Source organism: Emys orbicularis, chromosome 7 (genome assembly GCF_028017835.1).
Source record: "Emys orbicularis isolate rEmyOrb1 chromosome 7, rEmyOrb1.hap1, whole genome shotgun sequence".
NCBI classification, from domain to species: Eukaryota; Metazoa; Chordata; order Testudines; family Emydidae; genus Emys; species Emys orbicularis.
In genome coordinates this window covers 93,560,106-93,629,918 of record NC_088689.1, presented here as the reverse complement: position 1 = coordinate 93,629,918, position 69,813 = coordinate 93,560,106, and the positions used below count along the sequence as shown (strand labels likewise).

At 39.6% G+C, this 69,813-nt stretch overlaps 1 protein-coding gene across 1 annotated transcript; it reads right to left on the bottom strand.

Annotated features, from left to right (window-relative positions):
* Positions 1 to 16,220: 16,220 nt before the first annotated feature.
* PPARG (peroxisome proliferator activated receptor gamma) lies at positions 16,221 to 66,682 on the bottom strand. Its single transcript, XM_065407260.1, has 6 exons — positions 66,463 to 66,682; positions 63,402 to 63,571; positions 57,486 to 57,624; positions 44,245 to 44,444; positions 31,691 to 32,141; positions 16,221 to 16,468 (listed from the first exon to the last, which is right to left on the bottom strand). Exons 1-6 carry the CDS (start codon positions 66,680 to 66,682, stop codon positions 16,221 to 16,223), a joined length of 1,428 nt encoding a protein of 475 aa, XP_065263332.1.
* Positions 66,683 to 69,813: the final 3,131 nt, after the last annotated feature.

Genomic DNA, 69,813 nt, shown 5'->3' with positions numbered 1-69,813 from the left:
AGAGAACATACTGATAAAATTTGCAGATCACACAAAGCTAGGGGGTGTTGGCAACACCACAGAGGATAGAGCTACCATTAGAGGGATCTTGATGAATTGGAGAACTTGGTTACATACAACAAAATGAACTTCAACAAAGACAAATGTAAGGTGCTATACTTAAGAAAAACCAAATGCACAAATACAGAATGGGGGATAACTGGCTTGGCAGCAACACTGCTGAGAAGGATCTGGAAGTTGTGAAGGATCACAACCTCAGCATGTGCCAGCAATGCAATGCTATGCTGTTGCCAAAAAAAAAAAAAAAAATCACAAATGCAATTTTAGGTTGCATTAACAGAGGCATAACATGCAAGTCATGGGAAGTGATAGTACTGCTCTACTCAGTGATGGTTAGGCCTCAGCTGGAGTACTGTGTCCAATTTTGGTCACCAATGTATAGAAAGGATATAGAGAAACTGGAAAGGATACAGAGGTAATTGCTATCATGTCCCCCCTTAATCTTCTCTTGTCCAAATTAAACATACCTGGTTCCTTCAGTTTTTGCTCATATGGCTTGCATTTCATCTCTTTGATCATCTTTGGCAATCTTCAAATACTAGAAATTGTCATAAAAAGATGGAGAAAAGTTGTTCTCTTGCCACAGAGGGCAGGACAAGAGGCAGTGGGTTCAAACTACAGCATAGCAAATTTAGATTAAATCTCAGGAAAAAACTTCCTAACTGTAAGAACAGTAGGAAAATAGAACAGACTGCCTAGGGAGGTTGTGGAAGCTCCTTCACTGGAAGTTTTCAAAAGGACGCTGGATAGCCATCTGTCTTGGACGGTTTAGACACAACAAATCCTGCATCTTGGCAGGGGGTTAGACTAGATGACCTTTGCGGTCCCTTCTAACCCAATAGTTCTATGATTCTGTGTGACAAAGTTGTACTCTTTAAGATGATCTTAAAAAGGAAAAGTGCACTGAAAGTCCAAGGTTTTCTGTAGAGCAAATTTTATTAGCCATGTTTACATTCTATAGTTAAAATGCAGAGACTACAAATACCTCATACTTTTAGTCAAAACTGTGTATGCAAACAGGCTGAATCAAAAACTTTAAATTATACATATGGTGCAAAGAAGCCCACTTAAGATAATAGCTTGCCTATAAGAATACATTTAGTTATTGTTTGATTGCCCAGCTGTCAAGCTAAAGTAGCAGAAAATTGCTGTTGTAAATCAGAAAATGAGAGATCTAGAGAAAGAGGAAAAACTACAATTCATGTAACATTTAGATTATGAAAAGGTGTCTAATTAAATAATGCCCTGAACTTCTTTTGATTAGAATTGGGCTTTGCTTCTATCCAGGAGACACCAATGGAAATCTAGACTCAAGCAAAACTGCAGTTGACTTCTTCTTTGTTTTCCTTTATGCCGCTTTTCCTGGTGAGAGTTGTGGAGGCAGCGTGGAGAGTAGGGGGAACCAGACCTCCCTTTCCTCCACAACAGGTTCCAGCTCCTCCTGGGGGATTCCCCAGTGTTCCCAGGCCAGCCAGATATAATCCTTCCAGCATGTCCTGGGTCGCCTTTGGGGTCTCCTCGCAGTGGGACCTGCCCGATAGAGTTCCAAAGGAAGCCTCCCAGGGGGCATGCTTATCAGTAGGATCCTACCAAATTCACGATCCATTTTGGTCAATTTCACAGTCATAGGATTTAAAAAATCGTAAATTTCATGATTCCAGCTATTTAAATCTGAAATTTAATTGTAGCGGTTCTGACCCAAAAAGGAGTTGTGGGGAGGTGGCAAGGTTATGGGGGGGAGGGCGGGTTTACGGTACTGCTACCCTTACTTCTGTGCTGCTGCTGGCAGTGGCTGTGCCCTCAGAGCTGGGCAGCTGGAGAACGGCGGCTGCTGTCCGAGAGCCCAGCTCTGAAGGCAGAGCCACTGCCAGCAGCAGCGCAGAAGTAAGGATGGCATGGTACGGTATTGCCACCCTTACTTCTGCACTGCTGACTGCAGAGCTGGGCCCTCAGTCAGCAGTCGCCACTCTCCGGACGCCCAGCTCTGAAGGCAGCAGCACAGATGTAAGGGTGCCATGGTATGGTATTGCTGCCCTTACTTTTGCGCTGCTGCTGGCAGGGCTCCACCTTCAGAGCTGGGCACCCGGCCAACAGCCTCTACTCTCCAGCCACCCAGCTCTGAAGGCAGTGCAGAAGTAAGGGTGGCAATACCGCGACCCCCCCTAAAATAACCTCGTGACTCCCCTGCAACTCCCTTTTGGGTCAGGACTCCCAATTTGAGAAACGATGGTCTCCCCTGTGAAATCTGACCAGATTTTACGGTCCATGATGTGTTTTTCATGGCTGTGAATTTGATAGGGTCCTACTTATCAGGGGCCCGAACCACCTCAGCTGGCTCCTCTTGATCTGGAGGAGTAGTGGCTCTATTCTGAGGCTCTCCCGAATAGCCGAGCCCTTCACCCTGTCTCTGAGAGTAAGACCAGCCACCCTGTGCAGAAACCTCATTTCTACTGCTTGTACCTGCGATCGCATCCTTTCGGTCATTATCCAAAGTTCATAACCATAGGCGAGGATGGGGATATAGCTCGACCTGTAAACTGAGAGCTTCGTTCGAGAACTCAGCTCCCGCTTCACCACCAGTGATCGGTACAGTGCCCGCATTATTGCTGCCACAGCACCAATCTGCCAGTCGATCTCCTTCTCCCTCTTACCATCACTCGTGAACAAGTCGCCTAGATACTTGAGCTCTTCCACTAATGGCAGCTGCTTCCCCCTCGCCTGGAGAGAACAGTTCACTTTCTTCCGGAAGAGGACCATGACCTCTGATTTGGAGATGCTGATTCTCATCCCAAACGCTTCACATTCAGCAGTGAAACATTCAGGTGAGTGTCGGAGATCACAGTCTGAAGAAGCAAGGACAACATCAGCTGCAGACAGCAGAGATGCCACCTCTGAGTCCCTCTACTGGATGCACTCCACAGCTTGGCTGCACCTTGATATCCTATCCATGAAAATCACGAACAGCAGTGGGGACAAGACACATTCTTGATAGAGTCCAAAGCCCAACTTGCACGAACTCAACTTAATGCCAAGAATATGAACGCAACTCTTATTCCAGGAATAGAAGGACCAGATAGCACACAAAAGTGGCACCAGCACCTCATACTCCCACAGCACTTCCCACAAGACATCTTGTGGAACGCAGTCATATGCTTTCTCCAGGTCTACAAAACAAAGGTAAACCGGATTAGCAAACTTCCACGGCCCCTCAAATATCTGCAAGAGAGCCAAGAGCTGGTCCGTTGTTCCACGGCCGGGACGGAATCCACATTGTTCCTCCTGAATCTGAGGTTCTACTAACGGGCGTAACCTCCTCTCCAGCACCCTGGCACAGGCTTTGCCGGGGAGACTGAGGAGTGTGATCCCCTATAGTTGGAACACACCCTCTGGTCTCCTTTCTTAAAGATCGGGACCACCACTCCGGTTTGCCAGTCCAGAGGTACTGCACCTGCCTTCCATGCAACTCCAAATGACTTCAATGTGAATTCTGCCCCAGTGAGAACTGCAGGATTGGGCCCAACTTTGGATCAGTTTCTGATTATATTTTATTAATTTTGTTTTTTTAAGAATGAACTGTGAGGAATTTTGTGAGACAATGGGACTGTTCTTACAGAGAAGACTTTCTCATAGAGATGGGGCCAGAATTGGAACATCTAATGTGAACATTTGTGTGTGTGTGTGTGTGTGTGTGTGCGTGAGTGTGTGTGTGCGCGTGCATGTGTGTATGTGTGCGTGCATATTTGGAATCCTATATCCAAATTAACCTCTATGGTTTTGGATCTGGGTCAGACCCATAAAAGGCAAGAGCTCTAGCAAGAGAAATTTCAGAAGAATAGTTGATCTTGAGAGATTTGACTGAAGTCTTGGATGAACAACTCATAACATTTTGGTACTATCAACTACGGATCCAAATCCTCTCCTTGTTTTGGCCTTGAACCCAAATGTTAGCCTAATTCTAATCTGAATAATGGCTCTGAACACCACCTCCTGGGCTCAACTGTGATTTCTCATTTTATATAACAATAGACTGAGCAGAGAGCCTCTCTGCCAGCTATCAGACATGTATGGGAGAGTTTTTCTCTGTGATGAATTGCAAAGTCCCTGACAGCAATCTTTTATTAAATAAATGCAGAGCCCCCAAAAAACTACAATTGCCAAATCTTTTGTATAAAATCACCACTGCAATGTTTTACAGTCATTGGAAAAAAACACCCAACAACAACAGTAGAATAATACTCTCCACCTCGACCCGGTCTAATAAACTAACATTAAATGAATCTCAATACGAAAAAAAAAAAAAGTTAGGGAAAAGTCACCCCCTTTCATCCCTTCCCCCCTCTCCCAGGCTTCCCTTTTCTCCTCCCAGTAGAGGATGTTTTGGAACAGCCTTTTCAGGAAATATTTCCACAGCAAAATGCAGCATCATTTATAATATTTAAAGCTGCATTTTTGTTGAGATGGCTTGGCAGGCTTCACTTGCAAATCTGGCAGGATATAGCCAGTTGAGATTTAGCACTAACAAACGAAAGATATGCTGACACAACAGAATGCTTTAATCATCATTGCAGCAAGCAGGACAAGATCCTCTACTGCCCTGCCAGCTCTTCCCAGTGTGAGAACCAATGATGCTGCTTAGTTCTCCTTCCCTCCCCTGCCTCTGGAGAGTACAGTTTTCTCTTGTTTCCACAGAGCTGAGAGCCTTGTTGGCGAACTGCATTCAATGTATTAATGATTTAATTTAATGATACTCCTCTTGGCCAAGAGACACTGGTAGGAAAATGCTGCCCATTTCCAGCACAGTAAGGGATCTTAAATAATTAAAAAGAAAGTTGTTATACTGTGTGCGTGCCTCTATAAAATGGCTATTCTCATTTGTAGCTGGGGCAGCCTCTCTTTCTGTCCTACCACTTGCTCTCTTCCTTAAAAGCACAATTGACCGTTATGCTCAGCTAGCAAAATCACACTTAGAAGCTTGCCCTGATTCAGAATTAAGAACTAATGTTAGTTGTTTCTGAGTCTAATAAAGCAAATTAATTAATAAATGTCTCAAAGGACCTGCTCCTGAAGGCACATACGCTATTACATTGAGTATAGGCTGAAGGACAGGATCCACAGAGTTCTGTCTACAAAACCTCAGTGCAATGGTTAAATTCATACACTAATTTATTTCTAGTGAATGATTTTGTACAGGGCACAATATAAAGATTGTGTCATGGAAGGAGGTTGTGAACTGAAGGCACTGTTTATATTTTGGGAACAGATCAATTCAAATGCTCTGTTTTCTGGCTAGAGTCAGGATTTATGCTTTCAGAAAGCTTTTGTGTAATCAAATGTGATTAAATTCATGTACTGCAAGACAGCTACTATAAAATATTAAACTAAAAGTCCGTAAGGAGCAGCATGGTCAAGTGGCTAGTGCACTGATCTGGGACCTTTGTTCAGTTTCTGGTTGTACCACAGACCTGCTGTGTGACATTAGCCAATTCACTTCATCCTTCTGTTTTCCCTTCCCACCCTTTGTCTGCCTTGTTTTACATTGTAAATTCTTCAAGGCAGGGATTATCTTTTGCTATGTATCAGCACAGTGCCTAATACAATGGGGCCCCAATCTTGGTTGGAGCCTCTAGGTTCTTTGTGATACAAATAACTATGTATGTTCTAAAGCTTGTTTCTAAGGGTATATTTACAATGCAGTGTAAGCCCAGAGTTCAAATTTAGGCTCAAGCCTAACCTCCCTTCTGCCTTCACAGAAATCATGCTAACCCAGGGCTTGGACCCAAAGTCACAGGATCCCCACGGGGGTGGAGGGTCCAAGCCTTAGTCAAGCCAGGAATCAGGGTTCAAGCCCTATTGCATTTCAGTGTGGATGCAGCCCAACCAGACTTGAGCACTTGGAGTCCGCCAAAAGTATCCAACAATCCCACAGGAAGACATTTTCTTTGTCCTCTGGACAGCTAAATTTGGTGGGCAGTCACGTTTTTCCACATTGCACCACAAACAAAGGGCTAAAGCGGCCACACTTTGGGAGGTCACTAGGAAGTCTGGGATACGGGTGGTTGGACTTGGGCCTGCATAATATAATGTAGACACTGGGGCCCCAGGCTGGGACCCAGGTTTCAACAATTCCTAATCTGGGATTACAAATGAGTGTAAATTTACAAACCCAGGGTCTGCTAATTCAGGTTCTACTAGCCCTGGGCTTACATTGCTGTGTAGACATATCCAAAGTGTCTAAGCTGTGTACTGCATATGTTGGTCAGGGCATCTACCTTTGTGAATGCTCCACAGTTCTGCAGCACTTTAAGGGCCAGATCCTACTGTAGGATAAGCGAGTGCTATGCAGAGTCCTTGATGCAGGCTCCTTGCTTATCATTTCTGGTGAGCAAGCAGGCTAATGAGTAGAACAATACCTTCTTCACATGCTGTATTGGGTTCAGCTGGATTTGTTCATGCTTTTTCCCCAGCTCAGCCTCTTTGTAGTGGAGAAGGCGTGTGAAAGGTTTTATAGCAACTTCTCATGCTGTTTATGCCAAACAGTTATATAGCGACCATTTGTTATCTCTGGAGTTATTCCACCCATAGACTACTAGCAACTGCTCCTACTGAGGGAATGTACTGTAAATATATTATATATGCACTTGATTTTTTGTATATATATTACACTACAGCTGAAGCTTTGACAGCCTATCCCAGCTGGCCCTGATTTTGATGTGCTAATTTTTGGTTTTAGATGTTGCACACTAGTTGTCTTCTAGCATCTAGTGATCAGTCTTTACCACATGCTATTGTCCCTTCCCCCTTCACATTTTGTAAACCCTCCAAGCCAACAAAATAAAAAAATTGACACACCTAACCATTCATGAGCCAGCCCCTTACTACCAGCACCAGATCCAGTGGTGCAGAACATAGCATATGGTAGAGGAGTGCACTTACCCTCCTACCTCTCCCAATCCATATACAGCTAGAGATGCAGATAGGCACCTGGGTTTTTATCCACTGTGGGCTGTGAAGTAGGAATAGGGTTTATGACTATGCACAGAATTTTTCCTCTGCATGAGAGTAAATCCCAACCACTTGAAAGGCACATGATTGAGCACTTGAGCCAGAGGGATTGGTTTTGTTTTCTTCCTTAAGGACGTTGTGATCTCTTGCAGCATTTTTGTACCCTTAATACTTACAGAGTAGACATCACCTTGTTTTTTTAATTTTAAAGAGAGAATCCTAATAAAATTTCCATATTGTTATTGCAATGTTTAGCTTTGCAAACCAAACACTGAATCCTGATTGTTTAGTGTTTGCCTATACCAATGGTTTACAGAAGTCAATGGCAGCTTTGCCCAAGTGGGACGTGCAGGATTGTGCCTGTGATATATAAGCAACAATTATTTCTGCAGGTAAGTTATCAGAAAGTCCTTTTGCTACACTTCAAATATTGAAGACTATCAAAGGGCTGTCTATACTAGGAAAAAGATCCATTAATAACTATTGTCAGTAACAAGCCTCACACATGGTGCTGAAACCTATTTAGCTGCTCATACAGGTGAAATAAGCACTTTTATAAAAACCATGATTAGCACAATCTCAGTCACACTTTCTGTAATGATGATGAAAGTATTTTTGTCCCATCTACATCATCAATTTAGGTAATTTTCAGCAGTGGTTACTAGAGAAATCGCTGGTGATGAACATTACCTGCAGAGTTTATTTTCCCAGAGTATATGGATCTTTAAAGTTTAAAAAAAATTTGATATTTTTGCTTGATATAAAGGTGAGGAACACATTAGACAGATATTTATTGAATGTGCATAAATTCAGAACCAGTTCCTGCAAGCCTTTCTCACACAAGTAGCCTTATTTATGTGAATAGTCCCATTGCCTTCCCACGGCATGATCAGATCCCATATTTTCTTCTCTGAAAAAGTAGGTGAGGGTAACGTAGGAGACAGAATATCAGTTCAATAGTTTTAGAATCCATGGGAAAGTAATGGAAACTCATCCTCCCACATCAAATCTGAAGATGCCACGATATGTTGGACAGATCATTAAGGAGGAGATAAAAATTCAAAAACATGGTGAAGTTCCTTAAGAAGCAAAACATATGTCAGCTGATTATTTCTAATTGTGAGTTGCAAATGTTTTTCATAGCTCCAAGATCAAAAAGCAAACTGTTAATTTATGGTTTGGGAGATTCTCACTCACCAAAGCTTTGGAAATTCTGAATATATCACAACCTACTTACAAACTGCTGTTAGTAAGTTTCTTATCTTTAATGTATAAAACCCCACAGAAACAGAAAATATTTAAAATTAGACCAAAATTGTAAGTATAATTCACAAGAGAAAACATTATTTTTTGAGAAAACATTTTCATATCCTCACTACAGTCATTTATTCTAAATTAGTACATAGCAGTTGTCCATTAAGTGAACACTTTTCCCATAAGACCTATCCCTGTAGAAAAGTATTTTAGGCAAAGTTTCCTAATCACGATGTAACTGTTTAGAATCAGAACATTTTCATGGCTAATAATTAACATAAACATTAATATGTCCCACTGCTTGAAAAAAACTTTTTGGACAACTATAAAATGTATGTACTGTATATCCACATTACACTGAACTACTCAAACAGTGCCACTGGTAAACTACTACTTTCCTTAAACGTTCCAATTTGCAATAAAGTAAAATGAAGCTATGTGAGTTAATGTGCTTTTGGTTACACAAGTGTTTTTCCTGTAACAAAGCCATGACCTTAATTTTGTTTTCAATGCATCTCTTCCACTGTTTTTTTTCAGATAGTGTTTCAGTTTTGCCTATTTATGTACTTTCCCTAGAGTTGTTCTTTATGACAGAACTGATCTTGCACTACTCAAACACCTCTAACTCCTTTTGAAATCAGGTTGGATTGCACAAGAAATGCAGTTTCAGATCCATAATTTGTGCTGTGTGTCATTATTTATGGGAAGTATATAGTCTGAGGCCTTTTAACTGAGATCCACTATTGTATCAGTTAATATGTGATGTCCTCCTACAGGAAGGGATGAATTCTTGGATCAAAGAGGTTTTCCCACTATAGTGATACAAGGTAAATTTCAAATAGCAAACATCCAATGAAAAACAATTTAAAAAATGGAATATTCCAGTGAAAGGGTTAATTCACCACTACTGGCATCTCCTCCTGGTGCCTCTGGGGATTAACTCTGGCAGGGTTTTGCGCCCCCCTTTGGATGTGTTTCTCCTATCATCCTCTTGCATCCTCTGCAACTCCACATTTCTTTCTTCATGACTTGGCCCTCTGGCCAGGTCACTATGCATGTCTCCCCTTCCAGAAGTATCAAAGGCCCACTATACAAAATGGCAGTCTTCCCTTCACTGCTTTGACCATGCCACTCCCCCAGTGCTCACCCTCTAATCCAAGTTCTAGCTCAGAGGCCCTCTCATAGGCAGCCAAGATCTGCTCTACTCCATACCTTGCTGCTTTTCTCCTGAACCTTTCCTACCTCTCTCACTCTCCCCCTTTCTCTGGGTTTGTTGGCCCAAACTCCCTTCTCCCAGGGAGTAACCGTAGGCTACCTGCAAACTGCTGCCCCTAGCTGCTTTCAGCTCCTGGGCTTTATACAGACCCCACCTGTTCCTGTCCAGCTGAGCCTTGTCTAATTAATCTCTGCTCCCTGGCTCCTCCTCCAAGTGTAGCCTGGGCAGTTAATTGGCCCTCCTAGCCATCTTAACCCATTCAGGCCTTGTATGGGATGGACATCCCATCACAACTCCCTTTTGAATTTTAACAGCCACAAATTGGTGAACATATAATTCCTGTTAGAACCTGCTGCTCAGTAAACACCATGTTCCTGGTGTGAACAGTGCAGGGAACATCTAGCACTGTCATCATAAATCCCCTTGCGATATTCCATTTGATTTATGGCAGTCACATTTAAATCACCAGGGATGATTTTGTTGCCAGTTGTGGAGATCAAAGCTGATCAATACCTCATACTGAGTTTGCAATCTCATCAGTGAATTTTAACGCTCAGGCCAAATTTACAAGCCTAAGGATCCAAATCTGCAAGCACTTCCTGCTGGACATAATTCTTACTACCAGCTATAGTCCAATAGCTGCCACATTAGTAAGCACTGGGGCTGGTAGGAAGTATTTTCAAGATTGGGCCATGACTTTAAGGAACTCTGAACTGCTCTAATTTACATATTCTTGCAGCCCCTTCATCATGTAAATTATACCAGTTTAGAGTCTTAGAGAAATATCTGGAGTACTGCTAATTCACACCAGCTGAAGATCTGGCTTAGATTTAAAAAAAAAAAAACTTTTTAGCAAGGCCAAGTTGCAATAAAACATTAACATACTACATCGTACATTACTTGTTCAGGATCAGGTTAATATTCCAAGAACATAGTTAAAGATTCTGTCTTGCTGGCTGAGGAGACCTCCTCTTCTGAGTATGTGAGAAAGAGTGACCAAATTTCTAAATATCTATCCTCTTTTTGGGACTTCTTTTGTGTATGTATTTCAGGGGTTCTCAAACTGGGGGATGGGACTAGTCTCTGTTTGCCAGAAGCTCTAGCCTCTATTTGCCAGAAGCTGGGAATGAGCGACAGGGGATGGATCACTTGATGATTACCTGTTCTGTTCATTCCCTCTGGGGTACTTGGCACTGGCCACTGTCGGAAGACAGGATACTGGGCTAGATGGACCTTTGGTCTGACCCAGTAGGGCCATTCTTATGTTCTTACATGGGGAGTTGTGAGCTGTCAGTCTCCACTCCAAACCTTGCTTTGCCTCCAGGATTTATAATGGTGTTAAATATATAAAAAAGTGTTTTGAATTTATAAGGGGGAGGGTCGCATTCAGAGGCTTGTTATGTGAAAAGGGTCACCAATATAAAAGTTTGAAAACCACTCATGTATTTGGTGTGAAAGCTTTTCCCTTACATGAACAGTCTGTATTTTACTATACCACAATTCCATAGGAGGAGGGGTCACATTTTCCCAGTACTGTGCAATACATAGTCTAGCTAACAATAAAAAAGAAATGTATTTGTTGTTCTATTTAAAATGCAGATCCTTTACTGGAGCATTAAATAAGCAGGTCTGGTGATCTTTAGGAAGCTAGCATTTTTCATAAGATGACTCTCCAATAATTTTCTCTCAAAACAGTCTAACTCCTGGACTCAACCACCTCATATGCAAGTATGCCCCTTTTCCCTGCAACCCTCCAACAGAGCCCCTCCGTAGTAGCAAAAATATGATGGATCTTAACTGGAGTCAAATGGCACTTATAAAGTAATTTATAATTTATAAAAAAATTATTTGAACTACAAAAATTGAAGATGTATATTCCCTTCCCCTTATAGAGACTCACTCATCTAGATCAATTTATTTGTCCAGATCCCTCTCCCATCTTTTCATCTGGGTTGTTTTCTTATCAACATCTTTTTCAATCAAAATTGTATATATGTCAGGGCTGGTCTTCACTACGGTGAGACTGACGCTGCTGCAATTGATGCAGCAGGGATTGATCTAGCAGGTCTAGTGAAGACCTGCTAAATCAACGGCAGAGCACTCTCCGGTCGACCCTGTTCATCCAGCTCTCCGAGAAGAGTCGACCAGCGAGTGTCTCCCATCAACGCTGTGCAGTGAAGACACTGCGGTAAATTGACCTAAGCTACGTCAGCTCCAGCTACGTTATTCACATAGCTGGAGTAGCATAATTTAAGTCGATTTACCCTCGTAGTGAAGACAAGCCCTTAGAAGTTGTTCCAGCTTGCTCCTGGGTTCAACTCCGCAAATGTGGTTAGAAGTATATTCAGATTTCACAATAAAATGTTTGACTTGTAAATATTGAAAATATGGGATCTTGAAATTCTTTATATTACATATATCTTGGTATGATTCAAATATGAAACCAGGAACAGCTATCCGAATTGAGTAATGTCAGCTCTTACCCAGAATGAATAGTCACTTTGATAATTCCTAGGGATAAAATTCTGATGATTAATGAAAGTAGCTAAGGGAGAGGGCCTCATCAACGGGAAAATTTGTCCAAAGCTGCTAAGGTGATCTGGATGAATGATTTTGGTGATGCAAATTTATTTTTAACCCAACAATTACTATGAATAGCTAAATTTGGGCTCCAGTCTTGTTTGAGTTTTACTGAGTGTTTGTATGGTCTATTTTTAACCCAATTGATCACATATTTTAATTGTGATGCATGATAAAATAAAATTATAATAATAATAGTAATAAACCTAATTAGGGAAAGCTAATCCACTCTGCTTTTATAGGCTTATGCAGAACTTTAGAACTCACCCTTTGTTTTTTATGTTTTCCATATGAATTTTAATAGCTCATTCTACCACGTTTTTAATGCCATATCAGCTATACCTATAGGGTTGCACTGAAACAAAAACAACAACTTTAGGGGGACCTTCATCTTTACCAAGGCTACCCTACCTCACCAAGAAATTTAATATTTGTTCCATTCATACAAGTCTTTTATTATTTTACTCCACATTGGAGGGTAATTTGCCTTAAAAAGATTTGTTTCTCCACAATACTTATTCCTAAATATTTTAAAGATTCCTTTATCCATTTAAATTGATGTAGCTGACAACAGGTTGTTTTGACCCTTTCAGGAATATTCATTCCTAAAATTTCAGATTTATCATAGTTTATTTGGAAACCTAATACCTGCCCAAGTTCTAAAATCAACTGTTTTATAATTTTTAATAAGTTTTCTGGATCCTGCAAATATAATAAGACATTGTCAGCACACAAAGCTATTTGTGTTCTAATCCGCAAGACATTTTGATGCCCTTTACCAAGAGCCTATTTCTCATGTTTATTGTAAATGGTTTCATTGCCAAAGCAAACAGCAGGGGGAATAACGGGCAACCCTATCTCATACTCCTAGACAAATTAAAAGGAGGGGATTGATGACTATTAACCAAAACAGACACTCAAGGATGAGTATAGAGGATCAATATGCCCCTATAAAAACTGATTTTCAAAACCAAATCTTTCCAAAATCTTTCTGAGGTACTCCCACTACAGCTAGTCAAAGGCTTTCTCAGTATCCAAAGAAAGCAGCACACAGGAAGAATTGCTAGAATTAACATTATAGATCTAATTCAGAGTTCTTCTGATATTATCAGATAGATGCCTGCCAACAGTGAATCCAGACTGGTCCGAGTGAACACATTTGGACAAGATGACACTTAATCTGTTTGCTAGCACCTTGGCTTAAATTTTAGAATTCACATTAATTAAAGAAATAGGTCTGTATGATGCACAATTGGTAAGATCTTTTCTTTCTTTTAGAATGATTACAATTTTTGCCTCTTTTCATGAATCTGGAATCTCACTCCTCTGTAATATGCCATGAAACAATTCAGTTAAAATAGGGACCAACACTTGTTCAGAGCTCTATAATACTCCCCAGAAAACCTGTGGGACCTGGAGCTTTCTTGGATTTTAAATTATTAACTACATCTTCAGCTTCCTCTGCAGTAATTTGCCTATCAAGAGCTGCCACATCATCCTCTGAGACCTGAGGATTTTTATATTTCTCAAATCTCTATTTATAAATTCAGGATTTGGATGTTCTGAAGTATACAAAGTATAGAAAAAAGTTAGCAAACATTTCAGAAAACTGTCTGATGCCAGTTACTAAATATCCCTTTTTATTTCTAATCAGAAGGATGGCTGATGTATCCTGTTTCTGTTTTAACTTTCTGTCTAAAAGCCTATCAGCTTTATTGCCCTTTTCATAATATTTTTGTTTAATATAGCTAAATGTTTGCTCAGCCTTACCTGTTTGTAACAGTTTAATCTTCCCTCTAATTTCAATTATTTTCTTATACATTTTTTTTAGATCCTATAGATTTATGTCTCCTTCCAGAAAAGAAAGTTATTTAACTAAAGTATCTTCTTCAAGAGCTCTCATCTTTTTGAGGTATATTTTATTTATAGGTATTCCCTTCATTACTGCTTTTCAAGCATCTCAGAGAACCCTCATATCATTTTATTCTATATAGTACTGATTTTTTTTTCCAGTTTATGGTTATAAGGGGGTGATACAACAAGGCTCCATTCAACCACCAGACCCTTTGTTTTTCTACTGAGTCCCAATCTTGCAGCAGAATGATCAGACCAAGTTATAACTCCCAGATTAGTTTTTTTGACCAAATTAGCCAAAACCCTAGACATGAAAATCATATCAATCCTGGAATAAGATCCATGAGTAGCAGAATAATATGTATAGTTCCTGACATCCAGATTCATTTCCCATCAGACATCCCCCAGATCCTCATTTTCTAAGTGATGCAACAAATTTGCACTTGCTCCTCCCCAACACCTCTGTGTACATACAATTGATCCAAAATGGAATTAAGCACCTTATTAAAATCCCCCCTAGAATTATATCCCCTTCCATAAAACTTCCCAAGTCACTAAAAAACTGATTTAAAAAAAAGCTTGCCTGTGATTTGGAGCATATGCATTGGCCAAGGTGAGAAGTTTACTTTTCAAGAACCTCTGAATTAAAATATATCTGCCTGCTGTATTTATAAATTGTACTGAAACAATAAAAGCAAAAAGTATTGCCACCCTGCTCTTTTATTAGATTGGCCTGGAGAGAGATATGGTAGCTGAGTCCAAGATGTATTCAGGTGTTTATCATAATTTTTCTTCAAGTGTGTTTCCTATAAATAGATTATACTCAGAAAATTCTTTGTCAGCGAGCAGAATACTCTTTTCCTTTTTGTTGGATTATTCATTCCCATAACATGAACAGTCATGACATTAATAAACTCACCCATGAGTAAAGATCTGGCCTAGACTCTGAAGACTCACACACAAACTTATACCCCCCTCCTGGTCCACTTACACATCACCTCTGAACTTGGCTCACTAAGTTTAAGGCATACTTTGTAATATATAAATAAAAACAACAAGGGATTCTCATTTGGTGTTGACTCCCTATTTTACCATATGCCTTCCGGTTAGTTGCTCTTTTTGCAACATCCCTCTCTAGTCTTTTGGCCCCTCAGTGAGACTTACATCAACTAGACTCCCTCTGTGGACCAATGTCACAGATGGCATTTAAGGGTGTATGTTGATTCCTGGGCCTGACTCTAAGGGAGTGTGAATTCAATGCTGAAAGTACTAAAAGAAGGTGCAAATTACTGCAGCTTCCCTTAGATTCAATCAAACTAGCCTCTGAATTTGGTCCTCAGTGTATTCTTACCTAACATGTTGGGGACAACACACAACAAAATGAATGAGTAATGAACAGCTCAAAACTTCCATGTTCCCAACAAGAAACACTGACATCTGAAAGACAAACTAACACAATGGGAGATTATATTGTGGGTTTATGACTTGAAGAACAAATCCAAACCCTGCTTGATGTTCATAAAAGTTACTTTATTTCTATTTTACATAGCACGTTGAGCTGAATATGCTGCTTGATGATGGTGCATAATGTGAAATAAGTCTCAGCCCCAGTTGCATAGCATAGACTGCTCTTGGACTAAGTTAACTAAAAAGGCTTCTTGTTCCTAAAAATGTCGTAAACTGCTGGTGGTTTCCTGATGTCACTTACATTTGCAGATGGCAGTGTAAGAGTCTTAAAGTGGGTCCAGATGTAATCAGGCCCAGTATGTATAACTATAGTCTTTTGAGTTCTCATGAAGAATTGCAATAACCTGAGATTCAATCATTGTTTTTGTTGCTAACTTTTGAGTTTCACTTATAGAACCAGATGTAGTATCTTGGATTTCCTCTAGACATGTTTGAGGAAGAAGACTTTTATTTTTAAGTTGAAAATTTAACTGCACGGTTAACCAACTTCAATGACGTTTTAAACATATTGGACAAGCAATTTTGTTTAAGAAATAAGATAGTTAAAAAATTAATTCTGAAAATACTGCCAACAATTTCATGATATAGACATTTTTAATATTAAAAGTAAATTGTAAATGTGTCTTTATAAACAATATGCATAAAATACATCTACTATACTAAAGCTTTCTCTCTTTTTTAAATGGTATTTCACAGTAATTTCTTAGGTATGTAATGTTTTCCCTCAAAGAAATAGTGCAATTTGAAGAACGTACATTATGTCAGCGGATTAGAATTTTTGTGGTCATTAATACAAGTCTTTGTAGATTTCTTGTAGGAGTGGATGAAGACTCATATCTGTCTCCGTTTTCTTTATTATTTGCAACAGCTGCACATGTTCTGTTACAATCTGTCTGAGGTCCGTCATTTTCTGAAGCAACTTTGCAAACAGCTGTGATGATTCTGGGTGATTCAGCTTTAGTTGGAGCTCCAAAGCTTGCAGCAAATTGTCTTGTATATCTTCAATGGGCTTCACATTCAACAAACCGGGGCGATCTAGGAAAAATAATTGTGGGGGAAAGAACTAGTGAATAAAATAGTAACTTTGGTTTGGAGAAGAACACCTCAGTCATTCACTTTCTCAAAGGTTTCTCCAACACACTATCTAAAAGTTGCACTTTTTGAATGCTATTTGATGATTTCCTATGTTTTTTTAACAGACAGCCTCTTATTAAAGCATTCACAAGGAAAAATAGTCTTAGAAAGGGTACAAGCATTGGTTAGTTACAGTTATAGAGGTATGTATGTAGTACATTGCAATGCATATTCTACACCAGATTCCCTTGTTGAAGGAAGAGTAAGTAAATAAGATACACTTGAAGGACATCAAAGTCTTCACTGGGTAATTCATCCATGGACATCAACATACAGACAACTGGATCTACTAGTGTTTGATACCTCTTTAAAATCTGCAAGTGATTCTTCCTATGATGATGAGGGTAATATAAAAACTTGGATGGTTGCTGAAAAAGCAACCTAGTCAAGCCACAAATGTGACTTCAATGGGAGACATGACTGAGGGCCACAGATTTTGGGCCACAGTGACTTCATAATTCTAACTTGCTGGACTTAAAGATTTTGTGCTTAATTCTCCCCCAAGTCCATACTCCACTGGGCTTTCAGAGAGCTGGTTATGGTTCCCTGGTTCCGCCCCGGCATCAGTTAGAGGGGATCTCAGGAATCTTATGCCAATGGAGGATTGTTGCATCAGTGACACTGCTTCCTGAGGGATGGTGTGTGTGTGTGGGGGGGGGGGAGAGGCGCTGGTGCAGGAGCTGCCTCTACTGGATTCATGATAGCAGAGAGTTCTCCTCCGTGAGGGGAATTCTGTTTTAGACACTAACAGCCAGAATTCGAACCCTTTCAGCACATGAGCTATGTAAAGGAACCACATGGAACTGGAGAATCTGGCCCTTCTTTTTGTTTCGGGCTTTTAATACTGAGACCAATATTCCCTTTTCTCTTCCAATATGCCATGTCTATCTGGGCTTGAATACTTGAATACATGATTTTTTATTTAGTAATAGCATTCCATTGCAGGGCAAGGCTGCTTTCAGACTTACCATGATCTTGATATGTCTTGTTCTTTAAAAATAGCTTTGCTTAGGTCTCTTATTTCATGTGAAACCATTTGACAGAAAGATTAAATCTTTAATAGCAACATTTGTTCTGTTAACTCCTCCCTCCTCCAACTCCTTTTATTGGGTGGTGGCCATTATTACTTAACATGACTAAGGGCAATTTATCTAACTTCATGTAATAAAAAATTTGAATCTATGGCCACAGAAGTTAAGGACATGGCCGAACGCTGTTGTAATTGCACTAAATTGTCACATTTGATAATGATTGTCAATGACATGTTACTGCTTAGGTTGCTAATATGTAACCAAGTAAACCAACTTTACATTGGGTATGGCCTACATGTGCCCATGACAAAGCAGAAGTTAATAATTTTACTGCTTAGCCAACAGATTAGTCTCACAAGTCGATCAATAACAAGCAGTGCATACATCTGGGCACAATGGAGGTATTTTCTTCTATATGGAGAGCTGTCCAGTGTGGAAAGGAGAGGTGGTGTTCTAAATTCATTGCTGATTAGGTACTCTGTAGGATGTGTGTCATAATGGATAGAGCACTAGACTGGGACCCAGGAGATCTTGATTCTATTCCCAGCTTGGCCACTGGCCTATAGGGTAATCTTGGGCAAGTCATGTCACTGCTCTGTGTCAATTTCCCCATCTGTAAAATGGGGAAAATGATGCTTACCTCCTTTATAAAGCACTACTGATGAAAAGCACTAGGTGGTATTATTGCCTGGCTGAAGTTGGGGTTGATAGATGAAGTACCTGTTCTCCAGTCACCAGATTAACTCAGCACTAGGTTTACAGGAATCTCAGTTCATTTTCACTTTGCTTTTACAATGTTGCCATGTTTTAGGCCTTGTATAGACTTAGGTTTTTAGTCACCAGTGAAACTACAACTGATATAGCTTCCCCCAGTGCAAACCCTTACAGGAGATGCATCTCACTGCTATGAAACTCCACTTGTACTGGTGCAATCTGAACCCAGGGTAAGAAGCATAGCATAAACTGTGGTTTACACAGATGTAATGTGTCTACACTAGGGGTTTGCCCCAGGGCAGCTATAGCTACACTAATGGTTAGAAACGCCAAGTGCAGACAAGCCAAGAAACTAATCACAACTTTAACAAGAAACTCAACACCATCATGGATAAAATAACTACGGCTAAGCACTTTTATGAAGAGAGAGGACCTGATTCTCAATCATTTTATCCCTGTGCTTGGGGCACGAATAAAGGGGTATGTGGGGGGCAATAAAAATGGCTTTATGCCACATTTATAATCCCCATGCGCTAAGCAAGCCTGGGGCTTGTCCAGCCCCTAGTGTAAACTACAGTAACCTCAGGACTAAGCTAATTTATGTTAGGGCTGACCATGGTCCCCCATAGGCCCTGGGAAGCAGAAAATAGTTGGAGTGCACTGTACTCTGGCTGTATTTCCTCTTTGCCTCTGGCCTGTTGCTTTGGAGGAGGACTGAGAGCAGGGTCAGTGTATAGGCCTTAAACCAGCTCTATGCCAGATGGGGAGATTCCCTTTACAGTGCATATAGTCAAGGGGTCATCTTTGCTCCCTTTATTCTACCAAGGACCTTAGTCCACTGGAGAATCATGCCTGGACATTATAAAGGGCTAGATTAGTAGTCCTATGGTTACTGCTCTGCAGAACAACCTCGGATTCAGTTACCAAAACTAGTGGCTTGTTATTTTGGTGGATCTGGATCTGGAGAGGAGAAAGCAATTTTCATCACAATGCAACGATCTCTCCTATATAAGAGCAGTGTTTGATGTGTCATTCCAGTTCTTCTCAAATAGAATGTTAGTATGATGCAGCTGAAGATCAAAATCTGAGCTTTGAAGTTCAGGGGCACTTGGATTTGGGGTTTTGTCTCAAACTCTAGCATTTACAAGTATATATTGAACAGAGCAATCACAAAATCATAAAGAGAGGAAATCATTACATAAACTGATGCAAAAATATTTATTTATGTAGAGGAAAGTCAGGATTTATCAGCATGGATTTTCTAGAAACTAGCTATTCCTCTTCACTCGGTGTACTACACACCATAGTAATCTTTTCCCAGAAATCATTATCCCAAATGTTTTAGTACATTTTCAAAGAATGTCTTCCTTTGTTGCAAAACTATAAATCCTGATTTTATTATTAACCTGTGCTTGGCTGGCAGAGGTCACGTATATAAACATATACCAGTTTACTGGCAATATTAGACTTTTATAACCAAAAATATCTTGTAGTGTAAATATCTGCAAACAGAAAAACCACCTGCAAATGAACAATACTTTCTTATTGATTTCCTAGAGGATTTTGGAAATATCATCAAGACTTATTTTTAAAACTACCTACCAGACTTTGGATAAATTATCAAGACTTATTTTCAGACTACCTGGGTACATTAAAGTTGGTACAATATACATTTGCTCATATCAATCCTTCATAAACCTCCCAACTGGATATTTCTAAGCTGTTAATAATTTTGTCTTTTGGATGCTATAGCTTTAAATTTCACTGCCTTGCTGATGAGGAAAACTGAACCAGCTGGATATGACTCAGTGCACAGCAAAATACAGGTCAAACAAGCATGAAGACCATAGTTTCTATTTCCCTTGGGATTAGCCTCCATTTCCCCTCTGTCCTCTTAATGCTGGGAATTATCAAGGTGTGAGTTTTTCAGATGTAAAACCCAAATCAAGGCAAATCATCCCCAAATCTGACTTGCAGGGCCTCTGAAGCAAACCAGAATGTCAGCATCTAGGTTGGGATTTACAAAGGAGCCTAAGTGAATTAGGCATTCAAATTCCAATGAAGTTCAGTGGGAGTTAAGTGGCTGACTTCCTTAGGCTCCTTTATAAAACCTAGCCTAATGGCTTTATAAGGAAGCACTGAAACTAGGATCAGTGAAGCTGGAGATGGCAAAGGCCTATTGGATCACAGAATATCAGGGTTGAAAGGGACGTCATTTAGTCCAACCCCCCTGCTCAAAGCAGGACCAATCCCCAGACAGATTTTTGCCCCAAGATCCCTAAATGGCCCCCTCCAGAATTGAACTCACAACCTTGGGTTTAGCAGGCCGATGCTCAAACCACTGAGCTATCCCTCTCCCTTTAAAATATTAGTTTTCAATAAGCCAGATCCTGAGGAAGGAAAAGTCCTATTGAAGGTAAAACAGATTTTGCCTGAGTAATGACTTCAGGATATGAGCCATTATTTTGTATGCTATGCTCTTCTACAAAGAGAAGATGACACCATCTCTGTCTCAAGAAGCTTATTTAGACCAGACACAAGACAATACTGTTCAAACCTATGAGACACTTGGGTTGAAGCTGCAAGCATTACCTGCACATCTTGAAGTTAACCACACTCACTGGGGTAGAAGAGGATGTGTTTTTTGTGAAGGGATTAGTAGGGGAAGGGAGGTCATTCAGGGCACAAAGAGAGGGAGCTCCAGGCAGAGGTGGCACTATGAAGAAGGTACAAGAGTGGGAAATACATATGGGGTCTTTAGTTGGGAGCCTTGGGAAGAGTATAGATCTGTGATTCTCAACCAGGGGTACAGGTACCCCATGGGGTACGCAGAGGTCTTCCAGGGGGTACATAAACTCATCCAGATATTTGCCTAGTTTTACAACAGGCTACATAAAAACACTAGGAATGTCAGTACAAACTAAGGCCATGCCTACACATACATGCTTACAGTGGCACCGCTGAATCAATACAGCGGTGCCGCTGTAAGAGTACTTGTGTAGCTGCATTATGTCTATAGGAGAGTGTCTCCCGGTGACACAGTGCTGTGCACGCTGGTGCTTATGCCACTCAGGCATAGATAGTTAGAGGAGGGTAGATAGAAATGAGAAGCAACGATATGGGCAGGGACAACATTGACATGGAAAGTGAGACAAAGCCAGCATATAGATTTGAAGAGAGGATAGATTAAGCAGTGGGAGAGGTGGATCAGTCCTAGCAACAGCATTTTCATAGAGCACAGTAGAGAGAAAGGAGGTGAAGGGGGGCCAAGGATGAATAGGTGGCAATTGTTAAGGTGAGAGAAGACCAAGATGAGAGAGGGGTGAAACAGGATATTGTCTTTAAGCTTATGTGAGTGGGAGGATGGTGTAACTGTCAATGTTACTGGAGAACAGAGCGCATTGAGTCCATTCCCTGCAAGCACAGAGCGCAGTGCTATGGAAGAGCTGTTAAAGGGCTATCATCCTGGTGTTCCCTCTAATTTTTCCCACCCATGTTGAGGTGCGGGGGTGTTTGTGAAGCCTCTGGCTGGGGGTGTGGGCTCTGGGATGGGGCTGGGGATGACGGGCTCAGGGCTGGGGCAGGGGTTTGGGGTGCGGGGGGGTGAGGGCTCCAGCTGGGGGTGTGGGCTCTGGGGCTGGGGATGAGGGGTTTGGGGTGCAGTATGGCTCCCTGGGGCTACAGTGGGGAGAGAAGACTCCCCTCCAGCTCTCTCTCCCCGCAGCAGCACCCGGGCTGGGGGGGAGAGGCGCCTGTCCCCCGGCCGCAGCAGGTCTAGGTTCGCGCTGGGGGAGGGGCACCTGTCCCCTGGCCGCGGCAGGTCCGGGACTGGGCTGGTTTCAGGGCGCCTGTCCCCCGGCTGCAGCAGGTCTGGGGCTGGGCTTGGTCAGGTCCTGGGGAAGGGCACCTGTCCCCCAGCCACGGTAAATTCGGCGCTGGCCTGGGTCGGGGCCGGGGAGGGGAGCCGCAGCAGGTCCGGGGTTTGGGGAGAGGCATCTCTCCCCGACGCAGCCCTGAGGACCTCCGCAACACTTAATAGGTAGCTGTGCAGCTTAGAGGGAACTTAGGGAACCATCATAATTTTTAAGACCTATTTCTTCATCTATGTTACAAAGGTCATTTCAGGTTATTAAAACTGAAAGTATTTTAAAAGTCTAATTTACTTTTCACCAGTTGTACTCATTGCTAACTACTTGTCTTTTGCCTGGCTTGGACAATGAAAGTAAACTAGACCATTTCACTTTTTGTTCATTATTGGTTAGTTTTGCTTTCTGGTTCCCATTCATTAGCACAAGGTTATTTCATTTGGTTTGGAAACACTGCAGGAAAATGTTTAAATCCAAATAAACTGTCTTAAATTATTGGGAAAAAAATTAATTAAAATTGTTCTGAGATTTGTAGAACATTTTTTTTCAAAACAACCCCCAAATTTTGGGTCTAAATTACCTGACTATATCTGTTTAAAGTGATACTTCACTTTTTCTTAGACAAAAAATAGGTTTTACATATTTGAAAGCCTCTTTCAGGCTTGAATGTCCTTAAAATTAACTATATTTTTTGTTATTCCAAAATGTCCATCTGCATGTCTCTAGGTTTGATGCTAGCATGCAAAATTACATTACATTTTATGTCTATAACAATCATCATTATTCAAGGTCATTTACAGTTTAAATACACATTCCGAAATCGTAATATTATAAAATACATAGACATAATGGCTGATTGAACACTTTTTTTCTAGTGCTATTTCTGTAGAAGAGGCAGATATGACTCAGCAGTTTGGGTTTTACTTACCAGTCTGTAACATGCAGTGCACTCATTAGGTTTTTGGTTCAAAGCCCACAGTAGTTATCTGCAGTTGTTGGTCTGATTAGGAAGTATTTCATTGTTCGAACATGATTACTACAAGGGTAATTTTGTAACGGTCAATGCTAAAATCCTTGGTAATATTCAGTGATGAAACCTCAAATTTTTCATATTGTGGTTAAATGATTTAATATAGCAGTTAACAAAGAACAGCTACTCTGGGCTCACGAACTGCTCCAAAACATAGAGTGAGAGACCCGACAAGTCAGAAGCAGAGATAGGCCTGAACCAAAATCCTCGGTCCGAATGCACTTAGACTGACAGAGTCTGGATCTGGATCCAAACTTTGTAGCCAGACCTTTTTACAACAGGTCAGACCAAATTCCCAGATCCAAACATTCTCCCAAATTTGTGGGCTATTAAGTGGTGGAGTTGGGATCTGGAACCAGACTTACTGCTTGGACTAGGGTTGTCAATTTTGGTTGGACATATTCCTATAGGTTTCATCACATGATATAATCTTTAATTAAAGATTAATCTTTAATTCCTGGAAACTTCAGGACAATTCTGGAGGTTTGGCAATCCTAGCTTGGGACCATCTATAGTCAGAGGAATGACTATGCAAAAATGACCCAGTAAATTCCCTATTTATTCTGTCTCAGAGACTTCCTGAACAAATTTGCTAAATTTATAAGCAGGAGTGAATTAAGACTAAAGAAGGCTTCCATTCTCCAAAACTTCTAGCATCCCTTTCTCCTGAGACATTTCTTTCCCCCAACCCTCTGACAGACTCCTTGTTCTTTCCTACCTAAGCAGAATACTTCATCCCAGTTTACCCCACAGAGACAGGTTCTTGGTGTATGTTCTCTCCCCAGAGTCAGTCAGGGCTTCTGCTCAGACTCACTACAGTGTAGGGATCCACTCTGAACCAAGGAATCTGGATCACAAGGATCCTGCTTTTAATACACCTCTGTTTACAAGACAAAAGGATAATTTTTCTCTAATATTCAGCTCTACAAACTCAGCATAGGATCTGAGAGTGAAGCTAGCTTTTTTTTTGGCTGTGCATTATCAACAGTGATGCAGAAGCTGTCATTTTACTGATGATGCATGAGTCTGTATAGACTCCAGATGTACATGCTCTAAACTGCTAATAAGTAAAAACTTGGTTTGATCAGTAAAGTAAGAAAAATCAAATTGAAGACACATATGGTACAGATATGCTAAGAATGTGCTTTTAAAAAAAGCCATTGTTTTAACTTTATTTGTATTTAATATAGTAGTTTGTAAGCATGGTAAACTCCCCAACATTAATTCTAAAACCACAGGAAAAGCTCTAAAAGATTCTTTTTCTCTACAATTTCTAAAGCAAAGTAAATGTGAAAACTGAGGGCTTGGCTACACTTGCGAGTTACAGCGCAATAAAGGAGCCCCGGGCGCCCTAGCTCACTCCCCGTCCACACTGGCAAAGCACGTACAGCGCTCTGTCTCCATGGCTACAGCGCTGCTGGTACTCCACCTCGGCGAGAGGAATAACGTTTGCTGCACCTTGGCTACAATGCACAGGCGTCAGTGTGAACGAGGTGTTGGGTTACTGTGCTCTGATTGGCCTCCGGAAACGTCCCATAATCCCCTTAAGTCAAGTGGCCACTCTTGTCATTGTTTTGAACTCCTGTAGGAATGTGGAAATGCCCTTTCAAAGCTCCATTTCTGACAGCCAGCATGCAAGCCATTAGTGTGGAATGAGAGAGAGGCGGGGGGGAGGGGAAATCTGCTGCTGTCTGAACTTACAAGACAGCATGCTGACATGCTCTCAGCCCCACAAAACCCCACTCTCTCTCCCCCCACATATACACAACACACTCCCTATCACACTCCACCCCACCCCATTTGAAAAGCATGTTGCAGTCACTTGCATGCTGGGATAGCTGCCCATAATGCACCGCTGCAAATGCCGCTGCAAGTGCCGCAAATGTGGCCATGCCAGTGCGCAAGCAGCTGTCAGTGTGGACAGACTGCAGCGCTTTCCCTACTGCACTCTCCGAAGGCAGGTTTAACTCACAGTGCTCTACATCTGCAAGTGTAGCCATGCCCTGAGTTAAGCATGCATTTTAGTGCTCAGTGTGCTATATTGTTGGGGTAAGGTAGGGTGTCGGGTCAATCAGACCCTGATTCAGCAAAACACTTAACCATGTACTTAATCTTCTTAGCATATGCACAATATGCCTCAGGTGGCACGTGACCAAGATTCATCACTGAATTTGGTCTGCCAGTTGGATCATGAGCTTCCCTGGCCCGCGTATTGACGGGGAGTGCAATGTGAACACTGATCCATGACCCCCATCTACTTAATATTATGGATGAACTCAAGTATGTACTTTAGTACTTTTCTGAATAAGAGCCTCAGTGTATCAATGTTTTAATTCACTTTCTCTTAATACAATTTCACAGTTGGGATGCAACGTAATAGAATCAGAAATTTAGTAGTAAATGCTCTAGTCCTTCATATGTAAAAGTATTTCTATCTGTAGGATATACACATAACCCCCCATAAATACATATACATATACACGTAAAAGAGTTCTTTAGTTCTATTTGGAGAAGTATTTTATAAACTCAAACACACCTGAACAAAAAAAGACAGAGACATAATGGGAATAAACAGCCAATCAAACAAATTTTCATTCTCTCTATATGCAACCGGCATGAGATCTTGACCAGTGAAATAAAGGTTCACAGAAATATCATACCACTGCCACACTCAGCTTTATAGAATTTTAAAGATACCTCAAGCTCTTTACCACGTATTTTAGCAACATTAAAAAACACCAGGAAACCACAGCAGAGAAGTAAATGAGACACAGAGGAGAATAAGTTCTACACAGTTAACTTTAGCTTAATTAAACAACGATTTACACATATTTGGAGGGGCTAGGCTTAGAATTGCCTTCACCACTGTGCTAGTTTGTAAAATGAGATACTCCTTTCTACCAATCCAATCCAAATTAATGTGCACAGCTAGAAGTCTTACTCCCCTTAAAAAGAGGACCAGGAACAATAGAAAAAGCCCTTTCCTTCTTCCCCTTTGGCCTTCCTCTCACAGAGGTTCCCTTGCAGCCTCCATCAACAAACTTTTGTCTCTTTTCCAGTAATCTTGTCAATTACAAACTTTATAGGAAGGAGGGTATGCTAGTGCGGAGAAAAAGCGTGCTTTCAAATTAATTCAGAAATGGGCACAAAACAGACCACTTTTGAAGCCTAATATTTCCCCTTCAGTCTGCTTGCATTACTTTGATACCTACTATTAAACAATGAGATTTCTTTCCATTTTGATACAAAAATATTAGTTTTTCAAGCATCATTTCCCATCATAAATGTTTATATGTAGGACTTTCTCTTTTGGTATGGAGCAAGTGGCCTTCCAACTTGAAAGATAATGACTGCCTATGAAATGAGTAGGGCCCTACCAAAAGTGAAATCTGTGCATCACAGACCGTGAAATCTGGTCTCCCACCGTGAAATCTGGTCTTTTGTGTGCTTTTACCCTATCCTATATAGATTTCACAGGGAAGACCAGCGTTTCTCAAATTGGGGGTCCTGACCCCAAAGGGTTTTTTGGGGGGGTTGCAAGGTTATTTTAGGGGGGGCGTGGTATTTCCATCCTTACTTCTGTGTTGCCTTCAGAGCTGGGTGGCTGGAGAGTGGCGGCTGGTGGCCGGAGAGCGGCAGTTAGCTCTCAACGCGGCACCTCGCCAGCAGCAGCAATACCATACCATTCCACCCTTACTTCTGTGCTGCTGCCTTCAGAGCTGGGCAGCCAGAGAGTGGCAGCTGCTGACTAAAGGCCCAGCTCTGCAGGCAGCAGCACAGAAGCAAGGGTAGCAATACTATACCATGCCATCCTTACTTCTGTGTTGCTGCTGGAAGTGGCTCTGCCTTAGGAGCCGGGCTCCTGGCCAGCAGCCGCCGCTCTCCAGTTGCCCAGGTCTGAAGGTAGTGCCCCCGCCAGCAGCAACACAGAAGTAAGGGTAGCAGTACCGCAACCCACCCCCTACAATTACCTGGTGGCCCCCCCACAACTCCTTTTTGGGTCAGGACCCTCTACAATTACAACACCGTGAAATTTCAGATTTAAATAGCTGAAGTCATGACATTTATGATTTTTAAAATCCTAAGACCATGAAATGTACCAAAATGGACCGTGAATTTGGTAGGACCCTAATAATGAGCATATAGTTGCAATCCTTTTACCAGAGAAAAGGTGTCTTAAATCTGCCCTTGTTGACAGCCAGTTTAAGGACTGAATGGGTATAAAGCCTGAACTATTCTCACCCCTTAAAGGTAGCCCTTCTAGGTCAGTGTTGCAGCACATTGGTAGGACTGTAGGGGGAAGCCTGCATATCCAGTGCCATAGATGTTCTGCAGATCAAGATCTCCAGGGGTATCAATAGGGCACTATTCACAAGCTTATTTACAGGATTTTTTTTTTAAAGAAAGAAAATACTGCATGAAGAAACAGTCCTTTTCTCGATGGAACTGCTGAAAATCTTATATAGTCTACATGCTGCTCCCTCTCAGATCTCCTTGAAACAGATCTCCTGTTTCAAGGGCTTCCTTTGAACACACTACTCAGCTTCTTGGAATGTTTCTAATTTAGTAGTGGTCCAGAGACATCTACACGGAGCACATCATGGGACACCGTTAGTACCAGGTTAAGTAATCGAGAATGCCGGTCAGGGAAAAAACCCACTTCCTTCCTTGATGAACCAAGGGACACACCTCACCCACGTACTTATTCACTACAAGAATACTGACTTGGACTCTAAATACATTCTATGGGCGGCGTACCCGAGACCACTTATCCACTGACGTTTTAAAAACTCCTGCACCCCAATCTGGGTCTATGCTGGTTATGTACTATGTATGTATCTCGTGAACCTTGTAACCGATGCTTGTAATCCCTTATAACCCAAGCCTGACCCCACATGTACAGTACCGTCCCTCTTAACTTGTGTAAATTTGATTTTAAACATTAACTTTAATAAAATTTTTACTGTTAAATAGCACAACCATTTACCTATTGAGGCCAGGGTTGCATGGGTGTCACAGAACAGCAAATACATCTATCATCCTAGAGTTCTTGTTTTTAATGGCCTGCAAGAGGTTGAGGCAACCTTAGCATTGATTTCACTGGATCTGTGACCATTCACAGCAGCTGAGGATCTGCCTCTAGGTGTATGTGGGGCTAGATGGCAGGTGATGACAGGAAATGAAAAAAACCTTTCTGAAAACATTTTTCTAAATCTCATTTTACCAGAATGCATTTCTCAAAATTACAGTAACTAAAAAAAATGCTCTGATGAAAATTTTACATTGCTAACAATGGGATAAAAAATGTCTCTTTTAAGAAATGGGAATTATTCTGTTGCTCATGAACGGCAACTCTGTCTCATCAGCATTTTTTTTATGTAATTAATTTTTTTTGCCTGAATTAAACATTTTCAGTATTCGTTTTAAGCAAAATGTACAAAAGCACATTAAGAACAGCTGTTTAGCATTATAATAATGAGCACAGTGCAACATTTGAAGTGATTGAAACTGAATGAGCTGGCCCACTGTGCTTTGAATGGCTCAGCTAGAACTCAAGTGGGTGACTGTGGAGGTGCAATTATTTTTAATTTGTTGCCATTATGGTTAATTTGTCGCTTCTCTCTGTCATTTTGATGTGGGCATTTTGCCTTGTAAAATAGGCCATAAATGCTACTGTTTCAGTCTCAAGCAATTTATAAGTTTCAGAGAAACTGTGATAAATTCCAAATGATTTCATTTCACAAACAGAAATTTTTCCTGTGTAATGTTTCAGCTGGAAATATCTCCAGCTCTTCTTTTCTTTCTTCTTCTCTTTAAACAGTGTAAGAGGTACCACTTAAGGAGAAAGTGTATCCAACATTACTTCCCTAGGCAATGACAGAATCACTTATACAGAAACAAAGCATTTGGCTGGAGTGTTTTTGTAAGTTTCTGAGAGCAGTCACTAGGTTCCCCCTCCCCCCCGCCCCTTTCTATGGTATTGCAACATATACCCCAAAGACTTTTTGAGGTGGCTTTAACATTACAGTATTCTTTGAGTCAGTGGCCTCTGAATAAAGACATAGTGGTTTTAGAACTCATAATTTCAGGTGACACTGGCCTGATTCTTCAATATTTTGGTAGGCTAACTTCCCGCTGAAACATCAGCAAGAGCATCCAAAAGAGCAGGGCTTCACTTCCATACTTTGTCGGACCTGTCTGTATTAAATTACCTACTGCAAAGAAGGAACACTGTACTTCATGTACTCCCACAGACCATACTAATATAAACTACAGCTGGAATACAGATTATAAAAATTAGTTTGTTATATGTACAATTTGACTCTATAGACTAGAGGACATCCCCAAGTAGGAAGCGAGATGTCATTGTCTTAGATAAGGGATGAGCTTTTTCAAAACATCGTCTTTCTTATTTTAAAACAGTCTTGAAAGCAGGTAGAAAGATATCACCTTCAGACATCTGTTTTCATATCAGAAAACTATAGGATTTGTATGTACAGTGACTGGATGAGATTCTGAACTAATTAAAACTAATTAATTAAATTCTGAAAGTGGTACATGAATCTCGGTTTTCAGATTATTCATATAAGAAAAATTATTATTGGTTGATTAATCTGGTTCACAGAAGTTAACATTTCTTAGTGGGTTATTCTCCTCCTGGGATCCAAAACGTAAGATGACTTACCTCATACTTGTTTCCTCTAATGCAAAACAAACACCACTGAAATTTAACAGATCCAGTTTTGCAGCTACAGATTATGAGTTCCCTTTTTTCAATTAGAAATGGGAGAGCTTTAAAAGGCCTGTTTCTCATCTGTTAACTTTTCTGTAATATCAGAAAACTCAGACTTTATTGGCTCACTTTCTGGAGTGTCTTTTTAAGCTTGTATAATTCCATCCCCCCCCAGCCAACCAAAAATGTACTCATATCATATTCTGCTTTATTGAATTAATACAAAGTCCTCAGGGATCCATTTGATTGAAAGTCTTGCTCAAGCAAAGGTCTTCTGAGAAGAATTGTACTTGTTTGAAGTGGATTTAGCTAGTCTAATAGAACATGTTGTGATATTTTCCCTGAATGAAACAGAATGCCAGAAAGTAATTTTACATTAATTTAAACATGATGTATGGTATATCATACATAACAACACACTCCAAACAAAATGTTTGATTTTTGTAGGTTAGCATATGGTGTTTATGTTTAAAGATAATTCAATAAAAAAGCACTCTGCTTTGCTGTGTTGCAGATCTGAATTCAGAACAGGCCTGCCATGACATCTGTGGTGCAGAACTGAGAATAAGCATACAGGCCAGCTGGGCCAAATTCTCATTTGGGTTACAGTTGTACAACACCACTGAAGTCAATGGGGCTGCACCAGCATAGAAGAGCTGACTCTGGCCTACAGTGTAGGCTTGATGTATCTGGTTTTCTATGGAAAGAGTGCTGCTTTGGACAGCTGCCTGAAAACTGATCCACAGAATACCAGAGATGTGGCAGAATTAGAAAAAGGCAGGCGATACCAATTGCTTCTTCTAAAGAAGAGTGAAAATTCACTGTCCTCTTTGGCAGAAAGTTGAAGACATTGCACACACATTGATGCCTTAACTTCTGTACCCATTCTGTCCACAAAGCATAGACATTGCTATTAGCCTAGAAGCATGGAAAAGGTTGAGCAAACCATGAGGGCATGTTTTTTTCCTACTGTTAATAGGCTCTCACTTTCTTGAGTAACTCATTCTTTTTTTTTTCTTTTTAAGGTAAACAAAACCCTATGTGGGTCAATATCATTGACTGAATTCAAATAACCTTACATTCCTGAGAGTCAAATGCTGAGTACTTATTCATTTGAAATTCTTATTGAATCCAAGCTATTAATATAAAATTAAGAGGCTGCACAAGCTAATTGTAGGTGTAAAAGAATTCTTACTACAGTAGGGTGACTTTTAAATGGTTTTGCTGGTAAGATTCCCACCCTTCCTGTTTTAAGTAAGACAGTTCTGATTTAATTTTTTTAAGATGAAAAATACTGCTGACTCAGCAGGCATGTCCAGCTCAATCAGTAACAACAGCACATTTGCACATGGGGGGGAGGGATAGCTCAGTGGTTTGAGCATTGGCCTGCTAAACCCAGGGTTGTGAGTTCAATCCTTGAGGGGGCCACTTGGGGATCTGGGGCAAAATCAGTACTTGGTCCTGCTAGTGAAGGCAGGGGGCTGGACTTGATGACCTTTCAAGGTCCCTTCCAGTTCTAGGAGATGGGATATCTCCATTAATTATTATTTTATTATTTATTATTACTGGCAGTTTGAAGGAATGACTGAAGGAAGGCAAGGAATATCAAGTCAGTAGACAGCTGATCAAAGGTACATTTAAGCAATCTGGTCTCGATCTCTTAGTAGTGATCCCTTGTCCTGTTTTCACAGGAGTTAAAAGTAGCAAGTCTATTATATAAAATTGTGTATTAAATAAGGCAGTGCTTACCTCCACTGAGTATAATGACAGCTATAAATATTGCCAGGTCACTATCATCTAGTTCCAGTGCATTGAACTTCACAGCAAACTCAAATTTGGGCTCCATAAAGTCACAAAAAGGTTTTCTCAGGCTCTTCAGAAACTCCCGCGTCATGAATCCTTGTCCATTGGATATGAGAACTCCATCTTTATTCATCAGTGAGGCCAGCAATGTATATATGATCTCGTGGACACCGTATTTCAGGAGAGTTACTTGGTCATTCAGGTCAAGGTTCACAAAACCTGGAATGCTTTTGGCAAATTCTGTGATCTCCTGCACTGCCTCCACTGAGCGAAACTGACACCGCTGGAAGATGCGAATTGCCACCTCTTTGTTCTGCTCCTGCAGGGGTGTCACATGTTTGCAATTGATCTGATCTTCACCCATCATTAAGGAGTTCATGTCGTAAATAACGAATGGCTAAAAATAAAAGTAAAAATGGGATTGAGTTTCATGTGTCCTTCTTACATACATTGTCCTACTGAAATACTATAAAGGCATAAACCATTGTTAAAAAACCCATGAAAGTTGAAATGGGATGTGTAAATACACATCAATATATCTAATAGTTTTGCTTTTGGGTTACAATTCAGATAAATCCACTAAAGCAAACTTTCTTCCAGCATTAAAAATGGTTTGCAGAAAGGCCAAGTAATTCCTACAGATTTCCTACACTTGCTGGGAACCCACTTCCTGGAGTTTTGGGTTTTGGAGAGGGTAATTTTTTAAATAATTCAAGGAAAGCAATTTCTTTTAAAATACAGAACTGATTTTCACTCCTAAAAAGTGTCTATTAATGTTTTTGTCCTCTCTTAGTTTCACAAGTGTTTTACTATAAGAATTCAAAGTTCAGAAAGTTTGTTAATAAAAGAATATTATCTCTTTAACATGTATTTTAATAGTTTACATCCAATAATATATTACCCTTAAATGTTTAATTTGTAGTTATGTTGGTACAATACTTTTTCTATAGACACAATATGGTCACATTTATATTACTTCATATGCTGTTATGCTCATTTTTAAATACAAGTCCTAGTAAGTGTTACAAATAATCAAAACTGTTTTACCGTGACTATCTTGTAAATGGCATCTTCTGTTACACTGATATATTAAAGGACTTAAGAGTTTTTTAAACTCAAGTAACTTGTTAATGAGAAAAAAAAGTCCTTGATGCAAAAAAGTAAACTAGAATAAAGCAAATTCAGGTCACAACAATGAGTCTGCCTGTTAAAAATACCCAACTAGAATAAGTCAATTTGAAAACAAATTAGCAAAACTAATGGCAGCAAAATTATTTTTCTATGATCTGGAAACAATCTTTTTCGAAATAAACAGATGTGAAGCCCAATGACAAGAACTGTTAAAAGAAGTGGACAAGTGAATACTACGAATTTATCTTAGGAATCTCTATCCTTGGGGCCAAATTATTTAAATAAAGTACATGCATCATTTACCCAGGATTGTATTAGTTTATTTGGGAAAAACAAAGAATGCACCCTTCCAAATCATTTGGTAATATTTGTTTTTTCCCCCGACAATTCACTCTCTCTTCCCTCCATTTTCCCACACATAAGTAATTATCTGTTATTCACCTCAACTGAAGTAAGAAACACGGGAGGTATAATTTCTAACATGCCTTTTAGCCTTCATGTATTCAACCCATTGACTTCAATGAGCACTGGATCAGGCCCTAAGTTACTGACTCCCAAAAAAGTAATTTAAACATGGGCCAACAATTGGATCATGTTCTGCTTCTAAGAAACATACAATTTTAATTGTTTAATTGTGAAATTGGGTGGAAAACCACAATGTTACATTTGAGAGGGGAGAAAGATGTGGATAAGGGAGAGCTACAATTTGTAAGATATCAGCTATCTTTAGTACCACTCTATTGTGTTGCAGCTGCAGAAATATTTCTTCAAACTGAGACCTACGTATGTAGCTGTGAATGTTTGATCCCCTTCTTATTCAAGCAAAATAAAATAATAAATAACCACAAGATGCTACATATTTCTATTTGGCATTTACTTTTCTGCCTCAATTCTACATATACCAAAGTTTCTGTTTAAGTCTTCAATTTGCCCTTTGAAACCAGACATACAAAATTCATAGGTCAGAGATTCCAAGGCCAGAAGGAACCAGCCTGACCTCCTGTATAACACAGGCCATAGAATTTCCCTGAAATAATTCCCCAAAAGAGCATATCTTTTAGAAAAAACATCCAATCTTGATTAGAAAATTGCCATTGATTGAGAATCCAATGGTTAAATACCCTCACTGTTAAAAATTTACAGTTTATTTCCAGTCTGAATTTGTTGAGGTTCAACTTCCAGCCATTGGATTATGTTATACTTTTCTCTGATAGACTGAAGAGTTCATTATTAAAATATTTATTCCTCATACAGATACTTATAGACTGTAATCAAGTCACCCCATAACCTTTTCTTTGTTAAGCTAAATAGATTGAGCTCCTTGAGTCTGTCACTATAAGGCATGTTTTCTAATCCTTTAATAGTTCCTGTGGCTCTTTTTTGAACCCTCTCCAATTTATTAACATCCTTCTTGAATTGAGGACACTAGAACTGGACAGGGGTTGCATCAGTGCCAAATACAGAGGTAAAATAACCTCTCTACTCCTATGTGAGATTCCCCTGTTTATGCATCCAAGGACTGCATTAGCTATTTTGATCACAGTGTTACACTGGGAGCTCATGTTGAACTGATTATTCACTATGCCCTCCATCCTTTAAGTATGGCCTACATTCTTTGTTTCTACATGTATGTATTTACATTTAACTATATTAAAATGCATATTGTCTGGTTGTGCCCTGGTTACCAAGCAATCCAGATCACTCTAAAATATACAAAGAATATACAAAAATCTGGTGGTAAAACCTTTTAATACCTTTGTAAGTATTTTATTTGGAACCAGACCTTTAGAAATCAGTCTTGGGAACTGTGCAGTCTCTCTGAGGAATGTATTTGTTATTGTCTTTGACTAGTCTTTTTTGATATTTAAAGTCAGCACAAGAAAATCCTGCTATTCTTTGACAATGCTTACAAAATGAAGATTTTAACCTCTTTGCAATGCCACTCCTGCAAAATAATTTACATTGCTCTCTGACAAGGACTCAATGCACCTACCTACAAGCCCATCATACCTGTTTGCTTTGTTCCTGGATCTCAGGTTCCTGCTATGAAATAGAAGTAAGATGCCTGAAAATTCTGGGTACTGGCATGTAAATGAGCATACAAAGCATCCCATCTGGTTACATAATTCCTATCATCACTACAACAAATATCTTTATCTTCCAAATGCAACAAGTTATTTTCTATGGGCACTGATTCTTAAAGACTTAACTTCTTGTAGTCTGGCTGCAGAGACTTAAAAGCAATTTCAAAGATAGTAGATTCATAGATTCATAGATTCATATTCATAGATTCTAGGACTGGAAGGGACCTCGAGAGGTCATCGAGTCCAGTCCCCTGCCCGCATGGCAGGACCAAATACTGTCTAGACCATCCCTGATAGACATTTATCTAACCTACTCTTAAATATCTCCAGAGATGGAGATTCCACAACCTCCCTAGGCAATTTATTCCAGTGTTTAACCACCCTGACAGTTAGGAACTTTTTCCTAATGTCCAACCTAGACCTCCCTTGCTGCAGTTTAAGCCCATTGCTTCTGGTTCTATCCTCAGAGGCTAAGGTGAACAAGTTTTCTCCCTCCTCCTTATGACACCCTTTTAGATACCTGAAAACTGCTATCATGTCCCCTCTCAGTCTTCTCTTTTCCAAACTAAACAAACCCAATTCTTTCAGCCTTCCTTCATAGGTCATGTTCTCAAGACCTTTAATCATTCTTGTTGCTCTTCTCTGGACCCTTTCCAATTTCTCCACATCTTTCTTGAAATGCGGTGCCCAGAACTGGACACAATACTCCAGCTGAGGCCTAACCAGAGCAGAGTAGAGCGGAAGAATGACTTCTCGTGTCTTGCTCACAACACACCTGTTAATACATCCCAGAATCATGTTTGCTTTTTTTGCAACAGCATCACACTGTTGACTCATATTTAGCTTGTGGTCCACTATAACCCCTAGATCCCTTTCTGCCGTACTCCTTCCTAGACAGTCTCTTCCCATTCTGTATGTGTGAAACTGATTTTTTCTTCCTAAGTGGAGCACTTTGCATTTGTCTTTGTTAAACTTCATCCTGTTTAACTCAGACCATTTCTCCAGTAGTAGATGGGGTCCCTGCTCATACAATCCACTTGGAAGGGTTTGTCTGCATAAGAACATTGTTTCAATTTAATTAAATCAGTTTAGAAGCCTAGTTAAGCTAAACTGATATGAGGCACTCTTAAAAAACTGAAACAAAAGTATCCACATAAGAAGGTTGCACCAATGTAATTAAATCAGTTTCTAAAGCAATTTAGTTAAATTAGCACAATTTTCTTATGCAGACAAGGCCTAAAATGAAACTGGCTGTGCCATTATAAAAGTGACCAGCTGGCAAACCTAGCAACAGGCCATTCGTTTCAGTCAAAATACAAGACAATGTAAGATACATCACTAATTGTTTGCCTACAGTACTATGACACTATCTTTTAAATTTCAAGATGTGTGAAAGCACATAGTAGGAAAAGGATAGATATGTCTCAAGGCTTATTGCACATGTTCTTCCAGTCCTGACAACAGCAGAATATTTTTCATATAAATAACTGGATGGAATAATGACTCCATGAGTGTAGCCTACTAAACATCTACTTTCATTACTGCTGGGTCAGTCTCTGGGGAAGGGATAGCTCAATTCTTTGAGCATTAGCCTGCTAAACTTAGGGTTATGAGTTCAATCCCTGAGGGGGCCAGTTAGGGAGCGGGGGCAAAAATCTGTCTGGGGATTGGTCCTGCTTTGAGCAGGGGGGGTTGGACTAGATGACCTCCTGAGGTCCCTTTCAACCCTGATATTCTATGATTACCAAGAGGTAACTATAGCGGGACCGCTTGGAAATAGTGACCATAATACAATAGCATTCAACATCCCTGTGGTGGGAAGAACACCTCAACTGCCCAACACTGTGGCCTTTAATTTCAAAAGGGGGAACTATACAAAAATGAGGGGGTTAGTTAGACAAAAGTTAAAAGGTTCAGTGACTAAAGTGAAATCCCTGCAAGTTGCGTGGGCCCTTTTTAAAGACACCATAATAGAGGCTCAACTTCAATGTATACCCCAAATTAAGAAAAACAGTAAAAGAACTAAAAAAGAGCCACCGTGGCTTAACAACCATGTAAAAGAAGCAGTGAGAGATAAAAAGACTTCCTTTAAAAAGTGGAAGTCAAATCCTAGTGAGGCAAATAGAAAGGAGCACAAACACTGCCAACTTAAGTGCAAGAGTGTAATAAGAAAAGCCAAAGAGGAGTTTGAAGAACGGCTAGCCAAAAACTCCAAAGGTAATAACAAAATGTTTTTTAAGTACATCAGAAGCAGGAAGCCTGCTAAACAACCAGTGGGGCCCCTTGACGATGAAAATACAAAAGGAGCGCTTAAAGATGATAAAGTCATTGCGGAGAAACTAAATGGATTCTTTGCTTCAGTCTTCACGGCTGAGGATGTTAGGGAGATTCCCAAACCTGAGCTGGCTTTTGTAGGTGACAAATCTGAGGAACTGTCACAGATTGAAGTATCACTAGAGGAGGTTTTGGAATTAATTGATAAACTCAACATTAACAAGTCACCGGGACCAGATGGCATTCACCCAAGAGTTCTGAAAGAACTCAAATGTGAAGTTGCGGAACTATTAACTAAGGTTTGTAACCTGTCCTTTAAATCGGCTTCGGTACCCAATGACTGGAAGTTAGCTAATGTAACGCCAATATTTAAAAAGGGCTCTAGGGGTGATCCCGGCAATTACAGACCGGTAAGTCTAACGTCGGTACCGGGCAAATTAGTTGAAACAATAGTAAAGAACAAAATTGTCAGACACATAGAAAAACATAAACTCTTGAGCAATAGTCAACATGGTTTCTGTAAAGGGAAATCGTGTCTTACTAATCTATTAGAGTTCTTTGAAGGGGTCAACAAACATGTGGACAAGGGGGATCCGGTGGACATAGTGTACTTAGATTTCCAGAAAGCCTTTGACAAGGTCCCTCACCAAAGGCTCTTACGTAAATTAAGCTGTCATGGGATAAAAGGGAAGGTCCTTTCATGGATTGAGAACTGGTTAAAGGACAGGGAACAAAGGGTAGGAATTAATGGTAAATTCTCAGAATGGAGAGGGGTAACTAGTGGTGTTCCCCAAGGGTCAGTCCTAGGACCTATCCTATTCAATTTATTCATAAATGATCTGGAGAAAGGGGTAAACAGTGAGGTGGCAAAGTTTGCAGATGATACTAAACTACTCAAGATAGTTAAGACCAAAGCAGATTGTGAAGAACTTCAAAAAGATCTCACAAAACTAAGTGATTGGGCAACAAAATGGCAAATGAAATTTAATGTGGATAAATGTAAAGTAATGCACATTGGAAAAAATAACCCCAACTATACATACAACATGATGGGGGCTAATTTAGCTACAACGAGTCAGGAAAAAGATCTTGGCGTCATCGTGGATAGTTCTCTAAAGATGTCCACGCAGTGTGCAGAGGCGGTCAAAAAAGCAAACAGGATGTTAGGAATCATTAAAAAGGGGATAGAGAATAAGACTGAGAATATATTATTGCCCTTATATAAATCCATGGTTCGCCCACATCTCGAATACTGTGTACAGATGTGGTCTCCTCACCTCAAAAAAGATATTCTAGCACTAGAAAAGGTTCAGAAAAGAGCAACTAAAATGATTAAGGGTTTAGAGAGGGTCCCATATGAGGAAAGATTAAAGAGGCTAGGACTCTTCAGTTTGGAAAAGAGAAGACTAAGGGGGGACATGATAGAGGTATATAAAATCATGAGTGATGTTGAGAAAGTGGATAAGGAAAAGTTATTTACTTATTCCCATAATACAAGAACTAGGGGTCACCAAAAGAAATTAATAGGCAGCAGGTTTAAAACAAATAAAAGGAAGTTCTTCTTCACGCAGCGCACAGTCAACTTGTGGAACTCCTTACCTGAGGAGGTTGTGAAGGCTAGGACTATAACAATGTTTAAAAGGGGACTGGATAAATTCATGGTGGCTAAGTCCATAAATGGCTATTAGCCAGGATGGGTAAGAATGGTGTCCCTAGCCTCTGTTCGTCAGAGGATGGAGATGGATGGCAGGAGAGAGATCACTTGATCATTGCCTGTTAGGTTCACTCCCTCTGGGGCACCTGGCATTGGCCACTGTCGGTAGACAGATACTGGGCTAGATGGACCTTTGGTCTGACCCAGTACGGCCTTTCTTATGTTCTTATGATTCCTAGTTGCTCCTCCAGCACCAAAACGTGAGAAAAGCATCATTTGTTATAAGGAGATATACCTATCTCATAGAGCTGGAAGGGACCTTGAAAGGTTATTGAGTCCAGTCCCCTGCCTTCACAGCAGGACCAATTACTGTCCCTGACAGATTTTTGCTCCAATCCCTAAATGGCCCCCTCAAGGATTGAGCACACAACCCTGGGTTGAGCAGGCTAATGCTCAAACCACTGAGCTAGCCCTATCATGGATAACATCTGTTCCCTGCTTACTGTTCTGCTATGCTGATAACAATACTTCAGTGCAGCTCAGCCCACTCATATTACAGAATGAAAAACAAAAAGAGTTGACAATAGCCAAGAAAAAAAATGCAATTTAAAGGCTCAAATGAACTCTGTAACCTGAAGCTCATTTTGCCATGGCTGGTGAGCGCTGTACATTCCAGATGAGGACTTGTTACTTAGTAATTTTAGATTCCACATACTACCTTAGCATATCCAATCATTTTCAGGTGACGCAGATGCTACTGCAATTAAAAAAGGTATAAATTTAAACTGTGCCCATAGTAAACAGTTTGCTGTTCCATAGCACAAAGTCCATTACAGTACAAATAATATAAAAGTTTTAATCATTATTTACTGACTGAGTGCATCCACTCTTCCAGTGGTACGTAAACATGGCCTGAAAAGTGGTAGCAATTATATAGGGGTTTGTCTATTTATGTATTGTTTTATGGCAGACTCTAGCCTGGTGATTGGTTTAAATAGAGCATCATGTGATGGTACGCTATATACATTGCATGAGCATTGCATCAGCATAACATTCAGGTATTACCAAGTCACTTACAAAGTCCAGACAGTTATTAATTAACCACCCAACAAAGCATAGCAGTACAGTTCATTCAGATCTCATGCAGCTTTCTCAGAATGAAAATTGTGAATGTGCTGTCCTACCACAAATTTGGAACAAATGAAGAAGAGTTCACCCCTAAAAACTCCTGCCCAAACTTTACACTGGGCCCAGGGCATGCTGGGTGTTTAGGTCTCGATCCTACCAACAGTTTTATGTGAATAACATTACGCCAGTGTGTATTACTATTGACCTGAGTGTGACTACTCATATACATAAAATTATTTGTGTGCATAAGTGTTTGCAGGGTCAGAGCCTCAGTCAATTCTGTTTAGATGTCCAATCAGCGTGAACACATTAGATAAAGCAGACAGTTGCTTGGTTTAATATTAACTCTAATTGCATCAGTTTAAGTATGTGAGAATAGCTGGTGGCATTTTTAGTATATAAACACACAATTTAGAGTCAAACTCTGTTGCATACAATAGCATAAATAAGGTCAGAATCTGGTTTACAGAGTTTAACATGGAAGAATGAGACCAGTTTTTAAAAAAATGTATAAAGATTCCTTTTATGAGGCAAGAAATTGGAAAATCAGCAGTATACATTAAAAAAAGACAAAAAACAATATAATTAAGTTTGATCCTGCTCTGATGGCTTGGATGTTAGCTACTATAACCTGGCAGACCGCTCTTGCCCTTGAGTCAGCTAATTAATTCTACCACAAACATATGAGCAGTGAGATCTGAACTGTTATACAAAACAATCATCTCTCTCTCTCTTATTCATAATAAACAAACAAACAATTATCTATTAAATAAGGCTTTCAACATCCTTTATAAATAGGGGGCAATGCTAATTTGCAACTAGGAAGAGACCTTTGGTCCCCAAAATTTTACACTCTTCAATTATGTAGGATTTAAGCAGTCCCTGAAAAATAGTTCCTAGCCCTACTGCTCAGGAAGAAAACCTTCTAGTTGTGGACTAGGGTTGCCAATTTTGGTTGGATGTATTCCTGGAGGTTTCATCATATGACATAATCTTTAATTAAAGATTAATCTTTAATTCCTGGAGACTCCAGGACAATCCTGGAGGGTTGATAACCCTATTGAGGACCAAAGCAGTAGTCTTTGACAGAGTCTGCAGAGAGAGATAAATAATAGCTCCAAGAACTTATTTCTGATCTCAGATACTCTTGTGTGTGAATTAGGAATAACTGCACTGAGTTTAAAACAGAGATAAGAATCAGGGTTTAAGAAAGATCTGAACTGCCCCTTTTTCTCAATGAGGTATTGACTCTGAAACCTAACAGTTTAAATGCTGATACTATTAAATGTTTCACTACTGGTTATTTTAGCAGAAAGATCTGGACAACATCCGTATCCATTGTTGATTAATACAGTGGCACACATGGGATGAGAGAAAATGCAATCAGGAAAGCTGCTCTACTTCCTAATTTAAAAAAAATGGCACTGCTACAAGTGGTGGAGTTTCTCAGGTCAGAACTTTCTCTCCAAGAAAAAGAAATTGGCTGGCCTGCCTTCCATTTGAATTCATGGGATATGAGACACAAAGAAACTACCACTGTGCTTCTCTGCCCTCTGTTCAGGATACAGAGAGGTTGGGGAAAAAACTGCTTTCCTTTCAGCATTGTCCTCTACCTACATGAGCTACTCTCATGCCTGAAGAGCAGCAGTCTAGAACTGCTGGTGTCCTTTTCCCTCCCTTTCTCACTGCTCCTTCTGCCAACTGCTTTCCTGCTTATTGTAACATAGTGAGAAGCTTAAGAGGGAGCTGAAAGAAAGGCAGAGTGAGCAGCTGCAGAGTGAAGCTGCAGGGCTGGGATTCTCTAGGATGAAAGGACTTAAATACCACATATACACATGGAGAAATGTACTATATGCACAACTTCTATTCTCCCCTCCAACCTCTGCCTGGGATCACTGTACATATGGTACCCCATTCAGAACCAGAATATCCCTAGCATAGCAACTGTTTTCTTCTTGCCAGATGCTGATCTCCTGTTGGAAAGGCCAGCTGTACACAGATTGTGCAGCACCTCCCTCTTTTCTACCATATTCCAATGTGTAAGCCTATCTTCTAGAGGCACTGCAGTTGGCTAATTAGACCTCAAAGGCAAGTAAATACAGTAACTGGAATGTGATATTATTAGGGCTGTAAAAAACAGCAAAATATTGTTAGTGAAATTCTTGCTAACATCATTTCACTTAGTCATATGCACCTGATATTTTGTACATGCTGTAATCTGTGCAAGAAAGTTGAGATACACAAATGTCTTGGTAAAAGACTTATCTTTCTTTTTTTTTTATCTCAGTTGTGTGACGTAGGTCAGGGAGAGAAAAAGTAATACCCATGTCACATGGCAGAGATCAATGGCTGCTGTTAAAGTTTTGAAGCAAACCCACATGAAGTGACTATTTCATGTGTTTTCTTAATGAAAATATTTTGGTTTCATAATAGGTCCACTTTAGTGCACTAATTTTTTATTCACATTACAGTGCAAAAATTTGGCAAACTTTGAGACTCTTAATTTTGTTGTCAATGATTCACACACCTCTATTGCTTATAATTATTCATAAAATATGCATGCAAATCTTCTTAAAGTGTAAGGATCAACTTGGCAATGCCCATTTTGATGATTATTCTATACCTGACTGATCTCTATGGGTTTGATCCAAAGCCTAAACACAAATCCATAAAACAGTTCACTTCCCAAATCAGATACATGCATAGAAGCAAAATTTCTACTAAGCATATTAATACCAAGGCAGGTCAGATTATAACTGTTCTCACTGGCTCTTTTGCAAGTTTAGGGTATGTCTTAACTGCAGAGTTAAGTTATCTACACTCAAGTTACTGCTTTTGAGTTAGATTAGCTTGAGAGAGAGTGGGCATGTTGCAAAATAACAGTTGGGCTGCTATGTCTGCACGGGTGTTACACTTATTCATATGTGGCACTAAAAATTCTTAGGGACGTATCTCATGGTTCTTTGCTCTGCAGGAAGCTGAACCGCTCTATGAATTCTTTCCCAGTGAACTGTGTGAAAAGTTGTCTATTCTGGGCACATGTAGGAAGATGTTGGAGGACTAGCGGCATTACAGTGGAGCTAGCCTGAGTCCACACTACAGAACAGTCATGTTAGCAAGTGACAAATTATGCTTTAGCCTATACCTCTTGAGGGGCCAGCCAAATTGAGTTAAAACACTGCCACACTTGAGGGAAGGATTTTTGTGTGTGGATGGTACTTGAGTTTGGGGCATCACTTGAATTATAACTCGAGTTAACTTTGTAGTGAAGACAAGCCTTTAGTAGCAATCAAATAGTGTGAAATTCTTTCCTGCCTTAGAAAATATCAAAGAAAATCAAATCAATTGGCCTCAGTGCGGTCCTAACTAACAAACTCCCTGATACTCAGCCTAAGGAAACACATCAACACCAATAGCTGTTATTTTTGGAAACGTTTTTTATCCCATGTAGTTGAATGATGATAAAACAAAACTCCACTGTGTTTAATAGGATGTCATAGATGCATACTTTTATACTGATTTACAGAGATATTGCTGTATAATAAAAAAAATCTTTACATGTTGCATTTTTCAAGGGAACCCACAAATACATATACATTTATTGCTAACTTACACAGATTTTCCTATAATGTGTTTCCTTAAAATTTAAGTTCTAACACCACAGGATACTGAACTAACCAAGATAACTAACTTAAATGCAGGAACTCATCATTATATCTTAGGAACACGCAGTATATTTGGGGGGAGTGGGTGACAGTGCTGGTTCCGTGAATCATTCAACACTTACAAAGCAGGAAACCAAGGAGGATATGACTATCATCATTTAACTACATGGGTTTAGAACATATCTTGGGTTCACAGCTGGTACTGGTAATACACTACTGTATGGATGCTTGCAATAGTATTGCTGCCTATCCTCTAACAGATAGACCTATTACAGAGATAATGTGTAAGATAAACTATGGTGGAGGACAGGGGAAATAGGAAGAATGGATCGAGGAGTACAAAAAGGTTAAGATGACCTTCAAATTCTTGTACTGATTTCAAGTATTTTACTAGGTGAACTTGGAGATTTTTCAAATTATGTTTACTTATCCTATCTAAAAACATTTCCTGTGTTTCAGACACAGCTTGAAATATGTAACTGCCAACAGCAAAGGGTTGGGTTTTTTTTAGTGTGTTGTCAATGTGGTAAATCATTTACTTTAAAAAAACCAGAGAAAACTAACTGATTTGTCTGTCGTTTTTCCTGTCAAGATCGCCCGCGCCTTGGCTTTGGTCAGAGGGAAGGACTTTATGTATGAGTCATACAAGTTCTTGGCAAGGGCTCGAAGATCAGCAGACTCTGGGTTTAACTGGTCGATGTCGCTGGAAATCTCTGCCAGGAGCTTCTCCTTCTCAGCTTGTGGCATTCGCCCAAACCTGATAGCTGAAGAAGACAAATTGTTACATTAGTCACAGCTGCATCTAAACACAAATATATTTTTAAAATAATATTTTCTGTCACCTTTCATAATGAGCATTCCAGAGTTTCATTTTCATTCAGAGTGCTTAGACAAGTGGTAGAAAAATGACTTCACCCAACAGAGTAGACAAGCAGTTGAAAGGGTTCAGAGAATTGTCACAAGAACAAAACTAAAGGAGGAAACAATCTGGATACCAATACAGTCAGCTAGGATGTCCTTGTGAAAAGGTGTCAGGTTCTAGGAGCCTGCATGGAAATGCAGAGCTATTCTTCTGACTCATCTGATAGTCAGACCAGGTGAGTCTAATTAATCCCAACTCAGGAGGATAAAAAATGGAGAGCCTTTAAGTAAAGCCAGTGTTGTCTGTTGGACCAAGTGCAGGATTAAAAGTCAGGAAGTTCTGAGTTCTAATCCTGGTTCACTCATTGTATGATTTTAGGCAAAAAGGGAATGCTTACTTACTTCACAGACGTGTTGTGAGAATCAATTAGTTAATATCTATATAGTGATTAATATATAAAGTACTATAAAATGTTATTCTGAGAGGAATTAAGGGGTCAAACAGGAGGTCTTTCAGGTAAAATCCCTAGAAACAGCAATTTTAGAAGGCAGCTTGACAAAAGGTTGCTAATTGCCCTTAAGTTAATAATAAAGGAAAACCCCAGAGGGGTGAGATTTGAATGCTAACTCTGTCTGTATGTGTGCTGTGTTGACAGAGTGGCGAAGGACTCACCTACTCACAATACCTCATAATTACCCAACTCAAATGTAAGGCGGGATACAAGGCACACATCTTTACAACTTATAAATGTGTACCATCCAAAGGACTGTTTACACACATGGGCAATGATTCTGAAAAATCTTTCAAATAAGCCAGTAAGATATGTTTCCTAACAGACTATTTTTTTTACAATATATAGATTTCAGTAAATGGAATTAAATCTACATGACCCTTAAGAAAATAAGATAGAAAGAGCATCAGAGCGAAAAAGTCACTCTCCCCTCCCCCCACCCCCACCCCCCCCAAAAAAGGAAATAAGTTTGTGGTCTTGGTTTAGGAACAGGTAAAAAAAAAAACTATAAATAAAGATTTTCCAATTGTCAATGTCTTCTCCCTTTAAAGGTAAAAAACATTGTTAGCTTAGTACTTCCAAATGGCTAAACTGGGGACACTTCCTTTGGATTATGCTTGCCTCTTTCCTGTTATGAGAAACATGGAATACTCCTTTTTACACTGGTGTTGTTGGGCCAGAAATAGCACTTTCATAAACTCAAAATAATCTTTGATGACACAAAAGCATAGGAAAGCCATTTAGCACCTGTATCACTGACTGACTCTCACTTCATGCTAGAGGTGGCTTGTTTGCTCTCACATTTCCATCACAGTTCCCTTGCAGTAAAATCCATCACCAAGAGAAACATGCTGCATATCTCATATCTCTGCGGGTGTCCCCTGAGTTCACATTTCAGAATAAAATCAGAATGGAAGGGAACCTAGCAGGTCATTAGGGACCACTTAACGCATTCTATATTTAGATTTTTTCCTGAATATGTCCCCTGCCTACAATTTCTTCATATGGAAACATCTGAATAATTGCCAATTTATATTTGTTTTGGACTGGAGTCTGCGTTACCGTCTTTTTTTTCCCCACAGGGATAGTAAATGGACTTAGTCAGCTACCAGCAACAGTTTCCAGTGACACTTCATTGCCAATCCTCTTGATTTCTTATAGCTTAGGAAAAGCTTTCTCCAAAATCCCAGATTTTAAAAGATTTAAAGAAAAAAAAAAGTACCATCTGAATGACACAGCGTGAATGATGGCTCAAAGAGATTAACACAGTTCTGTCAGGGAGAAACACCGAATCCTGCATAAAGAATATGTACTCAGGTTTGGGGTTGTTATCCTGTGTAATGGTTGTGGGAACAAAATCATTCTTGTATCAACCTAGGGACAGACTTTATTGTAGTCTTTGGGCTGCTGCCCCCCCCACATCCCTGATCAGCACCTACCAGATACTGTAAAGTGAATAAGAATGTATCCAATGCCTTCTTGCCTCACCTGGCCCCAAACAGACATCTTGTTTGCTGGCACATTGAGAGTTGGCCTGTAGCCCATCTTCCCAGTGCAGAGGGCTTGATCCCAGGCCCATTGAAGTCAATGGGAGTCTGTTGACTTCAGTGGGCTTTGGATCAGGCCCAGGAAGAACAGAGCCCCTTCTGTGTGACTGTTCCATCCCAAACTCACATGAGAAGGGGAAAATTGAGATCTCTATAGCAGGAGGGGTTTGCATGGGCCTTCTACTGACAAGTGAATTTCATCGGAAGAGACTAGAATTGTGGATTGACAGTAAAGACAAGTGATAGAAAAAATTACTCATCAAACTAACAAAAGAATTTAGATTCATACCTAGTGAAAATCCACTAAAGTCACTGGAATATTGAAAGCAATTGGAATCAACATTGAGACAATACCAGAGACGAATTCAGTCCAAAGTGCTTAAATAAATACTTGTAATTAAAAGCAGGGACTTTGGTTTTATAACACTGGTCTACAATTTTTGAGAAGTCGTCTGTTTCAGAGATAAAATGTGCTATTTATTATGTATTTTGATGTGCTGAATTCAAATATGACAATTAAAACAACTGATTGGCTACTGTTTCTAAGATATTTAAGTTTTTACATTTTATGTCTCTGTATATTGTGTAGATAGTAGAATTTTAATCATAAATTGTAAACCTAGGTCTTTTCATGTGTTTATGGTTGCTTTACATGATAATATTTCACCTGTCCTGTTTATGTAACACTTTAAAAATCAGCAAAAGGGTTATATAAATAAAATTTATTATGAAACAAAAGGCAAAAAACTATTATGTACATAATTTAGTCCTATTCAGTGTCTACTCGGCTCTTCTTGGCTTGTCTCTTGTATTCATTAAATGGAGCATCTCTTGTCACTGTCCAGCAATAGTCTGCAAGCATTGATGGGCTCCATTTGCCCTGATAGCGTTTCTCCATTGTTGCAATGTCCTGGTGAAATCGCTCGCCGTGCTCATCGCTCACTGCTCCGCAGTTCGGTGGAAAAAAATCTAGATGAGAGTGCAAAAAATGTATCTTTAGTGACATGTTGCAACCAAGGCTTTTGTATGCCTTGAGGAGGTTTTCCACCAACAACCTGTAGTTGTCTGCCTTGTTGTATCCGAGAAAATTTATTGCCACTAACTGGAAGGCTTTCCATGCCGTCTTTTCCTTGCCACGCAGTGCATGGTCAAATGCATCATCTCGAAGAAGTTCACGAGGACCAACAAAGACACCTTCCTTTATCTTAGCTTCACTTAACCTTGGAAATTTTCCACGGAGGTACTTGAAAGCTGCTTGTGTTTTGTCAATGGCCTTGACAAAGTTCTTCATCAGACCCAGCTTGATGTGTAAGGGTGGTAACAAAATCTTCCTTGATTCAACAAGTGGTGGATGCTGAACGCTTTTCCTCCCAGGCTCCAATGACTGTCGGAGTGGCCAATTTTTCTTGATGTAGTGGGAATCTCTTGCACGACTATCCCATTCACAGAGAAAACAGCAGTACTTTGTGTATCCAGTCTGCAGACCAAGCAAGAGAGCAACAACCTTCAAATCGCCACAAAGCTGCCACTGATGTTGGTCATAGTTTATGCACCTCAAAAGTCGTTTCATGTTGTCATAGGTTTCCTTCATATCGACTGCATGACCAACTGGAATTGATGGCAAAACATTGCCATTATGCAGTAAAACAGCTTTAAGACTCGTCTTCGATGAATCAATTAACAGTCTCCACTCATCTGGATCGTGAACGATGTTGAGGGCTGCCATCACACCATGGATGTTGTTGCAGGCTACAAGATCACCTTCCATGAAGAAGAATGGGACAAGATCCTTTTGACGGTCACGGAACATGGAAACCCTAACATCACTGCCAGGAGATTCCACTGCTGTAGTCTGGAGCCCAACAGCTCTGCCTTACTCTTGGGTAGTTCCAAATCCCTGACAAGGTCATTCAGTTCACCTTGTGTTATGAGGTGTGGTTCAGAGGAGGAGGATGGGAGAAAATGTGGGTCCTGTGACATTGATGGTTCAGGACCAGAAGTTTCATCCTCTTCCTCTTCCTCGTCTGACTCAAGTGAGAATGATTCTGGTGCATCAGGAACCGGCAGTCCTTCTCCGTGGGGTACTGGGCGTATAGCTGATGGAATGTTTGGATAATGCACAGTCCACTTTTTCTTCTTTGACACACCTTTCCCAACTGGAGGCACCATGCAGAAGTAACAATTGCTGGTATGATCTGTTGGCTCTCTCCAAATCATTGGCACTGCAAAAGGCATAGATTTCCTTTTCCTGTTCAACCACTGGCGAAGATTTGTTGCACAAGAGTTGCAGCATATGTGTGGGGCCCACCTCTTGTCCTGATCTCCAATTTTGCAGCCAAAATAAAGGTGATAGGCTTTCTTAACCATAGTGGTTATACTGCGCTTTTGTGATGCAAAAGTCACGTCACCACAAACATAGCAGAAGTTATCTGCACTGTTCACACAAGTACGAGGCATCTCTGCTCACTTTGGCTAAACAGAAATGTGTCCCTTTGCAAAATCAAACACTGACAAATAAGAGAGCACGACACCGTATGATTTCTAGAGCTGATATAGGCCAAGTTGTTCAGCAGAGTGATATAAGCTTCGTTATGATTGCATCATCCATGACTTCTAGGAATAACATGATGCAATTCATATCATGTATGACGCAATACCAGCTTCAGATTGCATCATTCATTGTTTTGCCTAAAAAGCAAGTACTGTCCAAACCCAGTCATAGATTTATTCATAGATCCAGTCAAAGATGTATTTTAGTCATTTCTGGTTTAAATTGAGATCCCTTCCCTTTATAACTCACTTATCCTCCGCCATTCCCAAGTCAAGGGTCGTATATACTGACCCAATAGCATATCTTGAAAACTAGAGCCAATCAACAATTTTAAGCATCATTTTCGTTCTCAGTGACCCAGAATTAGTAAAGTTTGACTACATTTATTTCAGAAGCATTTTCGCTGTAGAGCAGTGTAATTGAACAAGATTCTGCCGATACTATTTGTGTATCAAGAAAACTTGAAACTCTTATTTGTCATTGTAAGTTATTTATATCAGGAATCATAAAACTGAGGTTATGGACAATATGCTAGAGTAGTTTATCCTGAATCATCTAAAGTTTCCCACATTATGATTTTCCTTGTATTCATCATTTTTGAGCTTTGTAACACAGTCGAGACTTGACATGTTTTGGTTCTATGTTCTGAGGTTTTATAAGAAATGTTGTTTTTCTGGCTTTACTGTTAATCACTGACCAGTACTAATGATTTGTTTATATATATAACAAAGATGTCAATGTATTTAATACATTACACCTCTACCCCGATATAATCTGACCCGATATAACACAAATTCGGATATAATGCGGTAAAGCAGTGCTCCGGGGGGGCGGGGCTGCACACTCTGGTGGATCAAAGCAACTTCGATATAATGCGGTTTCACCTATAACGCGGTAAGATTTTTTGGCTCCCGAGGACAGCGTTCTATTGAGGTAGAGGTGTATTTATACAATGATACCTCATATTAGATTGTTATATAATGCTTTAGGTCTCACTTGTGTAGGCTCCATGACTGAAGATGTGTTCCAGTATTGCGTAATCAAGGCCGCATTTAATAAAAACGGTCCAATTAGTATAATTATATTACAGGTAAAGTGTAATACTGTGTACATAATACTGATAGCCTTTATACACAAGGTACATTAGACCTAATGACTTCACAAAAATTGTCATAAGGAAAACCAAACCCAACATGACATTTAAGATTCTTGCTAGGGGCATGAAAGACCTACGAAAAGTGAATAAAATACAGTAGAACCTCAGAGTTACGAACACCATGGGAATGGAGGTTGTTTGTAACTCTGAAATGTTCGTAACTCTGAACAAACTGTTATGGTTGTTCTTTCAAAAGTTTACAACTGAACATTGACTTCATAGCGCTTTGAAACTTAACTAAGCAGAAGAAAAATGCTGCTTTTAACCATCTTAATTTAAATTAAATGAACACAGAAACAGTTTCTTTATCTTGTCAAATCTTTTTTTAAACTTTTCTTTTATCTTTTTAGTAGGTTACGTTTAACACAGTACTGTACTGTATTTGCTTTTTTTATGTGTCTCTACTGCTGCTTGATTGTGTACTTCCGGTTCCAAATGAGGTGTGTGACTGACCAATCAGTTTGTAACTCTGGTGTTCGTAACTGAGATTCTATTGTCCATTTTGAACAGGGAACCAGAGTGATTAGTGGCTGTGAAATTCACATTTTCATTAAAGTCTCCTTTGTCCTTTAATAAGCCAGATTACAGGCTTTAAATAGTGTCAGACTTCTGACAATTAGTAGGATTATGTTTTATGATTAATTTGTCCACTTTTTAAACATATATGTTCATTTTGCAAGAGCCTCACCATGTCAAAGAAGAGTCTTGCAATGCTCTGGTGCCTTTTCAGGGCTTTTGCCAACAAGTTCGACTTTCCCTGCCCCTCACCTCTCTTTTAAAGAAGGATTTATAAACTGATGATACATCTTAAATGAGGTCTGGCAGGTTACTAAAGGCCATTTTCTAACTCCCAAAAGCAAAATAAGAGGCAATACTGGTGTTAATATTAAGGATCTTGGATGCAAAGGAAAATCAGAATAGCACATTTGTTTAAATCAGTAGTCGTGTCTGTAATAGCTGTAGCATTAATCACATATACAAAATATCTACTGCTAGAAACTCATGCATCAGGATATCGATATTGATATTCATAATGTGTTCATCAATGTAGTAACTGAGTGCATGTGGTGCCACTCGCTGGATGTACTTAAGAGCCCAATTCTGAAAAGTGGGGACTGCCTCTTGAGACACGAATAGGAGTGGAATTCAGTGGGAGTATCTTCACAGGAGATACTCAGCAACTCACAAGAACAGGACCTTAGAAGTTATTTCACCTTCCTATCCAGAGTAGGTGTTGATCACCACTGAAAACGGAATACCAGAGTAGATGGACAAACTGTCTGTTCTATTATGGTAATTCCCTTATTCCTAAACTATATTGCTGTATATGTAAACAATACATTCATAACAAGGCACATGATACCTTTAACAATCTGAGAATATCAGATACAAATGCTATGAACTCACTTCCTGAAGCATGCTATTGCCTTTAAAAAATAATGGCAATAAAGTGTGGCTAAGAAATACAGCTCTACTGGATACAAATATTGAGGCCCCATCCCTCACTTACACAAATAGTCCCACTGGTTTCAATGAGACTATTCTCAGGAGTCAGGGTTTGCAGGATCACACTCATGATTTTGAAATCTCACTAGCAAAAGTTGTCCTTTTATACAGACTATTTTTATACAAAGGGAGAAGAAAAATGGACACTATAATACTTCCCCTTGCTACATTAAATATTCAGTTAGCTCTAAAATTTTCATACCCTTCTCCAAGATTTTAAACAATGGGATTTAATTTTATTTTTGTCACTAGATAATCCCTCAGTGTCAAAGTTTTTACACCAAATCTCAACTGAAAGTCACTTAATTGATCTTACATTTTAGGGTCTATCCAGACTAGGGAAATCTACTTTATTAAAATAGAATTGCTTAACACAGGTATTTTGATCAGACCAAGCAATATTTACCTTGCTTATACTTTGGTTAGTTGGTCCCTTTATAGTGTCTAAAATTTGCACTCTGTTGTATGTAGATAGGCCTTTGTTTGTACTCACTTAAGGATGTGTACATGTATTTTGAGATTAAAAGACAACATAAATTCTAGTTCCTAAGGACATGTTTTTTTTATTTTATGCAAGTAACAAACTCTCTCATGCTCCATATCCAAGCTGACTGAGCAGTGTCTCAGAACTATAGTCAGTTTATGAGTATGCTAGAAAGAAATTAATATAGTTCTTTAAACAAAAAACAAACAAACAAGCAAACAAAAACTTAATTGAAATAATAGGATCATTTCGAAATGGAGACTGATTTTCCATGAGAGGATAATTGCCATTAAGCTGTACAAATAATACTATTGTTAAGACTAATAATACTATTTTAAGACTGACAAAGAAACCATACTGGTAATAAGGACCTTGCTAGAACTTCCAATAATGGTGAATTGGTTAATGCTCATTGGTTCAAGAACATTAATACAAACCAGTATGACACAATTTTTAATTTGAAAATGTATGGCAGCTTTCCCATATAACAATCAGTTACTACACAGATCCTGTCGGTACAGATGCTTCACGAAAGGAGCCTGTTGTTGATTTTGCAGTAGAAAATTAAAGCACAGCAATACCACAGTGTTTTTAAATATGGATCCAGTCCTGCAAACCTTGACTCCTGTGAGTAGTAGTTAGTCTTGCAGGGAGTCCCATAAAAGCCAATGATATTACTCATGTATGTGTTTGTAGGACAGGGCCTTATATTAGTTATTTTCATTGCAAAATAACATCATTGTGTAATGCTGCCAGCTCTCTGTTGAAAATTTAAAATAACACATGCCTATTGGTATTTCAGTCTTGTAAAGTCATGAACAATTTATATTGTGTTTATTTTTCCCAGCAAAAATATATAATAAACTAGCAGCACCACGGGATTAAAAAATTCTGAGGTAAAACTGTTAGAATCATAGAATATCAGGGTTGGAAGGGACCTCAGGAGGTCATCTAGTCCAACCCCCTGGTCAAGGCAGGACTAATCCCCAACTAAATCATCCCAGCCAGGGCTTTGTCAAGCCTGACCTTAAAAACCTTTAAGAAAGGAGATTCCATCACCTCCCTAGGTAACCCATTCCGGTTCTTCACCACCCTCCTAGTGAAAAAGTTTTCCTAATATCCAACCTAAACCTCCCCCACTGCAACTTGAGACCATTACTCCTTGTTCTGTCATCTGCTACCACTGAGAACAGTCTAGATCCATCCTCTTTGGAACCCCCTTTCATGTAGTTGAAAGCAGCTATCAAATCCCCCCTCATTCTTCTCTTCCGCAGACTAAATAATCCCAGTTCCCTCAGCCTCTCTTCATAAATTATGTGCTCCAGTCCCCTAATCATTTTTGTTGCCCTCCTCTGGACTCTTTCCAATTTTTCCACATCCTTCTTGTAGTGTGGTGCCCAAAACTGGACACAGTACTCCAGATGAGGCCTCACCAATGCCAAATAGAAGGGAATGATCACATCCCTCCATCTGCTGGCATGCTCCTACTTATACAGCCCAAAATGCCGTTAGCCTTCTTGGCAACAAGCGCACACTGTTGACTCATATCCAGCTTCTCTTCCACTGTAACCCCTAAGTCCTTTTCTGCAGAATTGCTGCATAGCCACTCGGTCCCTAGTCTGTAGCAGTGCATGGGATTCTTCTGTCCTAAGTGCAGGACCCTGCACTTGTCCTTGTTGAACCTCATTAGATTTCTTTTGCCCCAGTCCTCTAATTCGTCTAGGTCCCTCTGTATCCTATCCCTACCCTCCAGCGTATCTACCACTCCTCCCAGTTTAGTGTCATCTGAAAACTTGCTGAGGGTGCAATCCACGCCATCCTCCAGATCATTAATGAAGACATTGAATAAAACCGGCCCCAGAACCAACCCTTGGGGCACTCCGGTTGATACCGGCTGCCAACTAGACATGGAGCCATTGATCACTACCCAGTGAGCCCGATGATCTAGCCAGCTTTCTATCCACCTTATAGTCCATTCATCCAGCCCATACTTCTTTAACTTGCTGGCAAGAATACTGTTGATGGAATGAGGGTATTTAAATATATTTATGGCTATGTATCTCCAACAAATGGGCACCAATTTGGCTCTGGGAAATGGGTATACCTTACTTTAAATCCTGGTATTATACTAACAGAAATGGACAAGTGTTTGAATTATCATAGGGATATGTCCATAGGTAGCACAGGAGTTCACTTTGATTTTATTTACAGTTAATTGTTTTGAGTAGATGAATTCTTTTACATTTCATTTATTTTCTTTTGCTTGGGATAATGATAGTTTGAGATCTCCTTTGAGATCTGTGAATGAAAAGTACTATAGTATTATTTTTAGTTTTTAAATTGCTATTTGTATTTAAAATATTTTTTTCTTTGCAACTTCCAAATTTAATTTGTTTGGTTTCTGCTTCTTTCAAAAATGTATAATTTACAAAGAGATGTCAAAAAGCCTTGTGGAAAATGAAGTTGCATCAGAAGTGGTCACTTTTTTCTTTTTTTATAAATTGGAAATTTTGGGTGAGCTTGATTGGTTGTGAACTGGTCAAGGAGAAATGCTTTAACAAAGTTTTATAAAGGCTGTTTGCATAAAAATCACAAGAAAAAGTGCCATAAGAGAGACTCTGTTTCTCTGCTGATCAATAAGATTGAAGGCTTCTATCCATTTTTCAGTGTGCCTATGATTTTATGAATGTGAATGTATTTATGTATAATTTAATTTAGAGTTAAATTCCAGTGGCATAGGGGGAAAACATATCAAATGACACATGAGGGAAGCTGTATATAATTTGATATTTATTTTCAAAGAATATTTTGAAGTAGGAAAGGCTCTGGTTTTGTATTGTCAGCTTGACTGCAAATATTAAATGTCTTTTTTTAAAGATATGATTAATTGTAATTCCTATTTTCTAATGAGAGTAAGATGCCACATCAAGATAAATTTTTTTTTTCCTCTGGACAAAGCTACAATACTCATTCTCCCCTTGCCACCAAGTAGTGCTTTACAAAAGAAGTTGCCATATGTACTCCTTTTCTCTCCACAAGAGCTGACTTTGTGTAAACTGTAATTTCAATGAGAAAGAAAATTTAAGCAAGCTTCTGACTGAAATTACGGGAACTCCTCATGAGAGATACATAGCAATATAAGATGAGCAACTGTGGGTTAAACAGTGTCTAGTGATTATGGATGGAGAAGGAAAGGAAAACATCCAAAGCATGAGAATACTTTTTTAACCTCCACTCAAATGGTACAAAATGTGACAAAATGTGGTTATGACCCCCCACCCCCTGAATGTGAGCTATTTATATATTTTGCAACAACATATCAATGCTAAATATCTTCATGGCTTGGAATCTTCAGACCCAATGAGTTGCATTCTACATGGGTATAAAATCCAGAGAAATTCAATGGCGTTACTCCCGTATACACTGTTGCAAAAGAGATCAGAAAGAGGCCCAGTGTGTGTGGTGGCTTCCAGTCCAGTTTTGCATTTCTATGTCCTCACAGCATGAGGCTTTGTCTTTAAAGGCACAAATTTAATGTTTTATTGTCAAATCTATTTTTTAATTTATACATGGCAAGGGGACCTTCTGCCACGGAGCAATATAAAGTTATTGTGCCTAGCAAAACGGAGAAAGATATCACTTAAGAAGATCGGAGTGCCTGAAAATATACACTATTGGCAAAATTCTCCCTTGGTTGTGCATGTGGCTCACACTGACATTAGTGGAAGCCATATCCCTCATTTACAAGAGTATCTGGCACACGTCTTGAAAATAATAATAGCAGGTTCCCCCCAACCCCAGAGAACATGGTAAAATTACTATAAAAATACCCACAGAAGTATTTTCAAAATGAGATTTATTTTTAAGAGTTACTGTTGCATCCCAGAAACTTGAAAACCATATTTTCCATTAGGAAAACATTTCCCATACCAATGTATTCACTGAATTCAGTGTCTTAACTTCAGAAACCACAGTTAAGCTTTCCTCTTGGGAACAGTACACTAATTTTTGTATACTGATAATAATGAAAGTCCTAAAAAAACCACAGAGAAATTATTTTCCCAGTCATGTTTGCAATTCTTTACTCTTAGAATTACATAAGTCTCTATGTTATGACATTTAATTCCTGTTTTTACTTGGCTTTGCCAAGAAAAAAGAGTGAAGAATCTTCATATGGGATATGGCTCTCTCCCTTCAAAGATTCTGAAATAAGTATTTTCATAGGAATTCAGAAATTGACTTTAAAGTTCACAGGAACCTTCTAGATTTTCCTGTGCCACAGAACAGTATCATACTGTGCTAGGATTTTAGTGCTATCTGCTTACATAGTGTAAGGGGTTCAACTGTAAAATTGTACACTTCTTTATAGTTTAAATCCAGAGGGTATACAAAAAGGAAATGGTGGTGGAGAGGCTAGAGAAAGCTCTCAAAGATCAGGAACCGCAGCAGTCAAGCTAGGTGGTGGGAGGGCAACTCTAGAATGGGTGTGCAAAGGAATTCCACACTCCTTCCAGACAACAGTGCCAGCTCTAAACATACCAGAAAGAAAGAGGAAGAATAGGGTGGGCCAGTAGTGTGACCACTTGGTTTACAATTATGCATATCTAATGTCCTAGTGTGAGGAGACTTTATTATCATTAATGCTACCAAACCTGGATAGGTGTTCTGTGCAGCAAATTGAAATTATTATTATTTACACACTTTTGGTAAGTTCCACACTTCACAGAATACATTTTCCAGAATTAAGGTGAATCCTCACTGGTTTTGGCCCTAAATGCAAAAGACTGGTGCGTTAAGGTATACAGCACAATTTAGACAAGAAGTAATACAGTGAAGCAAAGAAAGATAAACAGGTGCACTAGTGATGAGTACATGAAGAATGAAAAAAATGCTTTCCCTTTATCTTTTTAGTAGTTTATGTTTAACACAATACTGTATTGTATTTGCTGTTTTTTTTCGTCTCTGTTGTTGCCTGATTGCATACCTCCGGTTCCAAATGATGTGTGTGGTTGACCAGTCAGTTTGTAACTCTGGTGTTCGTAACTCTGAGGTTCTACTGTATGCTTGTGTAGTACCTATCACAATGTGGGCCTCTAGCAGTATAAATAATAAATAATAATCTAATTTGTGATTTTTTTCAGATAAAATATTATATTTTTCAATATGTGCTGACAATTCATGTACTTACCATTATGTGACATGCCAACTGCAAGGCATTTCTGAAATCTGCAATACTGACATTTATTCCTGCTTTTCTTATGAATGCGACAATTCAGATCACATCTGTCATAGATTAGCTTTAACCTGATTGTTCTTCGAAAGAAACCCTGCAATAAAAATAAAGGCATGGGAAAGGATCAGTCTAAAACATCTTCCAGTGCCTCTGCCTCATTTGAAAGGCAGATTCCACTACACTGAATATACTGTAGCACCTTTGTTTTAGAATGTGTGTTAGAACTTTCCCATTTTAAGATTCTGCACATTTTCAAAATATCAGAACTCATTACCAGATGTAAGAAAAATTCTATGGATCATAGCAAACCCAATCCACTCTCTGAATCCAGGAGTTTAAAAAAGAATGATATGCAAATACATCTGGATGGGTTGCACACTCTTCAGTTTAAAGAACTGCTGCTGGTGCCTCATGAAAAACATAAAATATTCCATGAAGAAAGACATTCTACTTCTGCATCATATATTTTCTGTCTTTATTTCCACAGTTCTTTTTATTGCATGAAAAACAGGACCTCATAAACCCCTGCTGCTTATGCCTCACCTGAACTCATACCTCTCTATTAATTACATTAGAATTTAATTTCCATCTTCCCATTCTTTTAATTCAAGCAAATCATTCCCCCCCAAGCAAATCATAAGATTGTGGGCTAGTTGTTGGTTTAGTTATTTTCTCTAAATAACTCTGCTTCTTCATTATTTTCAAATCTTTTTACTGTTGGAGGCCCATGTACTTACAGAATATTTATTTTCCTTCATTTATTCTATTTCTTTGGCCGTTTTTATTGCTAAACTATTTTTGTAATATTTATTTCCAGGATCTGTTTATGTTTGAAATGGTCAGTTTGCTCTTATTATTTTGAATTTACAGGTCTTCAAAATATACAAGCACCTGAAACTTCTAAAATTGGTATGATAGCCAGGATAACTACTACAAAGTGCAATGTAGCCCTGTAAAGAGACAAATTTTTGCTGGTCATTATGGAAATTCATAATCTTGTCTTTTCAGAACACTTTTTTATTACTTGAAGCCTTATGGGGTTGAAACACAAGCAGAAAAAATATTTTGGTTTACATGGTTGTTTAGATTTTAGCATACATTCTAAATTCTACATATAGATGAAAGTTTTTTGCTGGTTAGGAACAATGTAAATAATATCCAATGAATGCACATGTATGATTTTTAAAAAATTCCATCACATTGCAGCAATAGGACAGTCCAAAGGCAGTGTATTTCTTAATAGATTATTGTACTTGCTGGATTAGACTAGGATTGTCTTTGACTAAGCCCACATGGCATGTGCAATATTTGCCGATAATTAAACTGCTGGTCATATCTCATGGTTTAGAGTTGTATTCTCAGATCATTTATATGCAGATTATTTTAATAAGGCATGTCCAAATTTATTACAGTTCCTTCCTTGTTACAGCTAGTTTTTCTCACAGCTCACTTGTAAGCACTATGCTGACTTCTTATTTATATATTTCACTGTGACCGTAAGTAATCGATAATAGATGTATTGCTCTTCTAGGGATTTCTCGTAGATTCACAATTTAATCCTTTGAGATTTTGTTTAACCCCAGAGCAGGTCTGTGCCTCTGTAATCCCCTATTACTGAGGACAGTGTAGCCCTACAACACTCACTTATCCTATAGGTCTCGTATACTCTAAACATAGCTGGCATCAGTGGGTGCTTTGAAAAGGAGTCAATGAATTTTTAAAGTCATAGGGCCTGATTCACCAATGCCCTTCGATCTTGTGTAGCCATTTACAACTGTGCAAAGTGAGTATAAAATGCAAATCAGAGTAATATAGACTGAATATTAAATTGCCTAGAGATTGACTAAAAAATTAAATTGGGTAAGAGCTTGATCTTGCTTCCATTAGAATACATTCAAATTTTCTGAGTGACTTCAGTGATAGCAGGATTGGGACCCAATCTCTTTTCACTGACCAAATTGAGAAAAATGTGAAAAATAAATCAATAGCATAAATAACAAAAATTAAACTAGATTTTAAAATCCTTCCAATTTTAATATAAAGTTCTGTTTTTAATATATGAAGGGCAATTTGTTTTAAATAAATAATTTTTTACATGACAGTGCCCTTTTAAACAGAACACAGATCTCATATTTTATTGAATGATTCTTCAGAATCTCACAAGACAATATTTATGTATCCTTTGTGATCCAGATGGTTTTGCATATAATCTCTATGGATAGTAATTCCATGCTCAAATAATAAGAATATAGCAGTAGGGATATATTACCAACCACCTGACCAGGATGGTGATAGTCACTGTGGAATGTTCAGGGAAATTAGGGAGGCTATTAAAATAAAAAACTCAATAATAATGGGGGATTTCAACTATCCCCATATCGACTGGGTACATATCACCTCAGTACGGGATGCAGAGAAAAAGTTTCTTGATTCCTTAAATCACTGCTTCTTGGAGCAGCTAGTCCTGGAACCCACAAGAGGAGAGACAATTGTTGATTTAGTTCTAAGTGGAGCACAGGATCAGGTCCAAGAGGTAAATATAGCTGGACCGCTTGGTAATAGTGACCATAATATAATTAAATTTAACATCCCTGTGGCGGGGAAAACACCACAGTGGCCCAACACTGTAGCATTTAATTTCAGAAAGAGGAACTACACAAAAATGAGGAGGTTAGTTAAACAGAAATTAAAAGATACAGCGCCAAAAGTAAAATCCCTGCAAGCTGCATGGAAACTTTTTAAAGGCACCATAATAGAGGCTCAATTTAAATGTATACCCCAAATTAAAAAACATAGTAAAAGAACCAAAAAAGAGCCACTGTGGCTAAACAAGAAAGTAAAAGAATCAGTGAGAAGCAAAAAGGCATCCTTTAAAAAGTGGAAGTTAAATCCTAGTGAGGAAAATAGAAAGGAGCATAAACTCTGGCAAATGAAGTGTAAAAATATAATTAGGAAGGCCAAAAAAGAATTTGAAGTATAGCTAGCCAAAGACTCAAAAAGTAATAGCAAAAATTTTTTTAGGTACATCAGAAGCAGGAAGCCTGCTAAACAACCAGTGGGGCCACTAGACGATCAAGATGCTAAAGGAGGGTATTGTGGAGAAACTAAATGAATTCTTTGCATCGGTCTTCACAGTTGAGGATATGAGAGATATTCCCAAACCTGAGACATTCTTTTTAGGTGACATATCTGAGGAACTGTCCCAGATTGAGGTGTCATTAGAGCAGGTTTTAGAACAAATTGATAAACTAAATAGTAATATGTCACCAGGACCAGGTGGTATTCACCCAAGAGTTCTTAAGGAACTCAAATGTGAAATTGCAGGACTACTAACTGTAAATCAGCTTCTGTACCAAATGACTGGAGGATAGCTAATGTGACGTCAATTTTTAAAAAGGGTTCCAGAGGTGACCCTGGCAATTACAGGCCGGTAAGCCTGACTTCAGTACCAGGGAAAGTGGTTGAAACTATAGTAAAGAACAAAATGGTCAGACACATAGATGAACATAATTTGTTGGGGAATAGTCAAGATGTTTTTTGTAAAGGGAAATCATGCCTCACCAATCTCCTAGAATTCTTTGAGATGGTCAATAAGCAAGTGGACAAGGGGGATCCAGTGGATATAGTATATTTAGATTTTCAGAAAGCCTTTGACAAGGTCCCTCACCAAAGGCTCTTAAGCAAAGTAAGCAGTCATGGGATAATAGGGAAGGTTCTCTCATGGATTAGTAACTGGTTAAAAGATGAAACAAAGGGTAGGAATAAATAGTCAGTTTTCAGAATGGAGAGAGGTAAATAGTGGTGTCCCCCAGGGGTCTGTCCTGGGCCCAGTCCTATTTAATATATTCATAAATGATCTGGAAAAAGGGGTGAACAGTGAAGTGGCAAAATTGCAAATGATACAAAACTACAGGGAAACCCCGCTACAATGCGCCCCGCGATAACGCGAATTTGGCTATAACGCGATCATAAGGTGGCTCCTAAATTTTCGTAACCCTGCTATACCGCGACCCCGCATTTATCGCGATCGAATTTTTTGGACCCCAATCATCGCGTTATAGCGGGGTTTCCCTGTACTCAAGATAGTTAAGTCCCAGGCAGACTGCGAAGAGCTACAAAAGGATCTGTCAAAACTGGGTGACTAGGCAACAAAATGGCAAATGAAATTCAATGTTGATAAATGCAAAGTAATGCACCTTGGAAAACATAATCCGAACTATACATATAAAATGATGGGGTCTAAATTAGCTGTTACCACTCAAGAAAGAGATCTTGGAGTCACCGTGGATAGTTCTCTCAAAACATCCATTCAATGTGCAGCAGCAGTCAAAAAACCAAACAGAATGTTGTGAATCATTAAGAAAGGGATAGATAATAAGATATAAAATATCATATTGCCTCTATATAAATCCATGGTATGCCCACATCTTGAATACTGCCTGCAGATGTGGTCGCCCCATCTCAAAAAAGCTATATTGGAATTGGAAAAGGTTCACAAAAGGGCAACAAAAACGATTAGGGGTATGGAATGGCTGCTGTCTGAGGAGAGATTAATAAGACTGGGACTTTTCAGCTTGGAAAAGAGACAACTAAGGGGGGATATGATAAAGGTCTATAAAATCATGACTGGTGTGGAGAAAGTAAATAAGGAAGTGTTATTTACTCCTTCTCATAACACATGAACTAGGGGCCACCATATGCAATTAACAGGCAGCAGTATTAATAGGCAGTATTTTTTCACACAACGCACAGTCAACCTATGGAACTCCTTGCCAGAGGATGTTGTGAAGGCCAAGACTATAACAGGGTTCAAAAAAGAACTAGATAAATTCATGGAGGATAGGTATATCAAGGGCTACTAGCCAGGATGGGCAGGGATGGTGTCCTTAGCCTCTGTTTGGCAGAAGCTGGGACTGGGTGACAGGGGATGGATCACTTGATGATTACCTGTTCTGTTCATTCCCTCTGGGGCACCTGGCATTGGCCACTGTTGGAAGACAGGATACTGGGCTAGATGGACCTTTGGTCTGACCCAGTATGGCCGTTCTTATGTTCTTATGCATATTTGTGTGGACACATAAAGAAGGTATGATTGCAAAGGACACTTGATACCACATGTGAAAGGAGGTGAGCATTGGGGTTTGTATATCACATTTTAGCTATTATTTAAATGTTTCTCCTTTCCCTCCCCCTCACTTCCTCCACAACTCAGTGCTGGTTTCATAGTGTGGCTTCTCCTTGTACTGTATGAAAAACTGTAATAAAATAATTTTAAAAACCCCTATCCAGGCTTGCTAAACAAAAACCAAAACAAACAAACAGAACCTCTGCTCCTAGAGCAAAGACCAAATGCATGGGAGAGCTAACTGAGAAACTTTGGATTCAGAGCACATTTGGGAAAGACTCCCTATTTCTGAGAATTCACACAGAGTTCACAGCTAATCCACATGCTAACGGACATTATTGATAAGCACAGAAGAAATCCTGGAGGAATAAAATGATGCACCATCTGTCAGGGTCAGAGAAATAGCTGGGTTAAAACTAAAGGGGACATTACTAAGTTAGCCAAACTTATATTAATTAGGACAGAAAATGGTGAATCTACTACTCTACACACATTCAGTGTTAGAACAGTTCTACTTGACACAGCTGATATGTTAATTCCATTGCCACTGGACCTTCAGCATATCCGAATAGTGTTGCTGTCCATTAATATTCTACTAAAATCAGTAGAATGGAATTCTTTTTCTAGGGACATTCAGCAGCACAGCTAAGGTGACCAACCTGAATTTCTTGGCAGCAGTCAAGAAATGAGAACGTGGAAATGATAGAATGTTCTTATTTCAGGCAGACATTATTGGGACAACCCACCTTACAACCTTCGCATGCATGCACGCCATAATGAAATCCAGAAGCCTTGTCCCCACATACTCTGCATTCTATAGCCATGAGAGAATTGGAGGTCTCTTCAGGAGGTTTATTGTACAACTGAACTTTTTCTGAAAAATAAGGTGGGGAAGGAGGCTCCATTTTGATTGCACCTGCATATGTAAGAGATTTTAAAAGATTAATTTATCATCTGTTTTAAAAGGTACAATAAGAAGTCAAGAAATAGTGACCAATACTTTCATTATAACTAACAACCACAGTAAATAGGGCCAAAAATTCTCTGTCCTGTTTAATAGTAAAATAATGATAAACAGCTGTAAATATTAACTCCTTAAAAGGCTACAAGCCATAAGCAGCCATCTAGTAGATTGTGAAAGAGGCTGAACAATTTTGAAGATGGCAGGGTCTGGTGCAGAAAGGGGGCTATTGATCCAGTCTTTATATTGGTAGTGCAGAATTGGTTGAGGTTGGGGACATCATTGTCCTCCATAGTGGGGACTTCATATTTATTCCCTGACATAGTAGCCTTCCATGAATCTTCCTCCCTCACTCACTCTGCAAAGAGTGTGTGGTACTTACTACAAGTGTAGGGCAGCAGTAGCCCTGGGAGGCAGGGATTGGAATCCCTAACAAGGTCTAAAAAACAACTACTCATTTGAGCTACTCGGTTGGATAATTTGGTCAAATACAGATTGTGCTGGTGTTTTAGAGCCACTTCAGCTCTTAAGAAACTTCACTCTGTATTGGGAAATATAGTTCAACCTCAGAGGCAGGTTACTGTTACATCTGACCCCTCTGAAAATTACTAATTAGAGTGCCCTTTATAATTTTAAAACAGTTTAGCGAATACAAACAAATATGGCAACTCTTCATCAACCTATAGAGTTGGACATAAAAATGAAGCATTGATTTTAGTAGATTATAAGATCATAATAATATTACATTCCAGAAATAGGGAAACAGAACAACAAAGCAATAAAGATAATATAACAATAAAGCAAAAGCTTCCTTTTCAGTGGCAAACCCAGTATATGCTGTATGGATTAGGCTCACATTCATCAAGCTAAGTGTGTTATACTATTACTACTTTCTTTCCTAAGAGTTACCAAGGCTGTAGGGCAGGGGTCGGCAACGTTCGGCACGTGGCTCGCCAGGGTAAGCACCCTGGCGGGCCGGGCCAGTTTATTTACCTGCTGACGCGGCAGGTTCGGCCGATCGCGGCCCCCACTGGCCGCGGTTCACCGTCCCGGGCCAATGGGGGCGGCGAGAAGCGGCGCGGGCGAGGGATGTGCTGGCCGCGGCTTCTCGCCACCCCCATTGGCCCGGGACGGCGAACCGCGGCCAGTGGGGGCCGCGATCGGCCGAACCTGCCGCGTCAGCAGGTAAATAAACTGGCCCGGCCCGCCAGGGTGCTTACCCTGGCGAGCCGCGTGCCGAACGTTGCCGACCCCTGAGGCTGTGATAATCTTCTCATAATGGTATATTTCCTATTCTCCTAATCCAATAAACAATCATCTTTGTGGTGCTGTATCTCTGTATGAAGCCTTGTCTGTGTGATTCCATTTTGCCTGCGTCTTGTTTGTCTTATGTGCTTTAGTGACAATGAATGTCTATGTTGTGCACAGACATCTCTTATCTGTCAGCTTCTGCTCACTGTGGGGTAAGCCGTTACTTGCTGATATTGTACAATAAAAGATGCCAATTTTTCCCCACAAAAGTCAAACAAGTACCTTTTTGCTCTCCCTGCATGGAGCAGACTCATGCCTACTGTTACTTTTGCACTTTACTTTGTGTGTTTACTGTTCGCATTATGTAAAATCTCTAGGGATGAATCCAGTCTCCAGTGCCATGCCACAGTAACTTTGATGGGTGCTGGGATGATCAATGGGAAGGGGGAGAGAGGGGTAAGAGGGCAGGAGTCCAACCCCAGGCTACAGAGAGACAGCCTATTGGCTTGAGTAGTTTCTGCTTCCCTAGCAGGTCCTTTAGAGGAAGTGGAGAGGGGCTGAAGGGTATATGTGTGGATGGATGAACTAGAGAACTTGAACATTGACAACTCTTCCAGCCCCTCCTACAAAACACTCCTGTGTGTTGCTGTGCAAAGACCCTTTGGGGTGCAAGTCCCTGTGCTGCACAGATGGGCACCCCCCTTTTGAAGAGTCCTCCAAATCTTGCTCCCCAGTGCACAGTAGGACCATACCAGTTCTGCTGCCAAGGGCTTTCAGACTTGTACACTTAGGGCAGGATTTGCCTCTTGATTAATAATTAATTATAAAAAGAATAAGAACTGCTTATGATCATTGAACATTAACAGGAGGCACATGGCCTTAAGCAATTTTTTAATACAGTTTTTATGACAGATTTCTAACTCACCTTATAAACAAAAGAGACAAACATATATAAATCAGAAACTCTGGATGTTGTTGATAAAGATGTAAATCATTCTGACATCATTTTAAAGTATTACATGGGGCCGAATCCTAAAGTTCTCTCAGGGAAGTCAATGAACATTTGCCTGGCCCATTGGCCTAAAAGATCAGTGGTATGATTGTCAGCAGGAGTGGGGTAACCATGTCCTTAGGGACAAGTCACCTCCCTTCCAGATGGGAAAAGTTCCATTTGGGATTTTATTCATAATTGTGAAGCTAGGGGCTGCTTTGTTTACATGCAACAATACAAAGGGAATGCTCACAAAACTCCAAGGGCCTGTCTACATTAGGAATATCTATGTAGTCATACTGGGGCAAATGTCTCTAATGTAGACAAGCTCGAAACCCATGAGCCTGTTAGCCAGCTTGGGATTCAATGGGTGTTCTTAGCATATTATGTAATATGCTAGGAAATGCTAGCCAATTTATAAAATGTAGAACATCTAATTTGCTTGGTTTTTAATAAAGCTTCAAGGACATTTTACTCCAAGGGTATCTGGGAGAGAGGGAGGTTCTGAAACAAATTCTAAAAAATCTTTTGTGGAGGGTACACTTCCCAGAGAATTAAACAATTCAAATTCGGACAACCTGAAAAGTGAAAAGAAACTGCATACTTTGGCATTCCTGGAGCTTGATATCATATTTGTAATCAATGGCTGTCTGGTCAGTTCTTGCAAGAGGAATATCTTCATAGTGTGGTGAAGAAATACTAGAAAAATCAACAGTGGTAAAGGGCTTTATGTCGAAGGAATGAGAGTGATCTTCCATGGCAGACAGATCCACTGGGCTAATTCCAAAATTAATGGGCCAAAACGGCATTTCTGTGTCGACCATTGTAATCCCTGAAAGAAAAAAAAGAAAGAAACAGACATTTAAAAAACTGCTTCTTCTCCATACAATGGGGACTCAGTAGGCTCACATAATTCATGTTACTGTTAGGTGAATAATCTACACACAGATACATACAAGATGTATAAAATAATTACTTACTTTAAATTATTAAGAATAGCTAAATGACACATATCCTGCTTTTATATTTTAAAAAATATTTATACCATGTGGAGGCCTTCAAGTTCTTACAAAAATGGATATTGCTAATTTAAAGGAACATGGGACATGATTCTCATGTTTCACCATTTTTTACACTTTGGTGGAGTTACTGTTGATTTATACCAATCTACATGAGAGCAGAGTTATGGTGGTTTTGGTCTGCATGGGTTAATTTCTAACATTATCAGGCTCTAAATTGATTTACTAAGTATTCTGCCAGGTTTGAGCATTCAAAAATCCTAACAATTTAAAAAAATATAATTTTATGCTATGAAAAATATATTTGATATCGATATTATAGTACAAATAACAGATAGGAAGTTTTCAAAAACTTCTAAGTGATTAAGTCCCACTGAAGGCACTTTGAAAATTTTACCCTACATCCTCACAACCATGGCTCCAAGAAACTTCTTATTATGAGTTTCCATACCCCACTACGTTTCTGGGTCTCCACATTTTCTCTTAAGTTTTAATAAGAAAGGCCCAAATCAAAAGTCTAAAAGTGTATAAGCCCTAAACAAATTGATATTTAGTTCTCAGTCCAAAACCTGCAGTTTGTCCTCTTCCTATCATGTGCTGAACCAAATTCCTTGATTTGAACACCTTTGAATTCCAAAGAAGTTAGAATTCCAATCTGAATTTTGCACACTGGGCCCTATCTCTACTTTTTAGTGAGTTATAAAAAGATCTTTAGATTAAAATTAGAATGAACATCATGAAATTACAATAAAGTAGTCAGCATGGTATTTCATTTGGACTTGAGACTCATTAAAGTATATAGACTTTAAACTTTTATGTAATATGAACTTGTTTGACTTGGTTTACTTTGAACCAACTAATACTACTCTGTCATGCTGCCAAAAAGTCTGTTGTTACAAAATGGATATCATGGGTGCCGCTCTTCAATTTAGAGGAAACAATATGTGTTTCACAGATTGTGATTCTTTGCTGGTGATGGCTGCTAGATGCGCAGGTCTCACAGACCCACCTGCTTGCCTTTCTGTACAGCAAGCACTGACAGTATGTTTATGCTTCTTACTCCTAAACATTAGATGAGAGGGCAGATGGTGTAACAGTAACTGATACAGAAAGAAGTGCCCTCCTAACAGCAGGGGTTCAAGGATGAAGTACTTAGGCAACTCCTTAGCAGTTTCCCCAGTTCCTTTCCCCAATGTCTTACAAATTGCATGGGATAGATATATGGACCCTTATTCTACTCTCAGTGAAAGCAGGATTGTGCCAATGGTAAACAAAGAATTTCTGACTAATTTCTCCAAGCCAGAAAAACCTTCTGAATATATAGTCCTGATTGTCAAAATGTTTAATTGGTATTAAATGGTTCCCACAAAAATGTATTCTTCTTTCAGTGTGTATGGAATCTATACATGGAAATCAATCTTCAGATCAATAGGGGCATTCTATCTTCATTTTAGTTACACAGATTTCCAGATAAAAGCGTAAAAATAGTCCAATGAAAAGAATGACCACTTGTTTGTTTGGCTACCTGACATTTTTTCTTAGTTATAAAATCCATTCCTTTAATCATTCCTGCCCACCTCAAAAAACCCTTAACGCATGCTTAGGGCCCTACCAAATTCACAGTCCATTTTGGTCAATTTCACGGTCATAGGATTTTAAAAATCATAAATTTCGTGATTTCAGATATTTAAATCTGAAATTTCACTGTGTTGTAACTGTAGGGGTCCTGACACAACTCTGAAGGCAGCAACATAGAAGTAACGGTGGCATAGTATGGCATTGCCATCCTTACTTCTGCGCCGCTGCTGATGGGGTGCTGCCTTCAGAGCTGGGCGCTTGGTGGCAGCCGCCACCCAGCTCTGAAGGCAGCACAGAAGTAAGGACGGCAATACCACGACCCCCCTAAAATAACCTTGTGACACCCCGCCATGACTTTCTTTTGGGTCAGGAGCCCCAATTTGAGAAACACTGGTCTCCCCGTGAAATCTGTTCTTTTAACCTTTACCAGGGATCGGCAACCTTTCGCCCGCGGCCCGCCAGGGTAAGCCCCCTGGCAGGCCGGGCCGGTTTGTTTACCTGCTGCGTCCACCGCATGTAGCCACAGTTCGCCGCTCCAGGCCAATGGGGGCTGCGGGAAGTGGCGTGGGCCAAGGGATGTGCTGGCCGCAGCTTCCCGCAGCCCCCATTGGCCTGGAGCAGCAAACCGCGGCCAGTGGGAGCTACGATCGGCCGAACCTGCGGACGCGGTAGGTAAACAAACCGGCCCGGCCCGGCCCACCAGGGGGCTTACCCTGGTGGGCCGCATGCCAAAGGTTGCCGATCCCTGCCCTATACCATACAGATTTCACTGGGGAGACCAGATTTCAAGATCCATTTTTCATGGATGTAAATTTGGTAGGGTCCTACACATGCTTAACTTCAGCTGCATGCTAACTCTATCTCTATTCAGCAAAGTACTTAAGCACTGAAGATAATGAGATTTAAGCACATGCCTAAAATTAATGGGATTTAAGCACATGCTTAAAATTAAGCACAAATGTAAGAGATTTGCTGAACAGACATAAGCGTATGCATGTGCTTAAAGCTAAGGATATGCTTAAGTGCATCACTTGAATCAGGGCATATGTACATAGAACTGCCATCGAACTGTTGCATGCATGATTGAGGTTAGTGTTCAATAGAAAGGATTAAAATAAATTCCAAAGTCTCCATGTACCATTCATAAGCAATGCAAAAATATTCACACAATTTTAAGGGGGCACTACGTAGTACTTTCAAGCTAAAGAGCTTCAGTTTGCAAATTGCTACAAGCTAATCAAATTTAACAGTAACTATATTTTTATGCTGTAACACAGTACATAGGCATCTCCTGAATTTAGGAAAGCAAGACAAGGATTTAGTTTTATGAATGTGACCATTCTCAAAATAAGACCACA

What these genes read in the sequence shown, in the direction of transcription:
- PPARG (XM_065407260.1), bottom strand. Translation starts at nt 66,682, where the DNA reads ATGGTCGACACAGAAATGCCGTTTTGGCCCATTAATTTTGGAATTAGC. An exon ending in ATGCATGCGAAGGTTGTAAG is followed by an intron (nt 57,625 to 63,401) that starts GTGGGTTGTCCC and finishes TTTTTATTGCAG; the next exon opens with GGTTTCTTTCGAAGAACAAT. An exon ending in GAAAAACGACAGACAAATCA is followed by an intron (nt 32,142 to 44,244) that starts GTTAGTTTTCTC and finishes TTTTATTTTTAG; the next exon opens with CCATTCGTTATTTACGACAT.